Source organism: Podarcis melisellensis (assembly GCF_964234715.1).
Source record: "Podarcis melisellensis genome assembly, chromosome: 11".
Lineage (NCBI taxonomy): Eukaryota > Metazoa > Chordata > Lepidosauria > Squamata > Lacertidae > Podarcis > Podarcis melisellensis.
The window spans coordinates 52,275,439-52,336,386 of NC_138543.1; the positions used below are offsets into that span (position 1 = coordinate 52,275,439).

Below are 60,948 nucleotides of genomic sequence, written 5' to 3' on the forward strand. Positions count from 1 at the left end.
GAGCATGGGTACTCCGCTGCCCACACCCTACCTGCGCAGAAGACTTCTGCGCAGGGAGAGTAGGAGGAGACTTGGCGTCAAAGAACTTCTTTGCTGGAAGAAGTTCAAGAAACGCCCACTGACGGATTCTACCAGCGACTGAGACAGCCACGGGTGAGAGGCTGTCCAGACAGAAAGGGTTCACCCAGGTAACCTGGCCAGGAGTGGCGACAACTTACGCATGAGCAACCCCTAGAACCATTACAGAGACTGATGGGTTTCTTCCTTCTTCTTCTTCTTCTTCTTCTTCTTCTTCTTCTTCGTCTTCTTCGTCTTCTTCGTCTTCTTCTTCTTCTTAAAAAAAAATATATTTTCGGACTTCCGGGTCGGCGCCATCGCCGAATGGCGGGCTCCCTCCGAGCTCCGGAGGGAGCCTGCTCGGCAGGGGCTGGGTCCTACCGCACCGGCGATGCGGGGACCCTTAAAAACCACGGCCACGGAGGCCGTGGACATGGAGACTCGGCTGGCACCGTTAGCGCCCTCTCGATTCGTGAAGGAGCCTTTTTAAAGGCTACGGATCGGGTGCCGGGGAGGAGCGTGGTGCTTTGAGTCCTCTGCTATCCCTGCCGAGCACAGCCGCATGCCATCCGGCGGAGAGCGCTGACTTCTTCTATTGAAAATTTGGACCCAAAAGAAGAACCCGTGAGTAATTGGAATATGGACTAAAAAGAGGGATAAATTTTTAGAATTTGGAGCGAACGGGGGAGGTGGAAAAAAGGAAGTCAGCCCCCCCCAAAATTGTAGAAGAGCCAAAACAAAGGACTGGATAACTAAGATCGAGAGGAACCTTATCTTGCCGAACTAGCAACTTCGCGAGGGAAATTTATAAGATTGAGCTGGAGGAGAAAAGTGGAATTCGGATTAAAAAGCAACCCCCCCGGAATCCCTGGAGCGATTCGTGAAAATGCCTGGAGAAGAATAACGGAGGTTTTGACAGCTGTCAAAGAGCTGTCAAAACGGAAGAATGAAATTGAGACTTTGTTATGAGGACTTTGCCGGTTACATTTGTTATAAATTGGAGATAAATTGTTTCAAATAAGGATTTATAAGTTATTTGGACTGGCGGATGTGATCTGGAAGGGAACTTTGTTATTGTAATCCACCTAGAGGAGCTGAGGGACATTGCATGTGTTTTCGACGGGAAACTTGAACAGTTGGATAGAACTTTTAATCTCCTGGGAAACTGCAGAAATGGAACATTATTTTGTCTACAGAGGCCTACACTTTACTGGAAACAATGGATTAATCTGTTGAAAAATGAAAGGAACATGATGTAATGTTTTGCTCCTGAATAACAAGCCTCTGTAGAGACACTAGAAGCCTTTGGAAAAAGAACATTTCTGTGAGGGAACAGGGAAGTAAAAAGGAGGAGAGTGATTGACAAGAACAAGGAAACAACAAGAACTGGACAGAACTGGAGTGGGAACATTAGGGATATCCAGATTTGACAAGCTTATGGATATAAAATTGGAGTTTATACTCCTGGATATAAAAATCTGGATAGAAGAAATGGGCCCCCTTTGATAGACTCCTTCTATGATTGGACATCTGTAATTTAAAAAAAAAAGACCGGTAAAGAACCAGAGGGATGTGGGTTTAGTGAAATGTGGGTTCATCAGGAAGACATTAGAAGTGGAGGGATAGGAGGAACGCAACAGGGAAAGAGGGGAGGGAAATTTGGAATCCAAAGGTTGTAAAATTATTGTTTGTTTTTATTCTATTTTCATCTGTATTATATTTGAAAGGGGGGAACTCGTGGAAGGGAATAGGTCGACCTTAGGGGATGGAAATTTGGATAAATTGAGTTATTGATGATGAGTGTATTTTGGGAATAAGAATTTGTTGAATATTATCGCTTTTTTGGAAGATTTGGAACACAAGAGGGGGTGGGGAGGGGAAGTCCTAGATATTGGAAAAAGTTTATGAATTGGATTTTATTTGTTTTAATTTGGAAAACCTTAATAAAAATTATTTAAAAAAAAATAAAAAAATATATTTTCAGTTTTTTATGATGATAATGATAATTTATTTGTACCCCACCCTCCCCGACCGAAACGGGGATCAGGGCGGCTAACATCATAAAACTAACACAGTATACAAAGAACATAAGAACATAAAACAGGCAATCAATTAATTTTTTAAAAATCTTAAAATTAAGAGTGGTTAATATTCTCCAGGGCCAAATGTTACCACTGATCTTGTAAAGAACCTGTGAGCAGGCTAGGAGGCCTCTTTAATACTTGTTCTTATACAAAAAGAAAAGAATCAGACTGAACCCTGACCAAAGGCCTGGCGGAACAGCTCTGTCTTGCAGGCCCTGTGGAAAGATGTCAAATCCCGCAGGGCCCTGGTCTCTTGTGAGAGAGCGTTCTACCAGGCTGGAGTTATTTCCATACACTCCAAACATTTGGGACCTTCTCCTCCTTCCACATCTGGGCTAACAACATTCTTGAAGCTGTTCTCGCATACATAAATAGTCTTTTTAGATCTCTTGGTATTTCTGAGACCAGTGGGTTTCAATGTGTCTTAAGCATAAATAATGTCCTTTGGATTTGTGTCAGGAAGTGGGAAGTTCTGAATCCGAAAGGTCAGATCCCAGATTTTATTTTATTTTACAAATCTGTCACTATTCATGTCGTTTGCAGGAAAGTATCGGCGAAGGATTTCAAGCAAGACTATAAAAAGAAGAAAAGGATCAGATTGCATTTAATAACAGCTCCATTCCATCTTGTGGTAAAAGCAGTGCAATTTGGGAAAGACATTTTCATCCAACAAATCAATTGATAACTCCAGCTTCCCTAGTTTGTATGGGTGGCAAGCTGTTGACGAAGAATGAAATCTTTCTCCCATCCCCAAAATGTAATTACCCATGGAAGATTTATGTTTCATACTCCAATATGCAGAAGCCACTCTCAAGAGACGTTTATAGATCACAATGAAACTTTAGCAAACACAGACAGAATGCAATGGCACACAGATAGGTCACAAAGAGCTGCTCAAAAGGAGGAGCGCAGGATTCGTCCCCCAGTGGAATTATTCAAGGCTTCTTGTTGGATGAGAAGGCATTTGCAAACTCCAAAGTATGCAGAGCTGCAACAAGTGAATAAATAGCAGCAAAATCCTTAGCATGTTAATTCAGAAGCAAGTCCCTCTTTGTTCAATGGGGCTTACTCCCAGGTAAGTGGGCATGCAACGTAGATTTTATCTGCAGTGTATTGTGGCTGTTGCCATGTAGCTCCTTCCACTGATTGACTGAACTGGTGTAATGGCCCAAAACATTCCAACGGCTCAGGGACATAGGCGCCATCTCTGGGGAGCTCTGGGTGCCAAGGCACCCACAAAATTTGGGCCACCCAATGCTTCACGTGTGTGACATCACAAGGTGTGCTGTCGCAGCCACGGGAGGGTCCGATGGGGCACACATCGTGCCGTGTGATGTCCCATGTGTGCAAAGCACAGGATGCCACGCTCTCTGGGCACCTCCAATGTGGGGCAGAACCCGGCACGTCTGCTCAGGGAACAAATCTTTCAAAGTGCTTGAGGTTCTGCTTCTGTCAGGAAAGGAGAAAATAGCTGACTTCTACTGAGATTAAAACTTCACAGAGACTGCAGAAGTAGAAGCAGTTTTGTGCTATGCGCTAAGAGAAAGGTCCCAGAGTAAGATCAATGCTTATCTTAAAGGTAAAGGTAAAGGGACCCCTGACTGTTAAGTCCAGTCACAAATGACTCTGGGGTTGCAGCGCTCATCTTGCTTTACTGGCCGAGGGAGCTGGTGTTTGTCTGCAGACAGCTTCCGGGTCATGTGGCCAGCATGACTAAGCCGCTTCTGGTGAACCAGAGCAGCACACGGAAATGCCGTTTACCTTCCCGCCAGAACGGTACCTATTTATCTACTTGCATTTTGATGTGCTTTCGAACTACTAGGTTGGCAGGAGCTGGGACTGAGCAACGGGAGCTCAGCCCATCACGAGGATTCAAACCGGCGACCTTCTGATCAGCAAGCCCTAGGCTCTGTGGTTCAGGCCACAGCACCACCCGTGTCCCAATGCTTATCTTACCCTTCCATTATTATGTGCAGTCTTTCAAGGGCCACATGCCTGAGGCCAAAATGGACAGAGCAATTTACCTTTGTGGTCAGTTTGGCAATAGCAGATCCAGAGAAACCTGAGCCCCTAAACCCATCACTAGTGCCCATCGATAGACTCAGTCCACTCTGTGTGCCAGCCATAACAGCTGTAAAAGTCAAGTTTTGTTCCACTTCTATCATAATCCCTTGAGATGGGTAACATGTCTTTTGGGGGTCAGCTGCTTACTCCCCAAATCTTCTAGCTCATTCTAAAGGCAAGTGTTGAACACGAATTCCAGCGCTTGGCTAATATTGCTTCCAACACACATTCTTGGGTGGTGTTAAATAAACTTGACTTATGAAAGGTCCCTGCGGTTTGGAAACAAAACTGCCGTCCATCAATTCTGCTGCAAAATACATAAGGAAAAGTTCTCTGAAATGCAAAACTGTTGTATGGTTTGGCGTTAAGAAAAAGGCACTTTTGAAAAGCAGCATGGACAACGAGTAGAGAAAGCCTTATTTTTTATACCCTTATCTCATTTGTTGCAAAACTGGCATGTCGTTACTCAAAACTGTGATTTAAAAAATGAGGCGATCACATTCTGTTTTACTGCTGTACAAAATCAATTCCTTTATATTTGAGACATGCAGAGGCCAGCATTGCATATATCTGCAGCCTGTAGAGGGAGGGGACAATGTAGATGTTGATTGCGATGGGATGCAACTCATGTACCAATGCACTGATCCAAAGTCTGCTTTCAGTGGAAGAGTACCCGATTCAAATCATGTCCCAGGGTATGGTCTGAAGGAGCATGGGGCCACCAGCTTGCTGAAACCAAGCAGATTGGGGTTTGGTGAGCACCTGGATGGGACACTACTAGAGATGGCGGAGAAATCAGATTCAGTTCACATTTAAAGGTGAACCTACCTGATTCACACTTTCCAAAACAATACGCAAACCGAAGCACAGCTGTCCTTCGAAATTCACCCTTCTCTGAATTTTGCAGTGCCCAAACCCAGTAATGTCGACAAAAATGCGTGAACTAAAGAGTACATAAAAATGCTTCATATTATGGGAAATAGCTTTGCAAAAAAAACAAAACCCTGTGTGTATTAAGCAAAATTGCATTCAAAAATGTGTATATTAGGACAAACATGCACTCAGATGCTAATGAATTGTCATGAGGACTTTATAAAATGCAAACTTATGTATAAATGTGAAGAACTTGAACTGAAGACTATAAGGAGAGGGAAATAAAAAGGTAAAGGACCCTTGGATGGTTACGTCCACTCAAAGGCGACTATGGGGTTGTGGCGCTCATCTTGCTTTCAGGCCGAGGGAGCCAGTGTTTGTCCACAGACAGCTTTCCTGGTCATGTGGCCAGCATGACTAAACCGCTTCTGGTGCAACGGGAGACCATGACAGAAACCAGAGCGTACGGAAACACTGTTTATCTTCCTGCCGCAGCTGTACCTATTTATCTACTTGCACTGGTATGCTTTCAAACTGCTAGGTTGGCAGGAGCTGGGACAGTGCAATGGGAACTCACCCTGTCATGGAGATTCGAACCACCGACCTTCTGATTGGCAAGCCCAAGAGGCTCAGTGTGCAAATCTACACCTTTTTTTAGATCTATGACATCACCTAGCTCCTAGCTGCGATTGGTCAAGCTACGGGGCAGGGCCAATTCCTATTTCCTTTTCTTCAATCCATCCCCCATGTAGCAGTGGTGGGCTTTAAGCTTTCCAGTCAGACCTCTACCATTGCACACCCTCATGTTTGCGTGAGGGTCCTTCCAAGATGTCCTAGCCACCAGCCTGAATCTAAGAGAATGAGGAAGATGGGGTGCATTTATTTGACGTGCACCAGAACCAGGAGGACCCCCCCCCAAACCAGCTAGGGAGACAGCTTGCTGTAGGTTTTAGCCCCTCCACAGGTGGTGAACAGAGCTGTTGTCCAACCATCCATTCAGCGCTGCCCGGGTCACCGGTCGTCTTCCTCTAACAACTTCATGGTGAGTTCCAACACCTATTTTTCTTGGGGGAAAAGCACTTCTAAAACAGCACCCTTGTTGGAGCTCAGAGGACATAATGGGACGTATAAGAGGGTAGCCTCTAGGGTTATGTTGGGAGCAACCCATCTGGAGTTTCTGCAAAACTATTGCCATCTATTATGCCTGGAAAAGAACAGAGAGCCACTGCAGATGTTAGAGCAGTGATGTAATGTGTTGCCATCCCTTAGCAGAATATGGCCTTCCTTCCTTGCGGTATGTCATCTTGCATAGATTTACAGGGTTGCAGCTTGGATTCATTGCCCGGTCAAAATAGATTTTGTGCCAGAACCCCATTATTACAGCTGACATGCAATCTTCCATGTTTAAACTTTCATAGTCCCCGAGTCGACAGGTGAGGTCTTGCTTGCAATAACGAAGAAAGCGCTGTCAGTGAGATGTAATAAGAGAGAGAGATTACTGCAAGGGCATTTATGCAGAACGCGCTGGAGGAAACCTCCCGGATGCTCCTCAAAGTGGCCGTTTGTCACCGGTTTGGGATGAATTCATGAAAGACATTGTGAAACCATGTTTTATAATTGGATGCCTCTGGCTGCAGCTCAGTGCGGCATAGCAGACACAGGGTTCCTGTCCCTGTGCTTTGCTAGTTAGCCTGGCATCTTCAAAAAGTTTGTTTTACAAAACATTGACAGGGAGATGTGTGACGTCCCCCACAAGGTTTAGGGAGGGCGCAAGTTGTGCGTTTCAGGCTCTGGGTCATGATTTGTGCAATGTCAAAACTATACTTGTGGAGAATGAGCTGATTGCTGAGCATCACAGTCAGAACTTCACGAACCAGTTTACTCAGCCATTTCATGTTCTTTATGGTGTGTGACCATAAATGGAGCTGGACCATAAAGAAGGCTGATCGCCGAAGAATTGATGCTTTTGAATTATGGTGCTGGAGGAGACTCTTGAGAGTCCCATGGACTGCAAGAAGATCAAACCGATCCATTCTTAAGAAAATCAGCCCTGAGTGCTCACTGGAAGGACAGATGGTGAAGCTGAGGCTCCAGTACTTTGGCCACCTCATGAGAAGAGAAGACTCCCTGGAAAAGACCCTGATGCTGGGAAAGATGGAGGGCACAAGGAGAAGGGGATGACAGAGGATGAGATGGTTGGACAGTGTTCTTGAAGTTACCAGCATGAGCTTGACGAAACTGCGTGAGGCAGTGGAAGACAGAAGTGCTCTGGTCCATGGGGTCACGAAGACACGGACACGACTAAATGACTAAACGACAACAAATGGTGTGTGATGCAGAATGAACACCTTTTTGACCATTTGTTCCCAGATCTACGTCAAATGGCAGCAGGAATCCAGCCATTCACACCACAATCTGGAAGGACTCTTTCTAATAGTCAAGAAGATTATCTAATTACGGTAATATACCAACCTCTGCTAATCTGGGCCCCTCCAAAAGTGTTGGATATAAAAAGTATATTGGACTACAGCTCCCATTCTGGCTGGAGTGATAGGAGTTCAAAACATCTGAAGGCTGGTATTTTGATGAAGGCTGGGGTATACTTTTCATATCCAACTCTTTTTTGTGCATATTTTCTAGCAAAGTATGTGCTCCTTCATTATTGTATTTGTTCGGTCTCTTTGAAGGACTTTTTTATTTCTTTGAATTTGCAATTCTGATATACTTCATAAAAGTACAGTTTTAAAAGAATAATCATGTGCTTATTCATGCATATATGATCCAGCTCTTAGCATATATAAGCCTGATGTTTTTGGCCTACACCTCCCATGATCCCTAGCTAGCAGGACCAGTGGTCAGGGATGATGGGAATTGTAGTCTCAAAAACATCTAGAGGGCCAAGGTTGAGGAAGCCTGGCTTATATGATTTAAACAATTACATAATATAGAAATAAATGTTCAGTGTTGATGTTGAGATTTCAGTAAATAATTTCTCAAATTATTTGTAGCAAACTTCATTTTATAACCACTCGCCACTATTACTTGGGTATTAAAATTTGACATCCGATGAACAAAACAGGGGTGTTGGAGTTTGATTAAATCCATTAACTGTTGCTCTCTTACATGAAACAACCACTAGAGGGAAGAAAACACTTAGATTTTTCACTCTTTTAAAAACAAACCTACAGTTGAATCCACAGTACAGTGGTACCTCGGGTTAAGTACTTAATTCGTTCCAGAGGTCCGTTCTTAACCTGAAACTGTTCTTAACCTGAAGCACCACTTTAGCTAATGGGGCCTCCTGCTGCTGCCATGCCACCGGAGCATGATTTCTGTTCTCATCCTGAAGCAAAGTTCTTAACTCGAGGTACTTTTTCTGGGTTAGCGGAGTCTGTAACCTGAAGTGTATGTAACCTGAAGCATATGTAACCCAAGGTACCACTGTACAGTGGTACCTCGGGTTACATACACTTCAGGTTACAGACTCCGCTAACCCAGAAATATTACCTCAGGTTAAGAACTTTGCTTCAGGATGAGAACAGAAATCACGCGGCGGCAGCAGGAGGCCCCATTAGCTAAAGTAGTACCTCAGGTTGATAACAGTTTCAGGTTAAGAACAGACCTCCAGAACGAATTACGCTCTTAACCAGAGGTACTACTGTATCTTATGTTCCCATTATCCATTGAATTCCAAAAGGTAGGCTAAATGAGGAGCCAAAATGACGTCTATGGACTGTTAATCATCGGATCCAAAGCTACCCTCACAACAATATTTGTAAGTAATATTCAGTGCTTTTTTTTCCTAGAAAAAAGGTGCCGGTACTCACCATGAAGTTGTTACAGTAAGTGCCACACCTTTTAACAACAACAAAAACAAAAACAACTGTGCCGGTACTGATCTCCGATATTCAGCATCAGCATTTGACAGAATCGATATGTCCTTAACAGATTGGTAGTGTTGCCATAAAGGTAAAGGTAAAGGTAAAGGTACCCCTGCCCATACGGGCCAGTCTTGACAGACTCTGGGGTTGTGCGCCCATCTCACTTAAGAGGCCAGGGGCCAGCGCTGTCCGGAGACACTTCCGGGTCACATGGCCAGTGTGACATCGCTGCTCTGGCGAGCCAGAGCCGCACACGGAAACACCGTTTACCTTCCCGCTGGTAAGCGGTCCCTATTTATCTACTTGCACCCGGAGGTGCTTTCGAACTGCTAGGTTGGCAGGCGCTGGGACCGAGCAGCAGGAGCGCACCCCGCCGCAGGGATTCGAACCGCCGACCTTTCGATCGGCAAGTCCTAGGCACTGAGGCTTTAACCCACAGCGCCACCTGCGTCCCCTAAGTGTTGCCATACATCCTGGAAAACCTGGACATGTCCTCTTTCGGGGGGCCAACATGCCCGCCCAGGCGGATTTTTACATTTTAAAGGAAATGTCTGGGGTTTGGGGGGGGTTTCGGGTTCAGGCTGCTCTGCACACCATGGCTGCTGCCATATTGAGCCAGGAAAAGAGGCACAGAGGCATGGCAGCAGTGGCCCCTCGCGCCCGCCTTTGCTGCACGATACCAAATGTAACAATTCACTGATATATGTATCTATAGGTGCTGGCTCACTGGGAAAACTTCAGAAATTCATATAGACACGTGAGCTCAGCTACTCAGCAGCCCCTCTGCCTGAGTGATAATCCCTGGCATCCTGATACCTGAGTGCCAGACAGGTAGCCATTCCAGAAATACCAAACCCAGATGAAGACAAAAGGGTGTGATTAACTTGGCTGGGAAACAGGGAAATGTAAATATATTTTTTGTTACACTTGATGGGTGTTTGGTGGAGGGCAAGGAGAACTGTGGGGCAGGGTCCAGGATGCTCAGATTACTGCCACCAGACCTCCCCTTTCATGATGTAACCGTGATGTATGAGTGATGTAGTTTGGGGGAGGTGTAACATGGAAATAACAGCTAATAAAGGTTTGGGGGCTCTTTTGTTCGGGGCTTCCATCTTGTTCCACCTTGTGGCAGGTGGGAGTCCTGTCGCGACAGTCTTCAATAAAGACCAAGCCTACTGGCTGCTGTTTTGCTCAGGTATTCCTGGCTGGTGTCCTTGTTTTTTGTCCAAGGGAGCCCTCAGATTTCTCTGTTAACATCCCCAGAGCCCAGCACTTATTAGGCTTTGGGGAAAAGGCCTTTGCATCCTGTGCTAGGGAACCAGTCGCACTTCCCTAAATCTGCCTCGGCCCCAAAGCTTGTGCTGATAGATTTCTGTGTGTCAGGCTGCTGTTACAAGTGTAAGGGGCTGGACCAGTAATAACATATGGCAACCTGAGGGTTAATCTGTGAGGTTTCTTGGATAGCCCATAGAAGCTGGCATCTTCCTTGATGGGAGGCCATTTTCATGCCATCTTAGTGTAGTCAGCACACCTACAGGTCTTAATTACCTTCTCTGGAGGTTCCTATGCTGACATAAGTGTGTTTAATTCATATAATTACAGGCCTTTGATTCTGAAACAGGACATGCCCAGGGCACAAACTTCCTTTCCTTCCTTGGGGAAGGAACCACACATGTAAGACAAGAACGGTTTTCATCTTGAGTCCCTCTCCCCATGCAACACCATACCCTCCAACATTTCTCCAATTAAAATAGGAATGTCCTATTCTATTATTATTATTATTATTATTATTATTATTATTATTATATTTTTATTACCTCACCCTTCTGACTGCTTTTGTACAAATCTATGGTGCAACTGTATTTGGAATACAGCAGTGAGTTCTGTTTAGGTCACCTCATGTTAAGAAGGATCCTGCAGAGGTGGAAAAGGTTAACAGAAGGGCATCCAAAATTATCAAGGGGGTGGAGTTTCCATGAAGAAAGATTGCAGCATTTGGGGAATTTTTAGTTTAGAGTCAATGAGAGTAAGTGTCAGGCGTCAGGGAATCCGATCCCCTCGCTGCCAGGAATAGATAAGACAGGGAAAGTTCTTACCAATGTTTTTTATTCCATATTCACAGAGAGATGCTTAGAAATGCATCCTCTTGGAGTAATGGTGTTGCTCTGAGTAAATCTCCCCCCCCCACACACACACACCTTCTCTCCACTTCCTCAATCATCAACAGCACCACCCACCTTATGGTGGCTGCTTAGGGTCATTTGTCTCTGAGACCTTTGCTCTCCTACTTTCAATGCCCGCCAGGTTCTGGGAGCAAGGATCTGGAATGCTTTCTATTGATAACGTGTCAGCCAGCTGCTCCAGCTCTGCCTCCTCTTCCTCTTCTTCCATTATTTCCCAACTTTGCCCTTCATTTGCCTCTGAGCTGTGACCTCCCGCAAACCAGTGGGTTTTTTCTAATGCTCCTCAAAAACAGTATTGTAAATCTATACTGTCTTCCTCTTATCTAGAAGGTTCAGGCTGGGGCAGCGATCTCCACCACTCTTCCTCTGTCTAGTCCCTGACAGTAAGAGGTGTCATGATACAAGTTTATAAACGTATACATGGTGCAGAGAACAGTTCCTCCCCCCCATCTGTCATAACACTAGAACTCTTGGACATCCAATGAAACTGAAGGTTGGAAGATTCAGAACAGATAAAAGTCCTTTTTCACAGCGCATAGTCAAACTATGGATCTCTGAACTAGATGGGCCATTAGCCTGACTAAGCTGGCTCGTCTTATGTTCTTAAGGTAAATGTAAAGGGACCCCTGACCATTAGGTCCAGTTGTGACCGACTCTGGGGTTGCAGCACTCATCTCGCTTTATTGGCTGAGGGAGCCAGAGTACATCTTCCGGGTCATGTGGCCAGCATGACTAAGCCGCTTCTGGCGAACCAGAGCAGCGCACGGAAACGCTGTTTACCTTCCCACTGGAAGGTACTTCTACTTGCACTTTGACATGCTTTCGAACTGCTAGGTTGGCAGGAGCAGGGACCGAGCAACGGGAGCTCACCCCGTCATGGGGATTCGAACCGCCGACCTTCTGATCAGCAAGTCCTAGGCTCTGTGGTTTAACCCACAGCGCCACCCACGTTATGGGTGGTTTTACCAAAATCTGCTTCTGAGCCTTATTTGTGGCCCTATTCCTAGCTATACTCCTTGATGTTGTTTCTTATAAAAACTGTACAATATATATGTCTATAAGAACCTCACTAGAAACTTCACATCCTATATATGTTAAAAGCAGAACCATGCTGGACTATAGCAAACTCATCCCTGCTTTAGAGAAGGAAATCTCCTAGGACCAATATTCCCAAGACTGGGTTTCTGCTGCTCTTCTTTGCACTGGCTTAAATTTGTGCTGCAGTGATCCAAGAAATTAACATTTGGTTCTTTCAGGCAGCATAACTAGAGACATTGCCCGTGTATTGACCCATCGATGAATGTTTCCTTTTTTTAAAAAAAATAAAACTGCTGCCAGATACAGAAATATATATTTGCTTATAAAACACCAATTAAGGATCAATGTTGGCCAATTAAAAAAAATTTTATCAGCAAGGTTTAGAATCGGCCAGTGATTAATGGGTTAGCAATTAACCTTTTCACCTTTCCCAAGTTGGAGAGTATATATTTTTTCCACGGCCAGGCACTTGTTCAATTAAATATAGATTAATGGTGCCCGTTGCTGAGTTTATCATCTTTCTGGCTCACGGTTCATTCGTTATCACACAGATCGCTACGACAGCCCACGCTATCTACAGATGCACCTGTTTTCAACTGGCCTGTCTTTCCAATACTTTGGCTATCTTTCGGACACCCGCTAGAAATAAGAATCACCCACTCAATTATGTTTTTATTAGGCTAATAGAGGTCATCTCTTACTGAAACCCCAAGAGAGTCTCTGAAATTGTTTCTCCCATTCTCCAGTAGCTCAGTTAAAGTTGCCAACTTCTTACCAACCCTGCTCCAATGCCTTTAAAAGCAGGTGTGCCACACAAAGATTTAGCAATAAATAAATACATAAATAAGGATGTTCTATGTTTTAAAGGGATTATTTTATTGTGTATTTTAATGGTGGGTGTTTATATTTTCATGATTGCACGGTTTATACTTGTAAACCACTTAGAAGCCTATGTTGGCATTCAGTGGTATATAAATGAATAAATAATAATCCACTTGTAAGGTAAATCAGCATTTTTATTCACCCTATTGTGTGGGTTGGAGTGGGGGTTATCAAGAGTGGCTTGCCCAACTCTATCATGAGTTCATGGCAGAGGCAAGATTCAAACCGGGGACTCCATGATTCCCTTCACCAGCTCCTGCAGCTGCAAAGAGTACATTAAAAAGAGAGAGAGAAACAGCTCAGAGTATGATATCAAATGCTTATTAACAAGGGGTACATTTTATGCTTCCGACAGCAGCATGCCTCTAATCTATTATACAGCGAGAAGAGCATTACATAAACCTGAATTCCAAGCATGGCTAGCCTGCCTAACAAACCCCATTCCCCTGGATGCTGAAATAATTAGGATACTGCTCATTCATAAAATTAAAGCCACAGATGTAAAACTGCAGCTGTGCGAGGGTGGGTTTTTGGTTTTGGTTTTTTGGTCGCCATTCAGAGCAGGGGGAGAAATTACACACTCTTGTGCACAATTCTGTCTGGGGAATCAGTGAGAGGCCAGGATTGCCACGCATGTCAGAATTCTTTTCTCTCTCTTCCCAAGATGTGCTTGTGTTTTTTGGTTTTGAAAACTTAATAAATGAAAACATACAAACGAAACAAGAAACAACAGCTGTACCTTGTTGCACGTAGAATAAAATAAGTAGAAAGTTTGGTATACTTTAGTAGACATCAGAATAAAATGTCACAATCCTCTGCGACTCTTACTTCCCCAATGCCCCTTTGATTTCATTATGTCACAATTCTTGTACACGGTATAAGACCCTCTATGCTCTCATATCCAAATTTACAAATGAAGAGCCCAAGGATTAACCTCAGGCTATGCAATAATTCATAGAATCATAGAATTCCAGAATTGGAAGGGACCCAGGGGGTTATCTAATTTAGGGGTCAGCAAACTTTTTCAGCAGGGGGCCGGTCCCTCAGACCTTGTGGGGGGGCCAGACTTTTTTTTGGGGGGAATGAATGAATTCCTATGCCCCACAAATAACCCAGAGATGCATTTTAAATAAAAGTACACATTCTGCTCATGTAAAAACACCAGGCAGGCCCCACAAATAACCCAGACATGCATTTAAAATAAAAGGGCACATTCTACTCATGTAAAAACACGCTGATTCCCAGACCATCCGCGGGCTGGATTTAGAAGGTGATTGGGCCGGATCCGGCCCCAGGGCCTTAGTTTGCCTACCCATAATCTAATTTCAATACCCTGGAATGCAAGAATATGCAGCGGTCCCAAAAGGGGATCAAACCTGCAACCTCAGGGACCGCCTCTTTCCATATGGACCTACCTGGACCCTGAGATCATCTTCTAACGCCCTCCTTCGTGTGGCCCCTCCTTGAGAGGTCCAGAGGGTGGCAACACGAGAACAGGCCTTCTCTGCAGTGGCTCCCCATCTGTGGAATGCTCTCCCTAGGGTAGTTCACCTGGCACCTTCATTGTACACCTTTAGGCGCCAGGCAAAAACGTTCCTTTTTAACCAGGCCTTTGGTTGATCCGATTTATATCCTATGCCCTTTAAAATGTGATTTTGTGGGGGGGGGGTGCTATTGGGTTGTTATTTTCATTTTTATTAGGTATTTTGTGGTTTTATAGCTTGATTTTATTCTGTGAACCACCCTGAGACCCCAGGGTATAGGGCGGTATATAAAATTATTATTATTATTAATAATAATAATAATAATCAGCAGCATGCTCTAATCCAGGGGTAGGCAACCTAAGGCCCATGGGCCAGATGTGGCCCAATTGCCTTCTCAATCCGGCCCATGGACGGCCTGGGAATCAGCATGTTTTTACATGAGTAGAATGTGTCCTTTTATTTAAAATGCATCTCTGGGTTATTTGTGGGGCATAGGAATTCATTCATATATATTTTTTCAAAATATAGTCTGGCCCCCCACAAGGTCTGAGGGACGGTGGACCAGCCCCCTGCTGAAAAAGGTTGCTGATCCCTGCTCTACCGGCTGAGCTATCCAGGCCTTTGGTATAGTGCAGCCCAACAGTGCACCAAATGGCCAGCAAGCAGCTTTGGTCCCCAGTAATCCCAGTTCAAAGGATCTTGAGTTGCAGAACTAGGACAATGTCAGGCAGGCAGCCAGAAATAAATCACACAGAGCACATGAAGTTAACTCTTTATTAGTAGAATTTGCTCCCCGCCCGCTTTCATGCCTCTTCTGCTCCTGGAAGACCAGAGGAAAGGGGAGCATTTTGCAGCATTTTGAGTCCACTCCTTTCCAGCCTCTGCTTCTGCCTCTGCTTCTGAATGGCTCTCCACCACAGCCTCTTCCTGCTCACTAAGCCCTGTTACCTCTTCAGCTTCCGACACTACCTCCTCCTACTCTGCTCCCTCTTCTTCCTCTGATCGCTCAGTGCCGCCCCACCACAAGTCCCTAGGCTCTGAGCCTTCTTCCCTTGGGGGCTCCTCACCTAGTGCCCCCCACCATTCCTCTGTGACCAGCCAGCCTGTGACATTAACATATGAGAGAGCTGGAGGTGAAATAGTTAAACAAGTTATCCAATCAGAACCCGGGGGTGGAGTCAGAGGGACTATAAAACCTGCTCTGGGAGGGGCAAAGGGAGGAGTTCGTTGGGTGTTGGTTGGTTGGTTGATTGGTTGGAGTGGGAGTGAATTGGGATAGATTCTGTGGGTAGGTTGAGTTAGCGTAGCGAAATAAGCTGAGTCAGGAACAGTTAGGGGCTAGGAAGACAAGTACCGTATTTTTCACTCTACAAGACGCACCAGACCATAAGACACACCTAGTTTTTGGAGAGGAAAACAAGAAAAAAAATATTCTGAATCTCAAAAGCCAGAACAACAAGAGGGATCCCGCTGCACAGCAATCCCTCTTGCTATTCTGGCTTGTGGGATAGCTGCGCAGCCTGCATTCACTCCATAAGACGCACACACATTTCCCCTTACTTATTAGGAGGGGGAAAGTGAGTCTTATAGAGCAAAAAATACGGTAAATATCTGAGAGGTGGTTTAGTGAGTGAGAGCAGGTAGCAGAAGTTATAGGTCTGGATAGGCAACCCATGAATGTAATTGACCGATACCGTTTATGAAACCACACGCTTGTTAAACTGCAATAAATAAACAGAAGTTTATGTTCCAATTTAACCCTGACTGGACTCCAATTTAACCCTGACTGGACTGGTAGGGCCTGGGTGGTGGCAGCGAGAAATAAAGTGGTGGCACAGGGATCAATAGACGGTGAAACGTCCAGGGACCCTGCGCGATCGCCACACAGCCCACAACAGGCAATCATTTCACTGGACATAGGACAGCCCATTTTCTAAGTATATCTTTTCTTTTTCATATGGGTAATAAAACCATTTTTGCGCTTCTCGTGAGCAGCTGGCCATGCTCTGGGAGATGACAATCGCAACATTTTTAGAGGTTCTGTAGTTCTTTCCCCCTGCCTATGGTTAGAGCAGGAGCAGAGACGGAACACCATTAAATCACTTTGGGAGATTTGCAAACCGTTAGTCCACATCGTTCCCAGCCTATTACAGAAATTCCAGTGAAAGTTCTAAGATGCCATTCCTAGAAATCATGGGAAGATCCCTTTGTTATACAAATGCCCCAGAAGGGTGCTTTTGTGTGGACTCCATCTCTAACAAAAGGCACTGAATGTTGGACTCAGAAAGTTCTGGAATGCCCCACGGCAGTTGGAAGTCGGCTGAAAGGAACAGGGACAAGCAACTTTTCATAGAAAAAGGGAAGGGAAGTCAGAAGGGAGTATGCAAAGGAGAAGATTGTGAGGTAAGATAAAGTCTGTGGCTGTGTCTTCTCTTCTCATGAGGTGGCCAAAGTATTGGAGCCTCAGCTTCAGGATCTGTCCTTCCAGTGAGCACTCAGGGCTGATTTCCTTCAGAATGGATAGGTTTGATCTTCTTGCAGTCCATGGGACTCTCAAGAGTCTCCTCCAGCCCCATAATTCAAAAGCATCAATTCTTCGGCGATCAGCCTTCTTTATGGTCCAGCTCTCACTTCCATACATCACTACTGGGAAAACCATAGCTTTAACTATACAGACCTTTGTTGGCAATGTGATGTTAAGACCCCAACTGCAATCAGCCCCAGACAGCCTGGCCAATGGTTAGCGGTTATGGGAGCTGCAGTCAAGCATCTGGAGAGCAACAGTTTAACCACCCCTACTGCAGTTGATAAGAGGGATGCGGGTGGCGCTGTGGGTTAAACCACAGAGCCTAGGACTTGCTGATCAGAAGGTCGGCAGTTCAAATCCCCACGACGGGGTGAGCTCCCGTTGCTCAGTCCCTGCTCCTGCCAACCTCGCAGTTCGAAAGCATGTCAAAGTGCAAGTAGATAAATAGGTACCACTCCGGCGGGAAGGTAAACGGCGTTTCCGTGTGCTGCTCTGGTTTGCCAGAAGCGGCTTAGTCCTGCTGGCCACATGACCTGGAAGCTGTACGCCGGCTCCCTCGGCCAATAAAGCGAGATGAGCGCTGCAACCCCAGAGTCGGTCACGACTGGACCTAATGGTGAGGGGTCCCTTTACCTCTCCCTTACTGCAGTTGATAAAAAAGGTAAAGGTAAATGACAAAAGCAGGATAAGCGTGACGCCGAGACCAACATAAAAAGGATTGCCATGCAGTCAGCTGTAGCAGTGTTAGCCAATCACATGGCAGAACAGCCACAATTCTGTTTCAAACAGAAAAGCACCTTACCCCATTCTACTGGCTGCTCAGCCGCAGTGACAAAATACATACTTAGTTAGATGGACCAATAACCTGAGTCAACATAAAACAGTTCCTTGTATCTAGCTGCTGTCTGGAATTGACAGCCTTTGTTTCCACAAAATGTTTTGATGCAGAAGTTTGGGTGGAACAGTTAGAACCACTCTGAGTCTGGGAAGGCCTTGTGATCTTTTTGAGTAATAGTCATAGGAAGCCACCTTATACTGAGTCAGACTTTTGACCCATCTAGTTCAGGATTTCTGCGCTCACATACCCTCCAACATCTGGACGGTGAAAACTGGGACACAATCTTCATGGACACCACCTTCACGATTTTTTTAAAGGCAAGAAAATGGCGGCCATTTTGATTGCTGTGATCTTGCTCGATTTTGTGCCACAATTCACTCTTTTCCCAGGGGGAAATCACAGCACGAAATGACGTGAGATCATGCCGACCAAAATGGCTGTGCTGTCTCGCAAGACTGAGTTTCACTAGCCACTCTGGGCAGCTCCCAACAGAATATTAAAAACACAATAAAACATCAAACATTAAAAACTTCCCTAAACAGGGCTGCCTTCAGATGTCTTCTAAAAGTCAAATAGTTACCGTATTTTTCGCTCTATAAGACGCACCAGACCATAAGACACACCTAGTTTTTGGAGAAGGAAAACAAGAAAAAAAATATTCTGAATCTCAGAAGCCAGAACAAGAGGGATCGCTGCACAGCGAAAGCAGGGATCCCTCTTGCTGTTCTGGCTTCTGGGATAGCTGCGCAGCCTGCATTCACTCCATAAGACGCACACACATTTCCCCTTACTTTTTAGGAGGGAAAAAGTGAGTCTTATAGAGCAAAAAATTCAGTATTTCCTTGACATCTGATGGGAGGGCATTCCACAGGGCGGGTGCCACTACTGAGACGGCCCCTTTGCATGATTCCCTGTAACCTCACTTATTGCAGTGTGGGAATTGCCAGAAGGCCCTTGGAACTGGACCTCAGTGTCCAGGCTGGACAATGGGGATGGAGCTGCTCCTTCAGGTATACTGGGATGAGTCCGTTTAACAGGCACTCCCAAGCTCAGCTCTCCAGCTGTTTTGGGACTACAACTCCCATCATCCCTAGCTAAGAGGACCAGTGGTAGGGGTGATGGGAATTGTAGTCCCAAAACAGCTGGAGGACTGAGTTTGGGGGTGCCTGGTTTAGAGCTTTAAAGGTCAGCATCAACACTTTGAATTGTGCTAGGAAACATACTGGGAGCCAATGTAGGTCTTTCAGGACCAGTGTTATATGGTCTTGGTGTCCACTCCCAGTCACCAGTCTAGCATTCCACATCACTGGCAGCGAATGTCCAGGTTTCACACAGGGATCTCTCCTAGCCCTACCTGAAGATGCCAAGGGTTGAACCTGACTTCACTCTGCCCTCCCAAGTCTCAGAGGTGATGACCACAGACTCTGCAGTATTTACCTGAAAGCTCTCCTTCCTCCACGTACTGCATACTTGGTTGTTGACCCACTACTAATTATGCCCCACCAACCTCAGCCAGCTTCCACCTGACCTGCCTTCATGTTTGCAACTAGTCCAGAGCAGGGAGCACTTCCTCAGATCAGCTTCCTCTTCCTCAGCTTGAAGAAGAACAGGAGCAAAAGGAGAATTTGTTGGTTCTCTGGCTCTATCTGCTTTTGGTCTGCCTGCCTTCCATCTTAACAGTTCCAATAGATACCAGCTACAACGGACCATAACTATGGAACTGAAGGCCAAACCACCCATTATGCTCCACGAATAGCATGAAAAACCTCTTGTTTTTTTTCCTTCAGTTACAGGCCAATGGGGCAGTTGTTACTAGGATTATTTATTTATTTACAAAAAACCACAAAAACCTATTTCTATACTGCTGTAGCATTACACACACACACACACACACACACACACACACAATCACACAGTGGTTTACAGCAATATAAAAACCCAAAACCACACAGTAAAATCACGAAAAGTTTAAAGCAAAAGAATTTAAAACAGACCATTGTGAGTGATGTGCTCTTCATTGCCTGTATAGGCCTGGCAAAATAGAAAAAGTTTTCAAATGCTTAAAAGCTGGCACAGAATGACCTTCCCTCAAGGTCCCAGGGTGGGTTACGGTATTAAAGCACAATATTAAAAACATATAGATAAGGAAAGGCGCTAGCAAAGTTTGTTCTTCTATCGGAAGAGTTACCAAAGTAGGTAATGGTGCAAACTATCAAGCATTGTCCAGCAGCACTAAACATTTTTAAAAGAACACAAACATGGCCTGGATATTTATTTTAGGTAAATATTGTCAGAGCTGGGCTCTAAGAGCCTGTTCCATGGGCCTACTGACTTTCCTGATTAACCAGTAAGCTTTTATAATCTGCAATTAAATTTTTAATGGATTAGCCATGCAGATGAATCAATTAAATTCCAGGACCTCCAGCTGAGTATTATTTTAGACTGTTAACAGTCTGCAAAGATTTATAAATGAGAGACTCCAGGTCATCCGAGGCTAGTTATGGAGGCAGATCACATAATCCTGGCCTCCTAAATACTTGTGGACGTTTCCCAGGATTCCCAATGTGCTCCTAACAGCTGCATTCTCCCCTTGAGAAACTAAACAGCCTTCGGCTGTTGCAGCAGGGCTTTAAATGTAAACAAATTTAGAGCAGTTATACAATAGGGAGTCACAAGTGGCAACTGCAACAAAATGCTGCAGTCTGTCCCGTTCCCCCCCCCCAAAAGCATGCTTCTGCTTAGCATGCCAGCAAGCCATTTCCTCCCAGCAAGCGATTCCACTCCCCTTTCAAAAACAGCTCAGTTAGGACTAAGCATGCTCAGCAGCCTCTGCAACCTGGAGAGGGGGTGTGACGCCCTTTGGGGTTTCGTTTATACTGCTTTTCCTTTTGTAGTTCTGCAAAACATAGTATTCCCTAGAAGCATGGGAATATCTCTCTTTCCCAATGGCCCCATTTTGACTCCAGGCCTGTCAGCACTCACCTGAGCTCAGTATTAGATGGAGTGATAGAAATAGCTACTCTCTCCAGTCAACCATGGAGAAAGCAGGTTTTTCCTATGAAGAGCTATTGTGTTCCTTTGGTGTCTAAGTTATTGCCTTGACCTTCTGTCAAAAGTGTGTGTGTGTTTTTTACCCTTTCTTAGGACCTTACCCCAACAATTCCTGTGCTTCTTAAAGACCAGTTAGTTATGACTTCAACAGCCAGATTTCTTTTATGCACTTAAAAATATACATCCTGTTTTCTCTCCAAAAGGCAGCCTTGAAGTGAGTTACAAGAATGCCTTTGATGTTCCGCCAGGTTGTGGGGAGTGTGTCTGTATACATGTGTATATAATTTTAAGGGACGTGTAAGTTGAGTTGTTTATGTGCGTTCACAGCCAGTCACGGTGCACATTCACCAGGCCACATACAGAATGGGCACATGATCTATTCACGAAGATGGAATGTTGTACATTCTCCGGTCATTATGCATAATCCCCAGCTGGAGAATGTGCATATATCAACTGAATTTTGTACATTCTCTGGACATTTCAGATACAGATATATACCCACCCACCACAAACAAGTGAAAAGCTGAAAAGATGAGCATCCCAGCTGGAGTAAAGGGAAATAGGGAGAGACATAGGCAAATGGAAAAAGGAATAACAGACAGGGGGGGGGGGAGAGAGACTGTCATTGTCCAAGGCAATTAAGCACACTTCTGTTTATTCTGTTGTGTCAACATTTGTTTCATTTCAGCAAAGCCTCAAGAGGCAAATTCTAATGAGCACAAGAGCCCTGTCGGATCAGGCCCATCAAGTCCAGCACCCTGTTCTCACAGTGGCCAAGCCCATGAGGACCCATCTATGATTCCTACCAAACGGTAATACTAAATGAAACAATGTCTTCATGTTTTGTGCAGATAGCAAAGTACATATCTAGCTTTATATATTTTTCTCTGAAAGTGCTAGGACAGACACACCCTCAGTCCAACTATCATGTTTAGGACAGAATAGTCTTTCCATTGCCACTCATGCTCCAAGGCACCTTCTGTCCATTGGACAATGCCCATTACATCACAGCATGCCTTCTTGAACCCACTGTTATTTCAAAAAGCTTTCGCTCTAATTTTTTTACCTACCATATCTTCTAATCCCTCCTTCCCCCATTAAGTAGGGGTCACATTAAAGCATTGGTCAAAGTGATGCAAACCCTTCTTCCTTCAACACCATCCTGTTTCCTGGTAATATGCAAAGCCCTCCTGAATGCTGTGGGGATTCTACTTAACTTTGTTATTTATGTAAAAGCCCACATTTGTGGAATTGGCAAACCACTTAAGCTAGGACGGTGGGGCATTCTGAAATCCACAGTCCAATCCTATTTGATGTACTCAACAACACCATAACATCCCAATTTCCACTGAAATTGGTACAGAAATCACTACACCCCTTCCGAATTGGTACAGAAATCACTACACCCCTTCCGAACCCGTCCTCACTATTTAATAGCAAAACAATCCTTAGAATTAGGCTATTAGTCTTATTGATGTCAGTGGGGCTAAAAGCCTTCTTAAGTGGTTTGTGGGTGTCAGCCAGGATGACTCAAAAGCATATTTGCAGAGCTTCAGGCATGCAGGAAACATAAGACGTGTAGCAAAGGCAATATGTGTGTCATCCTAACTGTTTTATATCACATAAAGTTTGAATAAATATTTATTTTCCAGGGGAAAATGATGAAGGTTGGCTTAAAATAGAGCCGTGCAGATAGTCTGGAAATAGTCTGAGCTCACACCATATTGGGATTTCTCCATAAAGCATGTGTCCACAGGAAAAGGATGAAAAATTCAGTCTTCTATGACCTACTTTCCCCTCTAATATTCTCCTATGTAACAGTAACTTTTTTTAAAAAAAGGCTGCGGAACAAGTTAACAAGGGAGGTTGTGTGATACTTATCACTGGAAGACTTAAAAAAACTAAACTGGATAAACAGCTCTTATGGGAGAGCTAAGGTGTAGTTCTTCTACCCTCACAGTTTAAAAACACATCATCAGCTCAAACTTTGTTAATTGTAAAATTATTCAGAATGTTGCAACTCCTAAAATGAATGGCAGACTCAAATTGCCAGTCTAAGTAATAGGCCCTCAGATTAACATTTCATCTCAACTCTTGTCTCCCAGTATACATTTGCACAAGGCCAAATGGAAAGTGGGGTTTGGGGGGAGTTGAGTGGGGACATTTTCAATCATATTGCTTGAGGTGCCTTCTCCCTTGGACCCGTAAGCACTACCTTCCCATTGGCAGCATTCAGATATTGGTTCACACAGACCACTCCATTAATGGGAGCTGCTTGAAAACGCTAGCTTCATGCAAGCTGTTCTAAGTGGAAAATAATTTGTCTGAAGTGGCCACCACTCATGAACATGAAATTTATTATGGTCAGAGACCAGCTTCTGAAACACAGATGGAACTACAATCCCAAAAGCAAAACAAACATTTAAAACAATATACATTTAAAACAATAGCCACCACTCTAAATCACCAGTTTTCAAACATTGTTGGCTTCTCCACTGTGGAATGCCACGTTTGCCATGAAATCTCTGTGTACTGCAGAGGACATGGGGCATATTCTAGGGTAGAGCTCTGGAGTCTGTGTTGACCCATATGGATTACCATGTGCTCCCTACACCCCCCATGCACATTGCAGAGGAAGATCAAGACTGGTGAGCAACCTGTCCTTCGAAGAAGCTTGCCTGCCATTAATGATCTCCTCAAGGAACCCCTTTTATGTTTGAAGAATCCCAGCGGTCCCTAAAAGTCTTAAAAACCACTGCTGTGGTACAGAGATATGGAGAACACTGTAAGCCAGGCTTCCTCAACCTCGGCCCTCCAGATGTTTTTGGCCTACAACTCCCATGATCCCTAGCTAGCAGAACCAGTGGTCAGGGATGATGGGAATTGTAGTCTCAAAAACATCTGGATGGCCGAAGTTGAGGAAGCCTGCAGTGTAAGCAATGGCGATAGTTTTACTTCTCCTTTACATCTGCAAAATGGGGCAGTGGATGTGCTGGATCGTTGCCTTGTCTCAGTAATGGAATGGATGAGAGCTAACAAACTGAGGCTCAATCCAGATAAGACTGAGGCACTCTTAGTGGGCGGTAGGGTTGCCACCTTTGTTCTGGCAAAATACAGGACAGGCTGGGGTGGTTGGGAATGTGATCTCCCCCCCCCCCACTCCATATGTTGCTGAAGCAACTTCAAAGCAACCCATTACAATCTATTTCAGCCTAACAGGGTGACCCCTCTGGAATTTGTCACATACACATGTGTGTACACACATGCACATGAATTTGTAAATCCTTCCGTGCTTGGCTACCCAGAGCTTAAAGACATGACCTCTCACACACACAAACATGCATTTGGAGAGGATCCCTAACTTGGCATGCGCACACACACACACACACACACACACAAAGGGGCAGAGACGACCTTTAATACATGACAAAAGGGTATCAATACAGGACATAGCATTTCCCACTGAAATACGGGACAATCCTGTATTATAAAGGAAACCCTAGTGGACCGTTCCCTAGATCAGCTAGATGGGATGTTGCCTGCTCTTGATAGGGTTACACTCCCTCTGAAGGTGCAGATATGTAGCGCCTATATCTGGACAGGGATAGCCTAACTTCTGTCACCCACGCTCTGATAACCTATAGGTTAGATTGCTGCAATGTGTTATACATGGGGCTGCCTCTGAAGGTGGTTTGGAAACTTCAGCTGCTGCAGAAATCGGTGGCCAGGTTGCACACCTAACACTTGTTGTGTTAGGAATCCACATTATCTGGCCTTTTAGTTTTCCTTTTGTTTTCGCTAGTTTGAGCATATTACAACAATCTTGGCCTGACTACACCAGCTGCCAGTGCCAGTTAAATTTCCAGGTCCAGTTCCAAGTGCTGGTTTTGGTGTATACAGCCTTAAATGGCTCAGGACTGCATTTCCCCATATGAATGGATCTTACGATCATCCTGAGGACCTTCTTTGTGTGCCTCATTTCTGCAGTGGCTCCCCACTTGTGGAATGTTCTCCCCAGGGCAGCTCGCCTGGCGCTTTCATTATATATCATAACATAAACAGGCCTTGAACTGATTAAACATTCTATGGCCTTTTTAGATGGTGGAGGGTGTTATTGGTTTGGTTCTATCATGTATTTTGTGTTTTGGTTTTTAATTTTTAAGTTGTGAACCACCCTGGGATCTTCAGATGGAGGATAGTTTACAAATTAAATAAAGACGAAAGACATTTTCCCTTTCTGCCACTTTTAAGAAACCTGATGGTGAGCAGCTGAAAATTGACAAGGGGTAACTTAGCCCCAGCCTGCAAAAGGCAACTTGGCCTGCTCACCCAGAAACCTTTTCCAGGCAACTCTCCAGGCAGCACTGTTAAAAAAAACAAAACCCTTTTCTTTTGGAGAAAGAAATTCACATGCACTTTTGCAGATTTTCAGCAGAAGCTTGCTCTGAAAGGAACTGGGCGAGTTCCCCCCACTCTCTCTTTGCCAGAGCTGGTGCCACCCTGCCATTTATTAAAAAGGAGGCTCAGACTTTCCTGGGTGGAAGCCAGGCCTTTGATCTGGGGAAGCTTCTGGGGGCGAGACTTGCAAAAAAAAAAAAGTAAATAAAAAAGTTGTGTGCGCGCAGGTGCGTGCATTCTGTGCATGTTCAGAAGCACGCTTGCGGGTGTTTGTGTGTGAACCCGTCGAATATATTATTATTATTATTTTAAAAAGATGGCATATAATCTCTGGACGGGCGCCCATCCTTTGTCTCCTGCTCCTCCCTCGCCTCAGCGCGGCTGGTGCCCTTCAACCTTCCCTTCCTCAGGCGCTTCTGCCTTTCTCCCTCTTCCCTCGCGGGATGAGGGAGGGAAGCGGGAAGCTGACCGAAGGCCGGCGTGAGTGAGGGGCGGGCCAGGCCAGGCCGCGGAGGGCAGGCAGGGCAAAGCCTCGGCTCACCCGGCCGGCGCCGCCGCCGCCTCAGCCTCCCTCCCGCCCCCGTCACAATACCCGCCCGGCCGACCCAACAATCCTGCGGGGCCTGGCGGCGAGATTGGGCCCGAGGCGAGGGCGGGCGGGCGCGTGGATGGTGTCTGAGGAGACCAGAGGGCAGGAGGGAGAAGAGCAGCAGCAGGCGCCGCCGCCCTCTCCGCAAACGCCGCCGCTTCTTCTCGCCCCGCGCCCCTTTCCCCGTCCAGGCGCGGCCGGAGCAGCCGCTTTCCCCCCCTCCTCCTCCTGCGGCCGCGGCAGCAGCAGCAGCAGCCACCGCCTTCCCGGGGCCCTGCCCAAGCGCCGGCTGCTGCTGCGGTTGCTGAGCCGCCGCTGCCACCACCCAATCGCCCGGCTGGGGGAGCGGCGCGGGGCGGGGCTGGAGCTGCCTGGGCCGCCGCCGCCTGCGGCCGCCGCCGCCGCTGCTGCTGCTGGAGGAGCCGGCGGGGGGAAGCCGCCATGGAACAAAAGAAGCGCTGAGCCGAGCGGCGGCCGTGGCGGCGGCACCACCGTCGCCGCCGCCGCTCCTGCTGCCAGCGCCTCGCCTCAAGCCCCGCAAGAGGCGGAGGAGGAAGAAGAGGAGGAGGAGGAAGAGGAGGAGGCCGTCGTCCTCGCCGCCGCCGCGGGAGAGCCGGCAGCAGCAGCAGCATGTCGCCCAGCAGGGCCCAGTAGCCCCAGCGCGTCGCCCCTTCCTCCTCTTCCTTCTTCTCCGCCCGCTGCTGCTGCCGGCGGCCCTGCCGAGGCCATGCCGAGCGGCAGCGCCTCGCCGTCGCCTCAGGAGGAGCCGCCCGAGCTGGTGGGGCTGCTGCTGCCGCCTAGGCCACCGCCGGGCCTGCTGCTCCACTATCACCACCATCACCCGCTGCTGCTGCCGCCGCCGCCGCCTTCGCCGCCGCTGCTGAGGGAACGCCTGGCCGGCTTGGGCCTGGGCGAGGCGGCGCCCCTTCCGTCGCTGGAGCGCCCGGAGGAGGAAGAGGAGGGCGGCGGCGAGGAAGAGGAGGCGGCGGCCCCCGAGGGCGGCGGCGGCGGCGACCTGGAGCTGGACTTGGAGGAGCCGCCTGACGAGGAGGACGACGACGACCGAGGAGGCGGCGGCGGCGGCGGAGAGGACTTGCTGCTGGAGCCCGGCGGTGGCGGCGTCCCGGCGGCCTCCCTCCTGCTGCTGCCGCCGCCGCCGCCGCCGGCCTTGCCCCCCGGGCTGGGCTCGGTCATGCTGCCGCCGCCCCTCTCCGCCGGCTCGGCCTTCGAGGCCCAGGAGGCGGCGCTCGGCGGGGCGCTGTACGGGCCCGGCGACGATGCCCACCACGGCGGCGTGATGGCGGCGATGCTCTCGCAGGGCTACGGGCCGCCCGGAGGAGGTGTGGCAGCGGCGGCGGCGGCGGCCGGGATCCCTCCGGTGCCGGCCTTGAACGGCGAGCAGGCGGCGCTGCTGAGGAGGAAGAGCGTCAACACCACCGAGTGCGTGCCGGTGCCCAGCTCCGAGCATGTGGCCGAGATTGTGGGGCGGCAGGGTGAGTGCTTCGGGGGTGGGAGGGAGAGCAGGAGGAGGCCTTGGGGGTGGGGAAAGCTGAGTAGATCGGGGATCGGGGCCCCGAAATCAGGTGAGCGCTGGGGGCGGGGATCTGGATAAACTGGGTTCGGGCGAGGCCTCCCTAATTATTATTATTATTGCCATTGTTGGAGGCTGCCCTGTTCTCTTGTGCATGGGAAGCACGAGGGGGGCGGGCGGGTAGCATGCCCCATTGAATGCACACCCACACGAAATTTGCACGAGGCCAGGGAAGCCAAGGGTAAGTGCAATGGGATACTGGGAAGGGCTGGGTCCGGTGGAATGGGATGGCTTGGAGCGAAGGCGAAGTTCCGGGGTGGGTCAGGAGACCCCCGGGCATTCGGAGCAGGAGGAAGTCGGGTCTGAACCTTGGGATTGCCAGGATGCCAAGTGGGAGTAATGGGGAGGAGGAGGAAATTGACTGGAGGATAAGGGGTTTGGAGGGGTGCGACCTCGGGCGATGCAGGATCATAGCTGTCAACTTTTCCCTTTTCTTGCGAGGAATCCTATTCAGAATAAGGGAATTTCCCTTTTAAAAAGGGAAAAGTTGACAGCTATGTGCAGGATTGACATGTGCTGGAAGTTGCGAAGACCTCTTGGTTTTGGAACTTGGGGGGTTGGGATTGGTAGTGGTTACAGGGTTGCTAAATGGGTTACCTTGGTGGTGGGAGGTAGGTGGGTAATACCAACAGGTGGGTGAGGAAGTGGCATTCCAAAATGTGGGGTGCTTTCTGGTGTTCCTGTGACCTGTAGAGAAAGGGAAGCTGCGCAAAAGTTATGAGCTGGATTGGGAAGGAAAGGTCCAAGGTATTTTAAAACAAAATGTAGGAGGCCTTTGGACAGGCCTGGGCATGTTCCACAGAAAGCATGAGCAGATTTGGGTGACTTAAGTTTTCACAGACGTTAAAAACTTAGTTGTATGGGTGGTATAACTGAGTAGGGCCTGTGGGGGTTGTTTTTTTTTTATTAAGAACAGACACTTAAAAAGTATGTTTGCTTCCATTAAGTGGGGATGGGAATACTGTATGTTGCTCGTAGAGAAAGGATCAGAGATCTTTCAGGAAGCGTTATTTTGGAGAAGGCGAATAGAACATTTATCGCAGGTAGAACTGTGCACAAAGTCTTTTTGTTGCAGAGTTTCGAATGGATGATATCGAAGCCTGATGCTAGGAAAAACTTTCTAAGGAAGCATAACTTAGCAGTGGAAAAGATTGCCTGGGGTGTGGTGGAATCTCCACCCTTCAGGCCAGGGGGAGCTTGGGAAAGAATTGAGTTGGGATAGGTGATGAATTCAATGCCTGGGGCTGGCAAGAGGCATGAATATTGAGATGACTTCCTGGTAGAAAGCTGGTGTGGTGTTAAGAGTACTAGGGAGACCAGAGTTCAGTCCCCAACTTGGTCATGTAGCTCAGTTAATGATGTGCTTGTCACCTGCTCAATCTTCATTGTGAGAAGAGGTCCCATTTTCCTTGGAAAGATAGACATGTAATGTGGTGTGAGGCCATTGCTAATAGACACAAGCACCTTATAGGACTCCTACCACAATAAAGGGCTACTTCAGTTGTATGGTTCTGAGAGCTCTTTCAATGAAGGATTTGATATATCTTAACTGCATGCTATGTGGTGATTTGCTATCTGCAGGGATACACTTGGGAAGATGCTGTTTTGTTGCTGTAGGTGGTCTGTAACGATGTCAGTGGTAATATAAGTGTGGGAAGGGAGAGCTCTGGCGACAGATCTACTGGGATATAATAATTTATAGTTGAAGGGTTGGCATAATCCAAGCTGATGCAGTATCAGAGGGGTGGGTTAGAAGATAACTAGCAGGGCCCCTTTGTAAAGCAATATGCAAATAAAGATGAGACACAGCCACTTTTTCCACAGCTTGTGCTTTCCTTGTCCCCCTCCTCTCCCATCTACAGTGTAGAGTACTGTATTCCAGGTTTCATAAAAGCACAAAACCAAACTAGTTGAATTAATGCCACTCATCCTTTCCCATTCTCTGCCAGTTAATTGTCAGTTGCTTTCCTGTCACCCCTCGTCCTCTTCAGAGTTATCCCCCATCTGTCCTTTTTTGTCTGGGAACACAATAACCTGAAGTTGGTGGGAAGGCGTATTCAAGGACACAACAAAAGCGCCAGGCTGGTGTGACCTGTGAAGCAATAAATAAAAAGCTTGAAGCAGACATAGCTGGCTTTGCAGATACAAGGATAGACATCATTTGCTGTTGTAAATTTTAAGTGCCTATCCTTTCCTCCCAAAAACTTGATATTGTTGTTTTTTAAAAACTTTAGCTCTGATTATAACTGAATATGAAACCTATTAACCTCAGGCCAGATGCTGCCACCAGGTTTTTAACTAGCTCTGTTAGCAGTCAACTGACTTGTTAGGGACTGACTCAGATCAGCAAAGTTATGCTGCTGTGACTTTTACTTTGACATGCTTCCCTTTGTGCTGAATCAGGCCATAAATAAAAAGTAATGGGTTTTACAGTAAGCAGATTTAAGGAGGGAATACATGTATTGTTTCATGCTTGCCTGGCCAATGTCTCCAATCCTCCAGCTTCTGCTTTCTGCTGTTGCTTCTACCAAGTACCCTGTTTCTCAGTTTGTGCTTGTCTGATAAGGACGTGACTTGTGATGTCATAAAATCAAGTTATCACTTCCTTGTGGATGGTGTGGTCAGTGATAAAAGCATTTCCATTAAACCAAAGTACTATATAGCATGTGATTTTTTATTTTTTTTATAAACACTTCAAAAGTTTGGCTGACTCTTGTTGTTTTAAAAGTATTTTTAGTCAACCATTGTGCTTCTTAACTGATTAATCAGCTGCTTTGAATTTTGTTAATTTGCATATTATTTATGATGCTGAAAGTCATTTATTATTTAATAAACAGTACTTATTGCTCATTATTAGAAAATATTAACAATCCTCTTTCCCTGTATTTCATTCCATGTCACAATAACATTCCATAACCAACAGCTTTTCTGCTTCAGGCTAGATAACCTTTTAAAGATTACTCATGTGATGTACTTATTCAGTAGGGCAAGTTGGACTATACTTTCCTCCTACCCGTGTCCATCATGTGGAGAGGAGACTGGCCCACTGACCTTCATCTCTAGCATCCTCAGCTGTCCGTGTGGGAAAATTCAAATATATCCAGCACTCGTGGTGGGGATCTTCCTGCCCACAGGCTTAATTATGCTTGGCCAAGCCATGCCCACCTGTCATACACCTAACTTCATATGTTGTCAGGTATGGGCAGATAAAGGCACAGTGGGGCTGCAAGGACGTCAGTCAGCTGATCAGCGGGACTTGCATAGTCCTGTTCATGAAAGCTCAATAATCAGCTGATTGTTGGAGCTTGCAGAGCACAGGGTTAAGGCTTCCATGCTCATGCTATGCTAAAACTCGTCATTGTGATGCCAGCTGATTGACAGGTAGATAGCCCTGTCCACCTGTCTAACTTAGCCCACAAGGCTGTGGGAGGTAAGAAGCCCACCAGCCAGCCAAATCCTGTTCCCACTTATGTCCTAAATCAGGCACGCCCAACAGGTAGATAGTGATCTACCGGTAGATCACTGGACGTCTGTGGTAGATCACTAGACAATCACTGGCGTCCCCCAAAGAAGTTCAACATTTAAACCGCCCTGCACCCCAAAAATGGGGCTTTCGTCCTCACTAAAAAGGCTCAACAACCTTGACCTGAACCCCCCAAAAGGGGGCAGATCACTGCCAATCTTTAACTCTGTGAATAGATCACAGTCTCTTGGGAGTTTGCCACCCCTGTCCTAAATCATCCTTCCACAACCTAGTGTATTTTAGACTGAAACTCTCATCAACCCCACCCAGTGGTGGGAAATAATGGTAGTTATAGTCTAAAAAGATCTGGAGGGCATCCAGAAGGGAGCCCTTATCTTATGTGCATAAAATTCAACATGTGTAAGTCGAATCTTGTAATCAGTTTATTGACAAAATCTGCTGATGAATAATATACACTTTTAGCTTGCGCACATAAGAAATTAGGCACTTAGATAGTATCTGAACATGACATCCCCATGGTTAGGGGCATCAGGGACTAAGTAGAGAGAGAGAGCATGCATGCTTATGCTTCTCTCCACGTAATAGACTGCCTTTGGGGGCATGTAGTTCTGTGGATTTTATTACCTTGGTAACTGGCAAAGGAGAACACTATTTAGAGATTAGAGCTGCCATGGAAGTATATTTTAAATCTCAGAGGCAGATCATAGAATTGCAGAGTTGGAAGGGATCCGAGGGGTCATCTAGTCCAGCCCTCTGCAATGCAGAAATCACAGCTAAAGAATCTGACAGATAGCCATCCAACCGCTGAAGGAGGAGAGTGCACCACCTTCCGATGTAGACATCAAACAGCTCTTATTATCAGAAGGTTCTTCCTAATGTTTTGTCGGAATCTCCTTTCTTGTTATTTAAATCCATTGGTTTGGGTTCTACCCCCTGGAACAGGAAAAAAACAAGATTGCAGCATCTTCCATGTGACAGCCCTTCAGATATTTGAAGATGGCTATCCTATAACTTCTTGGTATTATCTTCTCCAGGCTAATCATGCCCAACTCCCTCAACAATTCCTCATAATGCTTGGTTTGCAGGCCCTTAATTATCTTGATTGCCCTCCCTTGCATACATTCTAGTTTGTCAATATCTTCCATAATAATAATAATAATAATAATAATAATAATAATAATAATAATATCATCTTTATTGTCATTGCCCCCTCTCGGGAACAACGAAATTACTTGGCTGCTCCATCCACCCAGGTAGGGCACTCCACACAAAATCAAAACAACTATAAAAACACTAATTAAAACAATACAGTATAATACAGCAAGGAAGATTAGATGACTTTCAAAGTCCAGGCTTCCCATTCAGGGCCAAGATCGCTCTGGAGAAGAAGCTGTTCTTAAGACGGCTCGTTCTTGTCTTCATTGTCCTGTATCTCCGTCCCGACGGCAGGAGCTCGAAGAGACAGTGACCAGGATGCGATGGATCTTTTACTATGTCCAGTGCCTTCCTATGACACCTTGTGGCATAAATCTGCTCTAAGGTGGAGAGTGGGCAGCCAACAATGCTCTCTGCTGCCTTAACAACTCTGCACAACCCCATCCTGTCCTGGGTAGTACAGCTTCCGTACCGCACACATAAGCCATAAGTGAGCATGCTCTCAATGGCACAGTGATAGAAGGCAAGCAGCAGTTTCTGCGGAAGATGGTTTTTCCTTAGAATTCTCAAAAAGTACAGTCTCTGCTGCGCCTTCTTCACAAGCCCCCTTAAACTCTGATGCCCAGAATTAGGTGTAATTCCCTAAAAGGCTTTATTGAATTAATAATATTTTTAAAAAACCCATTACAAACTATATGTTAAATAAATAGCTGTTCCATCGTTTCTTATGTGACTTAGGTTGAAGTTTCTTGGGTGCCTGTTTATTATTTTCATGTTTATGACAAACAGGCTCTTCTCCTCTCAAATTTATGCCCTGTTTACTCTAGATTCTTTATTTATAGCTGTCCTGAGGATCTTACTACATTGCACAAAAGCAGGAAATCATACTTTCAAAGAAGAAAAATGCATTTTTAAATGTGTACCTTTTATACAAACAAAAGCAGAAGAAATGTGTTGGAGTGTTCACAGTTGCTCCTTTTAAGAGAATTGCAGGCATCAGGGAATTTAAGAAATTGTGTGACCATTTACAGTGCAATCATGACTCCCACATACAACACACCCCACTATTCCAGCTGATATATTTTTCACCCTGGCTGAGCTCTTCTTAAGCTGGTGACATAGGTAAAGGTAAAGGTACCCCTGCCCGTACGGGCCAGTCTTGCCAGACTCGGGTTGTGCGCCCATCTCACTCAAGAGGCCAGGGGCCAGCGCTGTCCAGAGACACTTCCGGGTCACGTGGCCAGCGTGACATTGCTGCTCTGGCGAGCCAGAGCCGCACACGGAAACGCCATTTACCTTCCCGCTGGTAAGCGGTCCCTATTTATCTACTTGCACCCGGAGGTGCTTTCGAACTGCTAGGTTGGCAGGCGCTGGGACCGAGCAGCGGGAGCGCACCCCGCCACAGGGATTCGAACCGCCGACCTTTCGATCGGCAAGTCCTAGGCACTGAGGCTTTAACCCACAGCGCCACCTGCATCCCAGCTGGTGACATAACTTGGCACATTTGCTTAGTCTGTCTGTGTTCAAGCCATACTGGCACAAATCAAAGTGGTGGGGAGAGAGAGAGATTAGGGCAAAAAGGGTTGTGTCAAGTGTGGGAAATGAGTGTGCTGGGGTGGGGAGAGGAATAAAATGACACTGCATCCTGACTCGATTCACTGATCCTGCCCACCTGTTTGATGTAATATACACCACCAAAATACAAGTGTAACTAAAATTCATCCCATAGGCATCAATGGAAGGGCAGAAAATGAATGTTTACAGTGCCACCTATATACAGTGGTGCCCCGCAAGACGAACGCCTCGCAAGACGAAAAACCCGCTAGACGAAAGGGTTTTCCGTTTTGGAGGCGCTTCGCAAAACGAATTTCCCTATGGGCTTCCTTCGCAAGACGAAAGCCCATAGGGAAATCTCCAGGGACAGCGGGGAAGTGCAGCGCGTCTTCCCCACTGTCCTCGGACCTCCTCCGAAGCCTGGCGATGGGGCGGAGAGCTCTCCGCCCCATCGCCAGCCTCCTCCGAAGGCTTGCGGTGGGAGGAGGGCTTTCCTCCCTACCGCCAACATTCAGAATGCTGTTCTGAATGTTGGCAGTGGGGAGGAAAAACCCTCCTCCCACCGCAAGTCCCGGGAACAGAGGAGAAGCGCTGCGCGCCTTCCCCTCTGTTCCCGGACCTGTCCTGAAGGCTTGCGGTGGGAGGAGGGCTTTCCTCCCCACCGCCAACATTCAGAATGCTGTTCTGAATGTTGGCGGTGGGGAGGAAAAACCCTCCTCCCACCGCAAGTCCCGGGAACAGAGGAGAAGCGCTGCGCGCCTTCCCCTCTGTTCTCGGACCTGTCCTGAAGGCTTGCGGTGGGAGGAGGGCTTTCCTCCCCACCGCCAACATTCAGAATGCTGTTCTGAATGTTGGCGGTGGGGAGGAAAAACCCTCCTCCCACCGCAAGTCCCGGGAACAGAGGAGAAGCGCTGCGCGCCTTCCCCTCTGTTCTCGGACCTGTGCTGAAGGCTTGCGGTGGGGAGAAAAGCCCTTCTCCGCACCGCCAGCCTGGCAAGCGGTCTCCATAGGAACGCATTAATTGATTTTTAATGCATTCCTATGGGAAACCGTGCTTCGCAAGACGAAAAACTCGCAAGACGAAAAAACTTGCGGAACGAATTAATTTCGTCTTGCGAGGCACCACTGTACACCATACACACAAGAGAAGTTACAATGTAGTTAAATTTGCACAGAAGATAGGTTGGATTATCTGCCTCATTAGTATTTCTCTGGAGGCTAGAATCCTATGCACAACTTACTTTGGTTGTAAGTCCCGTTGAACTTAAGAGTTGTCTACCTAGAAATAAACTCTTGCATAGGATTGCTTTGCTAGTCCAGTAGCTGTCAACCAATATCTTCTGCAGCCTGGATTGTAAAATACTAGTTTGTTGATTCTACCAAGAAGTAAGGAAAGAAGTAGCAGCCAATCTAAATACATTGTTTCCCCAATCTCCATTCTCAGTTCATAACAAGTGGTTGAACCACCTTTTCACAGTGAGGCGTGAGCTACTGCAAAACAAGCACACTATAGGATCTGTTGCTTGGCATCTGTCATAAAGGTTGGTATGCAAGTTATGTTAACTACCTGCAATTAAATGTTGCAAGATACAATCCTCAAGTGTGGTATATGCTTCTGATATGCTCCTCAATGTTGAACAAGTAGCTCTTCTCCAGAAGTACTTTATCAGGGATTCGGTTCCTTCAAACCAGATTCAGAAAACATTATTTGTGTAAGAATTGAGTCCTGTTCTGTTTCCCCATCACCACCACCGAAGGCTATTGTTGTTTATTGCAGTTACTTTTCGTACTACATGTTCCTGCTATTTAGTTTCTGATGCCACTACAGAGTCAGCATAGCAAAGAACATGTCATAAATAGATTTGTGACTCCACAAAGAAATTCCTGTTGAAAAAAAAAAATTTCTGTAAGAGGCATGAGTGAGGGGAGGAATAAACAAACATTAGTGCATCTGTACATATTAAACAGTTCTCAAAATTATATTGTGCTATTTGAACCTAGAAAGCAAAAGTTGACCAGTTGAGATGTCTGAGTAGTTCTGCATTCAAGACTACACCCGACCAGCTCAGCGTTCGATGCTACCATGGTAGAATTTAACATTTCTGAAAGTACCTAAAACAGTTGCCCAGGTTATTTATCCAGCCTTCCAAAGGCCAAGTGGGTGGGACAAAAGAACTGTGTTTCATCCAGAGGCAAACAAACAAACAAACAAAAAACCCCTACTAACATGAAGGAATCTGAGTAGAATTTGCCTTTAAAAATGGATGGGGCTAAATGGATTTTCCCTACTCACATGATACCTGCTTTGCCAGGCATGCTGAGTGACAAAGTTGCCATAAGAGGCATGGTTAATCCAGGCTAATATAGAGTTTTGTTGGGTGGGGGAGTTATCACCATTTTGTTCCACTTAAAGATGTGGTTGTCATAAAACGTTTTGAGGAATGGTGAAAAATAAATACCTGTTCAGAAGGACATTTTGTTAGAATCCTTGCTTACATGGTACAGTACAATTGTACATACTATGTATAGTCAGAGCTTGTATTACCAAAGCAGGTAGAGCTCCATCCCCTTTGATATGGATGACCAAAGGGGTATTGGTCCCATTTTGTATGATCAGCTCCATAATATTCTTGCAGTGAAGCTGGTAAAATGTGGGTTGGGTGGTATAAGTCTTAGGTATGTTTGTAGCTGGGTGTCTGACCATACATAAAGAGTTCTCACTAATGGTTCCTCATCAACCTGGAAAGTGACAAGTGTGGTGCTTCAGAGTTCTGTCCTAGGCCCTTTGTTGTTCAGCATCTTTATTAAGTACTTGGATGAAGAAATTGAGGGGATGGCCGCCAAATTTGCAGATGGGAGGGATAGTTAATGCCACGGAAGACAGGATTCACTCTGACCTTAACAGATTGGAGAACAGGACCCACACTAATAATATGAATTTCAATAGGAACAAATGTAAGGTTCTGCACTTAGGCAGGAAAAAACAGCTGCACACATATAAGATGGGGGACACTTAGCTTGGCAGTGTGATTCAGCAGCAAAAAGAAAGAAAAGCTAATTCTATTCTAGGATGCATCAACAGATGTACAGTGTCCCGATCAAGGGAACTCAATAGTACCAGTCTATTTTGCCTTGATCAGACCACACCTGGAGTACTGTGTCCAGTTCTGGGGCACTGCAGTTTAAGAAGAAACATTGACAAGCTGGAATTTATGCGGAAGAGGGCAACCAAGATGATCAAGGGTCTGAAATCCAAGCCTTGGGAGGAATGGTTGAGGAAGTAGGGTAGCCTTGATGAGAGGAGATATGATAGTCATCTAAAAATCAGACTCAGACTCATTTCCTCTCCAGTGTGGCCAAGTCACAAGCAGGGGAGGAGCAAAAGCGCTTTTGTGTTTTATTTACATTACAGTAGACGCTCGGGTTGCGAATGTGATCCGTGCAGGAAGCATATTTGCAACCCGCAGCGCTGCATCTGCGCACGCACGGGACGTGATTCGGCACTTCTGCGCATGTGCACAGTGCCATTTAGCGCTTCTGCGCAAGCGCCGAAACCCAGAAGTAACCCATTCCGGTACTTCCAGGTTCGGCGCAGTGCACAACACGAAATTGCTCAACCCAAAGCGTCTGTAACCCAAGGTATGACTGTACTGTACATAGTTTATGTTGTATGCAAACTAGGCCAATGTAAGTTGTTTCTCCCAACCCAATTTGACACTTCTTTGAGGACAAGTATAGCTTCTACAGTGCTATAGAAAGGTAATAAATTGAAGGTACATTACATGTTATTAAAGTTCTCATTTGACATAAATAGTAATTTTATGAAAAATGGATTCAGTTAAATGATGGTTAACAAGGGAAGGAAAGCTCCAAAGGTTTTAAGAACAGTAAATGGCTCCCCTGCTAACTAGGCTGCTCATTTTTACCCATTGTTATTTTGTTTGTTCTTTGCTGACTGAAAAGTGTTAGGTTTAAAAGGTACTTGAAATTTTAATAAGAGGACCTCTGTGCTTTATAAAATCAAAACAAAAAATACAATAAAGCTGATTTATTTAGCTGGAAATTGCCATTTAAGTTTGTAATTTCTTCAGACAGTCTTTTGTACACTCCACATTTGGGATGGAGGATAAATCAAATCAAGTTCATAGAGGATAGGTCTTTATCAACAGGTATTAGCCATTACGGTTATATGGAACCTCTGGATTTAGAGGCAGTGTACCAGATGCTGAGAAGGGCTTCTGTCTTCCTCTTCAGCTTGTGAGCTTCCTGGAGGCATGTGGTTGGCCATTGTTGGAAGCAAGTTTCTGGGTCTTAATATGATACAGTAGGGTACCTCTTAAATTCTTATGATGACTCCTGTGAAATTTGCACTGCAAGAAACTGAATTCCAGAGCATTAGTAATTGGGGTAGAGTAGTTGCAGATGGAGTGATTTATTTTGTAAAGGAAACTTTACAATGGTGAAAGATTTGTGAGCTTTCTGAAAACAGGGCCAGATGGACATTAAGATTACAGTTCTTGAGAGAGTTACTGAAGAGTGGCAACTTAACAGAAATGTGGTAACCTAACCAAGCAAGGTAATTATGCATCTTGATGACAGATGTTTTCCATCCAGAATTAGTATATATTGAAATATGCTAGTGGCATATTCTTGTAACTTCCACTGTGGAATATTAATACATCAGAGTTCCCAGAGTCCGAAACTGGAATGTGTTAGGTATTTTAGGTCTTTTTTTTCTTTTTTTGGCCTTCGTGTGATTTCAGTGGGTGGGCATTATGTGTGCACATTCCATTTCTTCAGCTGCTTGCGAATTTATAGCCTTACATTCAGCACCGTCAGTACTGAAGCCATTGCTGGCATGGCTGCAGTAAGTATCTCACAGCTCCATTCACTACAAGCTTTGCTCTGTGTTATGAGGCACAGAGTCATCCAGAATGATTTGCTGCCAAAAACGGACAGTGTTAGGCACACTGCACAGAGAATTCAGGCCAGGAACAAGTTTCAATGACCACCTTGAGAATAGGTTGGTGACCGCTGCTGGTTGGCTTGCTTTGTCTCCAGCCCAAATTTGGTTGCTGGTCTCACCTGCTGCATGTGATGACATCACAGAAACTTGTAGTACCATTTCCAAAGAGGAGGGCCAGGCAGCCCCCAATCGAAGGTTTCTTGGAGTCTGTACAACTCCAAACCTCCTTGCAATAAGAATAGGGAGGTCAGAAGGGGGAAAAAGAAACCTAGCCTTTGGTTTATTGAATCTCCAGAACAGAGGTCAAAAATTAAAAAGGAGGCAAACTTCTAAACCTGCTAAAGAAAATACTGTCATGTCTGTTTGTATTTTATATAAATTATGCCTTTTGAGTGCCAACATCAAGAGGCAGCTGTCGGTATTTGATTCCTGAAAGAGTAGGAACATAGGAAGTTGTCTTGTATTGAGTTTATTTAGCTCAGTAGTTTATCTAGCTCGGCATTGTCTACACTGGAAGGCAGCAGCTTTCCAGGATTTCAGCTGGGGTCTCTGCCAGCCCTTCTAGCCGGAGATTGAACCAGGGACTTTCAACATGCAAAGCAATTAATCTTTGACCCTGCCACAAATAAAAATGAATTTCTTTATCTTTTTGGACATGGGGAGCTCCTCATTCGGAGGATAAGAAATCACTACGAGTAATAATAAAATATTGGAGTGCATTTCCAGACGTGAACTCCAAAGTCAGAGAAGTTAGGGGGAGAATCCCATATTGCATGCTTAAATCTCTTCATGCATTTCCCTAGATGAGAGTCAACTTGTAAAACATTTCCGATCTTTTCAGACCCAGCACCCACTTTTGATTCAAACATGCATTTGGGGGACCCATTTCTTAACCCTTTACCATATATGTGCATGGTGTTAGTTAAAACATTTGAGAAGCAGTGATACAATGGACCCCCTCCTTTTCATGGTGCTTTATTTTATTTGCTAAAATAAATAAACAAGCATTGAAATGCAGACATACAAGACTCCAGGAGTGTGAGGCTGTAGAGCCCTTGAAACTTTCTGTGTATTTGTCAATCTGGCGCTTTTGAAGGGGTATGGGACTTAGGTGCTTTGTTTGGTGTAATAGAACATGTAAACCTGACTCATGGAGGTGGGTGTTCAAATCACCATCCAGCTGTGACTCTCACAAGGTAACCCTGGGCATAACCTATTCTCCAGGTAATCTGAACTCTGGGAGGAAGGGGTATGCAGATTTGTCAAAATAAAAACATTTTTCCAACAATGATCATAAAGGTAAAGGTAAAGGTACCCCTGCCCGTACGGGCCAGTCTTGACAGACTCTGGGGTTGTGCGCCCATCTCACTTAAGAGGCCAGGGGCCAGCGCTGTCCGGAGACACTTCCGGGTCACGTGGCCAGCGTGACATCGCTGCTCTGGCGAGCCAGAGCCGCACATGGAAACACCGTTTACCTTCCCGCTGGTAAGCGGTCCCTATTTATCTACTTGCACCCGGAGGTGCTTTCGAACTGCTAGGTTGGCAGGCGCTGGGACCGAGCAGCGGGAGCGCACCCCGCCGCAGGGATTCGAACTGCCGACCTTTCGATCGGCAAGTCCTAGGCGCTGAGGCTTTAACCCACAGCGCCACCTGCGTCCCAAACAATGATCATAAAGACACATAATAGTCACCTTCATAGTGATGGGGTTTGAGAGCTATTGCAAAACTCTTGTTAGTCCTGCAAACATAGAGGAAGGATTGCTCAAGGCTGTAGATTCTGGGACAAGAAGCCGGGCTAGAGGCTGTGTTGTGGGTTAGGGAATTCTGATGATTAAGGAAGTTCTGCCCGTGCTTCCTGCTCACATCCTCTCTGATTTCAGTCTTTTGGCAGGCACTGTCTGCACGTGATTTTAGTTTTGCTTGACAGCTGTGAGGGCTCGAAGCACTTCTCTGTGTATGTTTTTGTTAGGCTTATTTTAATGAAAGCTGATTTCCCAGAGTCCTCCTAAGAGGCCAAGGCCAAGTGATCTGATCACAGCCATGGAGGTTTTGTTTATAACTCTTCTCTCTGTTCCATAACCTTTGTGACTAATGTCAGTCGCTGCCCTTTCCATGCAGAATGATTGTGACTGTTATCTGAGGGCAAGTTATGAAGCTCATTTGGGCTCAAAAAGAGAAAAAAAAATGCTGAGACACTTCCTCCAGTGCAGATAGTTTCGTTTAACATACAGTTGTGAACTCCAAATGTAATTCAGCGTGTTATATATTGATATGGCATGTTATTTTTTCCCATTATCATTCTTACTGGAGGATTCTAAATAAAATTTCAGTAACTTTCAGTTCCCTTTCAGTTCTTAGGAAGTTCTGCAACATTTCCTCTGGGACCCCCTGCAACTGTCTTGAAATTTCAATGTTATAGTTACCTTTTGAAGGTGAACAGATTTGTGTCAGCCACTGAAAAGACTTGGTAATGGAAATCTAGAGGCTTGGTGAATTCTGGCTTTGAGAACAGTTTTTTCCCCATTTGTGATACATTAGTATTTCAGGCTTATTTCTGCATCTCTTTAATTTGTTTAAAATCAGTGCTAAGGTAGTGCTTCAAAAACACATCAGTACTCACGAATTATGTGTTACTGAGGACTCAGCTATACAGCTGCAAATAAAATGTTTTAAATGTGTTTTAAAATACAACATACAAATGTGACACTAGATGGTGATGGCAAGTTATGGCAAATTCAATATATTTTTCAATACATGTTTTAAAAAAGCATTTTCACAGCGTTTTTCATATCTGTGCAGTTTCCACATGAGGAGGGATTTCAGTGCTCCTCTGTGCTCCTCCTGCTTCCAGCTGTAACAAGCAAGATAGCACTGTGTTTTTTATACTGTGAAATAATATCTACAGTGGTGCCCCGCAAGACGAATGCCTCGCAAGACGAAAAACCCGCAAGACGAAAGGGTTTTCGGTTTTTGCGACGCTTCGCTCGACGATTTTCCCTATGGGCTTGCATCGCAAGACGAAAGCCCATAGGGAAATCTCGGGGACCTTTTTTTAAATGCTGGCGGTGGGGAGCAAAGCCTTTCCCCCCCCCTCCGGACTTCAGAAGAGGTCCAGGAAGGCCGGCGGGGGCGAAAGGCTTTGCTCCCCACCGCCAGCATTTAAAAAGCGGTCCGGGATAGCAGGGAAGCGCTTCCCGCTATCCCGGACGGCTTTTGAAGGCAGGCGGGGGGAGCAAAGACTTTTGCCCCCCGCCCGCCTTGGGAAGAGGTCCTGGACCTCTTCCCAAGGTGGGCGGGGGGCAAAAGTCTTTGCCCCCCCCCCCGCCTGCCTAACCGGGGGCTTTTAAATCGCCCCGGGACTGTCATTTTTACCAGTTTTTTTAAAATAGAAACTTGTTATACTTGAAGCTTTTACAATCTGGCAATTTTCATTAAAATAAAACTTTAAAAGTAATCAGTTTTTATCTCTCTTGGCAGTGGGTGGATGAGATAAGGAGGATATGATAATGTGTTCCACATACTAGTTAACTGTGTTTAAGGTTGAGGTTTTTTACAATCAGACGGTTGTGTCCATTTTCTTAAATAAATGAATTCACCCCTACCATTTCTGTAGCTGTGACTTTTAAGCTGCTAAACATGAATAAACCATAATGCCCAGATCAGTCTTTGTACATAAGCTACACTATATAATTGCATGGTTCTTTCTCCCCATCCCCACCAGTTTAAGTTGACATTTTGGAGGCTAGTTAACAGGTGTCATTGAACAAGTGCTCCACCTTGTTTTGTGTAATTAAAGTTGATGAATTAATTGCTCCTTTGATTAAAATATACTCACTGTAAGACTAGTTGAGCTAGTATAACCTGGCTTCTGGCCTTTGAATCAGTACAAAATAGTGAAAGTTCCCTTTTGGGCGTAGGGTTATTATTTAATGAATCTATTATCCCGCCCTTCCTCCCAAAGGTGCCTAGGGTGGCAAGCAAATTCACAGTTGTTGTTTTTGTAAAATCAACCTTCTAAAGCAAGATAGAAGGAACTGGTCCACCTAGCTTAGTAGCATCTCTTGAAATGGACTTAGTTCTCCAGCCCTTAGGCAGCAGGCTTCTCAACACTATGCTACCTAGCTTCCTTTAGCTGAAGGTGCCGTGGACCGAACCTGGGCCCTTGTGCTTACAGGTATATGTTCCACCTGCCAACTTATATGGCAATCACATTTTATTTACAAGAGCTTGGAACCAGAGACGTCTTGCAGAAAAGCACTTACGCAAGGCAGTCGCCTGCCAATTTATCTCTTGTTACCCTGCCCTGCTATAGTCCCCCATACCCAGTCACATGCCATTCCAGAGAGTCCCTCACCCTTCAGAAGTGGCTTTCCAGGGATTCTTGGGATTGCAGTGCAGATATGTGCCTGGAAAGCCCTGCCACATGAGTGGAATTCTACTAATATATCTCAAGATCCGATGTTTTAATTGCTATGCGTTTCCCCCACAAAGATGTATCTTTCGGTGTGCTTTATTGTAGTGTTTCTTCCAAACTGACCTGATTTGGAGCCAAGTACAGTACTTTGTCTTCAGCAGCCTACCTTGAGTGAGAGTGAGAGGGAGCTATCAGGGATTGTTAGTTACTTAAGAAATGTGCATATATTCTTCTAATTTACCTCGGCAGTATTTACGTATGTGCTGTTTCCCTCTATAAAGTTATGCATTTCAACATGGAAATGCTAATAGTAATTACTTAACAGACATGCCTTGCAGAGACTAGCGCAGGCTTGTTATGTGCATCAGTATTTGGGGGTAACTGCCAGAGTTCCCTTGGGTATTGTTTTTCTCTCTCCTTAGGCTACTCAAAGTTGCCAGTGAACAGACAGTTTTGTCGTCATATAACATAACTTGCACTGTAAAACTAGCAGAGCCAAGCAACTAACTTGGTTTGGTTGGTGTTGCTTTTCTCATCACAGGAAAGGGTCCAGACTCCACTCTTAGAGCAGGATTGGAATATCTGTGGCATTTGCCATGTGCTGACTGCCTGCAAACTTTATTTTGTGGGGAGTTTTTTGCACCCTGATACCTGTTACCAATCATAAATGTGGAGGAATATGGGGTGCCTTTGCATGTGGCCATGTGGTGCAGACAACTGTGGTTGTGTGCATCGTGTAATCCATTTTATGGGTGGCCATCAAATAATTGTCACTCTGATTCTCCCTTTGCTGTTGGAAAGAGAGAATGGTAAAAACAAATGCAAAACAGTCAAAGGAGAGAAGGCTACAGTGATACAACAGACTGGTGGGTGGGGATGTAGTATACAGAGAGAGAGAGAGTGCCCTGCTTTTCCTCTTTGAGACTGTTGTCTGTTGGTTTATTGGCATACAATAAGCCTGATAGCGCACCACATTTTCCTGAAGTGCAGAATTGCAAGGAGACAGGTTTTTTGGATCTGCATTCCAAAATGTGGGAGCTTCCTATCATTCACACTTTTTTGTGCAACTAGAAAAATGTCTGCCCTAATTAGAGTTAAAAGATGTCCAGAGACTTTAGCAGTTGCCTTGACTGTAGCTAGAGGCTCAGTGAATTCGGGCACTTCTTAACCTCTATACTAGTTATATATTAAGCCAGCTTTTGCCAACCTGGTGGCCTCCAGATGTTTTGAACTAAAACCCCACCTACCCCCAGCCATCTCTGCCATATTGATGCTGGTGCTGATGGGAATTGCCGTCAAAAAGATAGGGAGGACACTAGATTGGTGAAGGCTATATACAGAAGTCATGCGTTTGGCCTGCATATCCCAAGGGAAGCTAGCAGATTTTAAGGTGTGCCAAGTCTAAACAGATGTCAGCAAGAGAGGTGAGAGGGCAAGTGGAACAGCCGACTTCTGAACTGCCACTGTTCCAGACCAGAGGCTGACGGGTAAGCACGAGTTTTCTTGTTTCAGTTCCTTATTCTTCAAAGACCAGCACTTGCAGTGACGTAGGCAGCATTTCCTTAATTTGGTGCCTCTCTTCCATGTAAAGAGGAATAACCAAGTAGAAGGAAACAGGTGGGCTTGACTGCTAAGAAGAGCTGTACATTTCGGCAGGCAGTGTGACGTTGCTACACATATGCAAGCAGGCATAGATTCCTGGAGATTAAAGCAATGACTGAGATATGCTCAGCTGGGCTGTTTGGAGAGTTTCTGCCATGTCCTTGCTGTGCCTGAGGACATCACCTGTTGACACTGAGATTCCCTTTCTTTGAATAGGAAATAATTTCTTGGTTGTTTAGCAGCAAGCTTATTTCCACACTCAGCTGCCTTGCAAATATCTTGAATGGTAGTTAATTAATCCATTATACTTCTGCTAAGTGTTGCTCCAAAATTGCTCATCTTTGTGCATTATTATTATATTTTTTAAAAAGTAAATTCTGATTATGGTTTAGAAAGATTTTGGTTGTTCAGTTGTTGCTTAGCTTTTGGGTTTGAAGGGTTGTATTCAAAAGATATTGGGATATACAGTGGTACCTCTGGTTACGTACTTAATTCGTTCCGGAGGTCCGTTCTTAACCTGAAACTGTTCTTAACCTGAAGCACCACTTTAGCTAATGGGACCCCCTGCTGCCGCTGTGCCGCTGGAACACGATTTCTGTTTTCATCCTGAAGCAAAGTTCTTAACCTGAGGTACCTAACCCTAACCTGAAGCATATGTAACCTGAAGTGTGTGTAACTTGAGGTACCACTGTACTCTTCAGAAGGAAGCAGTGGGTTAGATCAGGGCGGTCCACTTTTCATACCTGCAGGCCACGCACTACCTTGTTGCACAAAGTGGGGAGCCAGGCCAAAAGAGGGGGACCCCACCCTTGTCCTGCCTTCTCAAAGCCAGCTAAGCGAGGTGTCGGGCTTTAGGAAGGAGGCACAAGGCTCTGGCAGGGTTCTGAAGTCTTCTTTGGCGCCTTACCCAGCTGTGGGAAGGTAGCACGAGGGCCACATGTTGGATCACACTGAGTTAGATCAGTGTTTTTCAACCACTGTTCCGCAGCACACTAGTGTGCCGCGAGATGTTGCCTGGTGTGCCGTGGGAAAAATTAAAAAATTAGAAATTTAAAAATAAAGTATTTTATAATTTTTCACATTTCTGTTTACTTGCTATTTCATAATAAAGTAATTATAAAATACTTTCTTTGTGTTTATTTGATTCCTATTCAAGAGAATTACTTTATATATAGTCAATATAGGCACAGAGTTAAATTTTTTAACATTTTCTAATGGTGGTGTGCCTCGTGATTTTTTTCATGAAACAAGTGTGCCTTAGCCCAAAAAAGGTTGAAAAACACTGAGTTAGATAATGCATTTTTTTTTTTTGTTCTCAGCCACTTTTAAAATGTGGTCATTTGTAAGGGAAATAAGTAAGTTATAATGGAAGGAGTGGAATAACCTAGGCACAGGCAACGAGTCTGTAGAGAAACATTTCTGAAAATCAGTGAAGATTCAGTAACATTTCATTCTGCGGTGGAGGAGAGACAAACAGATGGAAGAAACATCAACTTTGTTCTCGTCTGACCCCAAACCTGCCATGTTTGATTTTGAGTAGATCTTTTCTTGGCTACATAGTATTCAAAAATAATTATTTTTGGTGTATTATAATTTGTTTCTCTGATGTGATGTCTAAATAGAAAGTGTCATTTCTAGAGATCTTCTAGTTGCATAGCAGCCAGTTATTTGCTTTCTACATTTCCAGGAATAATTCTTTCTATGCTTGATACAGGGGTCAGAGATATTGGCATGCCTTGGTACCCAGCCAAAATGTCTTCCTGTCGTTGCTCTATCCCTCCCCTCCAGAGAGAGGGATTCCTTGCACCCAAACATGCAAATAATATGGAATGATAACAAGAATAGGTTTTAAATAACATGGCGGTCAAACTTAGAGTAGGGACTTTTAGCACCCCACTCCGCGATAGATGGCTATTGCCAGTTATCCGATTCCAAGCTGACTTGAGTCCCATCAGGGGGAAAAGCAGAGTATAAATAAATTTATCATCATCTTCATCATCTACTATGCCCCATCTTGTATTTTTTCTTTCGAGCATCCTCTGCTTCCACTGACAGCCCCATTAAATGTCAAAATCTTTTGAAAGCATCTATGTTGAAAGCTGAGTTGATGTAAAACAAATGCATGCAAATCTGCTTAGCTAAAATAATGTATTCTAACACAGAGTTTGCACTTTCCTGGCAAATAAAATAACATTTGTGCGCTGCATGCATCCTACCCACAATATCAGAGAGAGAGAGAGAGAGAGCGCGTGCGCGCACAGGATCAGCCCAACAGATGCAGAAAGTATCAACTAGCTGACTTGAAGGATAAATCTATTATTATGGAAATATAACCCAGGATACATGTAGAAAAGTTTAAAACTACAAATACTGCACAGATGTGGGGGCAGTGAGGGGAGAGGAGTGGTGAACCTACTCAAAATCAAGGAGTGGTGGAGGAGTGGTGAACCTACTCAAAATCAAAAACCCTCAATTATTGCAAGCAGCTTCCAGCATTAAATTTTCCTAGTGAGGTGAAGAGGAGTAGTAGAGGCGCAGTAACCTTTTGGACATGGCTTTGAGAGAGGGCAAAAAGATAAATCCATTGAGAGTGAGGGCAGTCCTGCTATGTTCCATCTCAGCCACACCAGCCTGTTGTCAACTTTGGCACCATCTTCCTCACTATACGATACCCACTGGGCAAGGATCATCAATGAGATTATTGCCAGGAAGAAGACTCTGTTTACTTACTCATTTCGAGGATTTATAGCCCAACTTTTAATTGAGTGGATTAAATTGAATGTTTTCTTTTTTAATGGCATTGAAGGAGACTAGTAAAAAGCAGCAGACTGAATGGCAATAAGTAGGGGATTTTTTATAAAGAATGTTCACAGCACTGTTGGGGAGAGGAAGGTGCTATTTAGCTCTGTTCCCAAAGCAACATTTTCTCCCTGAGCATGAAGCTGGCAAACAATAAGGACCGCCCTAGTATGTAATTTGGCCAAGCTTTTACCTGTTTGTACCAGTGGTGGTAGAAGACAGCTGGAAACAGAAGGCTCACAACTATTTTAAGTCATATTAAGGGGTGCAAACAGTCTTACAAAATTTAGGAGATAGATTAAAGGAAGAGATATAGGCAGAAAGAGAACTGATTTAGGGAATAGGAGCCTGCTCTCTCTTATTCTCCTCCCCCCAAAACTCCAATTTCCCTTCAAGTATTGCTCATGGAAATTATTATCTCCAGGTGTCTGCTGGCTAGGACAGCAGTGAAGGAAAATAATAAGAAAAGCCTACTGGACCAGGCCAGTGGCCCATCTAATCCAGCACCATGTTCTCACAGTGGCCGAACTGGTGCCCTCGTGAAGCCTGCAAGCAGGATCTTAGCACAAGAGTACTCTTACCTGTAGTTTCCATCAACTGGTACTTCTGTATGGCTTCCAGAGTTCCCACCTCTGAAATGAATTCTGGGAAACTTTGGCTCAAAGAGAAGGTGGAGGAAACAGCAAGGTAGTACAGTGGTACCTCGGGTTCTTAACCAGAAACTGTTCTTAACCCGAGGTACTACTTTAGCTAATGGGGCCTCCTGCTGCCGCCACGCCGCCGTCGCGTCCTTTCTGTTCTCATCCTGAAGTAAAGTTCTTAACCCGAGGTACTGTTTCTGGGTTAGCAGAGTCTGTTACCTGAAGCATCTTGTAACCTGAAGCGTATGTAACCATCTAGCAGCGTGGTATCTAGAGCTGGACAATCACATCACATCTTAGATCTTATTCCACCTACACTTTAATGATCACTTTAATGCCGGTGTTAACCTTTAAAGCCCCTACCAACTTAGGTTACCTCAAGGACTATCTATTTGTGTGTTAAGGTGCATGGTTTTTAAAAAATAAATGGGACTATATTTATTTTTATTCACAAGTAGGGTGATGGAATATTTCACCTAGCAAATAACTAGTCAGCTGCATTTGTGGAGGGGGTTCTCCAACAAATTCTACGGTCAGAAAGGGCAGCAATGGTGCATAATGAGTATCATTGTCTTTCTGGGAAAAGGCAATGATTAGTTCTCCTGGTTGCATGAGGGATTTGGCACTGAGTAACTAAAGAGAGTTTCACATACACATGCACACCGGAGAGTAGACAAAAGCTCTTACAAATAGAGGTTGATCGAACCAGAACCCTGATAGCTCTTAACTGCGCATGGCTAAAGGCATTGTTATCTTATTACTTGAGAAACAAATTCCAGGGCTGTGATTCAGGGAGAGCAGGGTACAAGACTTGTAATGTAAAAATCAGCAAGATGTTAAAAAACAAACATATATATCTCTTTTACCTGGAAACTTAGTGAATAATGTGTTCCATCATATTCCAGGCTGCAGAAATCTCAAAAGAAGCAACAAAGGCTCTGAACCACTCACCCTTAGATTATAAAATCTACATTGAGAACATCCAAGATGGGTGCAATAGGCACACATCTTGAATTCTCTCTTTTTTTTTAAAAAAAAAAAAGATATTTATTAAAGTTTTACAAAGAGAAAAAAGTTACAAAATAAAAACGAAGAAAAAAGAAGAGTACAAAAAATACAAAAATACGTAGGGAAAAAAGGCAAAAAACAGAAAAAATAAATAGAAAACAGTTAAAAACAAATCAATCTTTTCATATCTTAAATTTCATTTACTTATTTCCCTGACCACCTCACACCTCCCTTTTTTGTATTCCAGTTCACATGGTTAATTCAGCAAATCCTTGCCCTCTTTGTTTTTATCTTAATTTCTATCTCTTAACGTATTTATAACTTTATATTTTCATCCGTTATCAATCCATTTTTACATATTCTTTTTAACCTTGTTGCTAAGGCCGCTTCATTTCAATCCAACATCATTTTAACATTCATTAATTTTACAATGTTTCTGCAAATAGTCTTTGAATTTCTTCCAGTCTTCTTCCACCGACTCTTCTCCCTGGTCTCGGATTCTGCCAGTCATTTCCGCCAGTTCCATATCACTTTCATCTGCCATTCTTCCAGGGTGGGTAGATCTTGTGTCTTCCAATACTTTGCGATGAGTATTCTTGCTGCTGTCTCTCTCCCCCTCCTGCCGCAGTAGGTAATGGGCACAGCTTCTGTCTTAAGCAGGTCGAGTGGTTATAACGGTTATTGTCCTCCCCCTTTAACTATGTCATCAACACATCACACAGGTTCAAGGATAAAAGGGAAAGGACCATGGGGCTTGCACAAAGTGCACCTTGCAGTATGCAAGCTCCAAGCTCTTTTCCCCCCTTCAAAGATGCAGTGAGAGATTGACCTTGGAGGACATGCACCCTCTGGTCCAAACACCCAGTGGCCCAATTCCCTCCTTCCTGAAGCATTGTTTTAGCTACAAGGGGAATGGCCCATTAACAAGTTGCAAGAGGAGCAGAAGCTTTGCCTTGGGAATGCACTTCCTCTGAGCCCAATACTTCCCTCTCCTTTTCCACCCATGAAATGTCCACATATCCCAGTTTGTGGTGCATTTAGGCGTTGTTGTTTAGTTGTGTCCGGCTCTTCGTGACCCCATGGACCAAAGCACGCCAGGCACTTCTGTCTTCGCATTTAGGCATAGTGGTATATATTTTGCATGTACATACTGAAGAAAATTACAGCAGCACTGCCCTCCAGTCCTGAAAACTATCTTTGCTTAATCCCTCCATCCTTCTGCACATACCTGACTGACTTGACTTGGGCACCCTCAATGTGATCTTTCACCTATAGAAATAAGAGGAATAATGAAATGAAAATTAAAAAAAATTAAAATTAAAAAAACCACTTGAAAGAAGGACTGTGTTTGCCTGCCAAGCTTTTGCTTTTACTAAAATTGTTCATTTTTGTTTACAACGATGGAAATATTCAACTCGCAGGCAGGCATATCTGTACGTAAATCTTGGTGACTACATTGGAATGCCATGTAGTCTTTCGGTGTTCCGCATCTAGAATTGAGCATGTAGTTCAAGACCTCAGATAAGAAAAAACAACTTCCCATAGGTGGATGTCTGTCTGTATGTACAGTTACACCACCTTGTACCAGTAAATAGGGAATCACCTGTGTAGTGTGGTAGCTTGTTCTCATAGTTCTAGATCAGTAGCCCTAGGTTTATTCATGGACTGTGTGTATTCTTTAACATCTCTTTGAGCGTGTCTGGAGACAATATCTTGCTAACAAATCAGCACTGCACAGCTTAACTCAGTTTTTCCAAGCATCAGGTCTGTTCTGTCATCACAACAGAAAATGCATGTGGCAATCTCTCACATGTCCGGGGATTTGGAAACAAGGTGTGGGAGATTGTAAGTTTCCCTCCTTTATAGCTTTGGGCCTCAGCATCCAGGACAGTCTGTTAGAAGCATAAAATGTACCAGTAACTCACCCTAGCTTAATACTTTTACCAGGCTATTAGATGGCATGTTGAAGACGTGATTTAATGGAGAAGTCAAGGAAGGCAGCAGACACGAAGGTCAGCCAGTGGAACTACAGAAGAAGGTTAATGGCCTGTGTTCTGTTCTGGCCTGGCTGCCTTTACAGTAGTCTATTGCATCTGTATCTTGCTACCAGTTCCTTACAAACTAAACTCATTTAGCATTGATTGATGACGCATTCAGAAGTTTCAGGTGTCGGAGGCTGCGGCTTTCTCTCGACTGCTGTTTCTTCTCTCCAAATAACAAAGGAGAGATTGACCTTGGAGTCTGTAGAGTCAGCTTTCCTGTAAAAGTCACTTTAAGAAAAACTTTTTAATGGTCTTGTTGTGTTGGCTTTTCACATAATAGATCGGGACTTGGCATTTTTCATTGACGTTCTAAACCGCATGCATTTCTCCTGATGAGAAACCTAAAGCCACTAAATAGGGTGTCTTCAGCTTGGGAGGCTTAATTCTGTACTGTACTGTATATGCAATGTTTTAATGGTATGACCCTGAATGTGTCTACTCAGAAGTAAGTCCCATTGAGTTCAACAGAAATATCTTATTTTTGGCAATCTCTGTTCCAAAAATTCGCAAATTCCAATTTCAAGTAAACCCTTTGCCTAACTTTTCTAAACCAAGCTAAGTGGGTAAACTTTGTCAGATACAGCATATTGTATCCCACACTATTCACCCTATTATATTCCTGCACACCTTGAATTTTTTACTTTTTAAAATTTATTTGCCACCTCAGTTGGAGTTGTAAAATATTAAGTTGCCCTCCAGTTCTGTAATCTTCAGATGGTATTATATTCTCAGTATATCATAGAATAATTCTTACTGGTGATGGCAATAATGGAAATGTGCGCAGTGATTCTAATCTCAACAATTTCCATCCAGTTCCCTTCAGAACCCCACCACATATGAAAGCCACATACTCTGTGCTGGAAATGCACTCACTCTGTCATTACCCTATTCATTTTTGCTTAATTTTAAAGGATTTAAATGTTTTTTGTATAGAACTTTATAATTATTTTCCTTTAAAGCAGTAGGAATTGAGATATAAGAGTCTTTTATGAAAATAGCTTCACCACCCCACAATAATTATTCCACCTAGCTTTTAAACCTATCTATATTTGCTTTGCTTTCCTCAACCATTATTCTCCAATATATTTTAGATAATTATTCTTTAGAGTTCTGTAATTATGAAGTTAATTTTTCAAACCTTGTTGTCTATTAATTTCATTTTGCCTTATAAGGTCTTCTAGCAGGCGCATTAACTGAAAATATTCAAACCATTGAATTCTATTATTCCATCTTGTGCAAATTATCAAATACTGCAAGACGTACCATCTTTTTTTTTGGGGGGGGGGAGTGATATTTAACAAAACCCCACATTTTCCTGGGCTATGAAATTGTAAATGTTATTGTTGAATACAGTTAAAATATATATGCCACCAAGCAATATCTGCGCTCAACTAGAACTGAACAGTTTTCCAGTTAATAAGAAAAGATTGTATCATATAATTAACAGAGATATCAGATGACCATCTAGTATAGTTATACCTTTATTAACACCTTTAATAAGATCTCCAGACCATGTTTATTCTTTTATCTATAGTAACTCTTGAGAAGGCAGCACCATACTATTATTGGACTGAACTTTGTTTGTTTGTTTATTTATTTCAGTGAGTCGTCTTTGGGTGTGCTTTTTGTTGCTCACACATATGTGGTCATGCTGCATTTTCTGCTTCTGTTGACCTTATATGGGTTTTACTCATTTTATTGTAAACAGCTTTGATATTCTTTGATGAAAAGCAGCATATTGAAGAAAATTAAATCTCTTGTTCAGTTAAATAACCTTCATGTAGCTTCTGTTTAATTGCTATATACGGAATGGAATGAAACTGTCTGCTACACCATTGATCAATGTGTTTTTGGCTTCAGCTAATTACTTGGAAAAGATTTCTTTGAAAACCTAAGTGCACTGGCTTTAGAGGTTGTTCTGCACTCCGCGGAGGAACAGAAGAAATACAGAAGTCAACAACTTTTGTTAGCTTAAGACAATGATTTGGAAGAGGCTTGTAAGTAGTCCCTAGCCAGGCAAGGAGGCATTTCAAAAAGTTAGCTCTCTTTTTCAAATTGCAGCTTGGTATGGATGGGTAGGTTGCTAAAGGTTTCTGTGAGTTTAGTTACTTTGTGACTTAACTGCCTTGCTTCCTAAGCACTTGTTCTCAATAGCAACCGTCTTTAATTGGGTAATTGCTGTTTTCACTGTAATGGTGTGATTTTGCACTGACCTAATGGTGGGGAGAGGGAGATGTTGAGGATCAGAGTGTCAGCACAAAGCGATTTTTGCTTCTTGCATCTTTTTCCATTCAAGATTCTTCACTAAAGCACTGTTATTTGTGCTTTCTCCACGCAGGTTGCAAAATAAAGGCATTGAGAGCCAAGACAAATACCTACATCAAGACCCCTGTCCGCGGAGAAGAACCCATTTTTGTCGTCACCGGGCGCAAAGAAGATGTAGCCATGGCCAAAAGGGAAATTCTTTCTGCTGCTGAACACTTCTCCATGATTAGAGCTTCACGCAACAAAAATGGCCCAGCACTGGGAGGACTGTCTTGTAACCCCAACCTACCAGGCCAAACTACAGTCCAGGTCAGGGTGCCTTACCGTGTTGTGGGGCTGGTGGTGGGCCCCAAAGGCGCTACAATCAAGCGGATCCAGCAGCAGACCCACACCTACATAGTTACTCCCAGTAGAGACAAGGAGCCAGTCTTTGAGGTTACCGGTATGCCTGAAAACGTAGATCGTGCTCGCGAAGAGATAGAAATGCACATCGCCATGCGCACTGGAAACTACATTGAACTGAACGAAGAAAACGATTTCCATTATAACGGTACGGACGTGAGCTTTGAAGGAGGGAACCTGGGATCTGCCTGGCTTACTTCCAACCCAGTACCTCCTCCAAGCCGCACTAGGATGATTTCTAATTACAGAAACGACAGCTCCAGTTCTTTAGGAAGCGGCTCCACTGATTCCTACTTTGGAAGCAATAGGCTGGCTGACTTCAGCCCCACAAGTCCATTCAGCACAGGCAACTTTTGGTTTGGAGAAACGTTGCCTTCTGTAGGTGCGGAGGACATTGCAGTTGACTCTCCTGCGTACGACTCCTTGCCGACGCCTTCTCAAACCATCTGGACACCCTTTGAACCCGTTAACCCTCTCTCCAGTTTTGGTAACGAACCTGCTAGTAACGTGAAGGCTCCACGGAGAGGGAGTCAGCCATCCACTCCTCGCCTGTCGCCTACATTTCCCGAAACCTTGGAACATCCGCTGGCAAGGAGAGTCCGAAGCGACCCACCCAGTACAGTCAGCCAAGTTGGCCTTCCGATCTACATCCCTGCTTTTTCCAATGGTACCAACAGCTACTCTTCTTCCAATGGTGGCTCCACATCTAGTTCCCCTCCAGAGTTGAGAAGGAAGCATGACTGCGTGATATGCTTTGAGAACGAAGTAATCGCTGCCCTGGTTCCGTGTGGCCACAACCTATTCTGCATGGAATGTGCCAACAAGATCTGTGAAAAAGACGTACCCACGTGTCCAGTTTGCCAGACAGCTGTTACTCAGGCGATTCAAATTCACTCTTAAATATATAGAGATATTATATATGGACTTTTTAAACTCTTAATGGCTTGGATGTAATGGTACCCCCTAAGTAAACTTATAATGAACTCAGACTGTTATTGGGCTTTCTTGAGATTAGGCTAATGTTGTTTGAAAGGCATGTACTCTCTTTTTTTCTTTTTCTTTTTTGGAAAAGGTCTGTACAGTTTAACACTAAGCCTAGCCAGTCTTTGTCCATTTTGGTTGCAGCTGTGGCACCTGTAGCAAAGTTCTGGAATGAGGTTGTGAGGCGATAGGAGGGTCAGGAACTTGGAACAGGACAGAATGGAGTGTGAGGCTTCGCAGGTCATGACAACAAAAGCCTGACACAGCCCTGAATGTAGAAACTGTTGGTTTATAAGAGGGAAGAGTACAAAGGATTATCAATGTATCAAACACACTTCCAATGCTGCCTTCTTTACACTGCCAGTTTTTCAAAACAGGTTTGGGGGCGCCTCCTCCCCCCCTCCCCCTTTACAACATAGGCTTAACTTACCTAATGTTGCAAATAATTTTATGATGCACAATTTGATTTCCTGGCATTCAGCAAGTAGCGTAGCGGTAACTTTTATTAATGTGATCATTGTTCATAAGGGGACAGAGGACAGGGCAAAATGGTATGAATTGACCACCACCTCCTCCAATATGCAAATGGGGCATCTTAAGAGAATCAGGAATGTGCGGGTCTTCCATTGCTGAAGCGTGGGAAAGTCTGCCTTGCCTCGATCAGTGCTAAGGGATGCAGGGGGGGCTCCCAATGCAAGCAGAGAGTCCCCCCCCCCTTCCACAAGTGGCTGGCCTCCCCATTCATTTCAAGGGAGGGAGTCGGTCTAGCGTTTTGTATCCATAGATTGGCTCACCCCGTTGAGAGTAGGGAGACTCCTCTGCTTGCACTGGAGCTCTCTGTGTTCGACCCACACCACACATGGAATCCATGTGAAGAGCTGTGGTGTTCTGAGTAGCCCACCAAATGTCCCTTCCTTTCCCCCTCCCACCTTCTCCCCCCCCCATCTGCTTCAGAGGAGGGGGCATCTGGTGGACGGACAGCTGTCGGGTCATTGCACCCTTTGTATCTGATAGCGAGGATGCTAACATTCCATTGGCTAGTTTGATCAAGCTGTTCTTAAATTAACTATTTTAGAGAATATCAGAGTTCAAAAAATGTGAATCATTTTTATGTTTCAACCATAACTTCTTGCACATTATGTGAAGCATGTATTTTATTTTTAGTAATGTAAAAAGGGGGGGACGACGACGACAGAGAAGCAGTCACATTCATGCTCTTGTATCATTCATGAGAGCAGCTGTGACTGTGGCCCAGCGAGGGGTTTATCTCATTTCAAAGCCACCCATCTTCCCCTTTGCAAGTCAATACGAGCTTCTCCCCCGTTCCTTTCCTTTGTGTTTTTCTTTACATTTCAACCTGTGGATGTTTTCTTGCTTCTTCATACTCAGAATGTTCCCAAATCTGTGCTGGCATTTGAAAAAAAAGAACACTCAGACGTTCTGGTGGATTTCTTTATTTTTTTATTTCTCTCTTTTTTCCTTTTCCTTTTGGAGCAATACCTTCCCGAGTTGAAACAAACAGATTCCCCGCTCCCCTCAGTATAGCAAATTCTATGTGTATTGAACTAGTAAATATACAGAAATCTTTATTTTTTATTTCCACTTGAAAGGGTTACATTTCGTATTAAAAAAAAAAGTTTACAGATAACGGTTTTTATTTTATGATTTTTTTCAGTATAAAAGTTGCCTTGATGGCATATTATTATTATATTATTATATTATGAAATGCATAACTTTAACGCTAACAGCTTGTAGAATAGTTTAAATGTCAGTATTGAAACCTTAATCTTTAGCTGCAGTCTTGTAGATATGAACAATCTCGTTCACCGAGCATGTATTTTGTACTCTTGCATTGTACACTGCAACTAATAAGCCAAGGAGTCGACAGACATTAGGTGCGTGTACCGTTTCTATAAACCACAGACTCAAGAATGACAAAGCTCTCAATATAGTTTAGTATTTGCTAATTTTACTACACTCTTTTTGTTATGTATATGTAGGGAGGTCATAGGGATTATAAATTCAATTTGAGTAAATTTAAAAAAAACAAACCATATATTTTATGATAAAGGGCCTTTAACTTATGGTGGCCAAAGCACTGATATTATATATTTGCTGTAAAGAGAATTATAAGAGTTTTATTTTTCTGATATTAAAAGTTACTTAATAAAGACTTGTTTCCATTAACTTGAATGTTTTCTTGACTTCACTCTTTTCATCGCCTCATGTTAAAGGACATATTAGTAACCTGTAACTGAAGAGTTCATGGAGGGTAACTGGTGCACTGAGAAGAAAACAAGGGAGGCAATCAAAGAAAACATCTCCAGCTTACACTGTTACCTTGTGTGCACACAAGGGCCATTTACATCCCAATGCCAGGGTCAGCCGAAGACATATTGGCACTCAGGCGAACCACAAAATGGTGCCTCCTGCCAGGGAAGAAGGGCTGAGTGAAGATCCACATCAGAAACAAGAGGGAAATACGGATCTGCATTTGGAACACAGTTGGATGAGACCAGTACAGTGGTACCTCGGGTTAAGTACTTAATTTGTTCCGGAGGTCCGTTCTTAACCTGAAACTGTTCTTAACCTGAAGTGCCACTTTAGCTAATGGGGCCTCCTGCTGCCGCCGCTGCACGATTTCTGTTCTCATCCTGGAGCAAAGTTCTTAACCCGAGGTACTATTTCTGGGTTAGCGAAGTCTGTAACCTGAAGCGTATGTAACCCGAGGTACCACTGTAGTGCCTATTCAACAAGAGGTCTCCAAGGCGCCTGCTGCAGCCATGGCAGCAGTGGCAGTAGGAAGTACATTTTTGGAGGCGGCAGGAGCTGGTGCCGCTGTGGATCCTGCCGCCTGAGGCGGTCACCTTGCCTCATTCGGCCCTGCCAAATGCCCTCGGAATAGAAAACCAGGTGGCACTCGTTGCTCCTTTGGGGCTGTAAGCCGCGTTCTGGTACCAAGGCGGAAAGCAGACTCACCCACTTTATAATATTGCCAGGAAACTGATTTCTTTTCTTGCACAACGGACCTGGTACAGCCAGATATCTCAAGAATGTGTTTGAACTACGGCTGGGCGGATTGTGCAAAGGAAGCATTGTTGTGGAAGACGGTCGCCATTTTGGCATGGGATTCGGTCATATTATCGGCAAATTCAGGCTGCCCAATCATAGTCCCGTTTGGGAGGGCTTGCGCAAGAAACCCACTTTCCCCAAAGACTGGAAATTTTTGTGAGAAGGAAATTGATAGGGGAAGCAGTGGTAAGTGTGAAATGGCCCCAATTCAACACAATAATGCTTCAACCAGTGGTGGCTGGGGTTACACTCCCCTTGAAGACTCAGGCTTGTAGCTTGAATGTTCTGGATTTCTCCAGCTTTCAGTGCTGGCCAGGAATGTGTTTGCACAATTACAGCTCATGCAGCAACTGTGCCCTTGCAGTGTTGGGTATGGCCATGGCTATGGGGAGGCGCTGTGGGTTAAACCACAGAGCCTAGGACTTGCCGATCAGAAGGTCAGCGGTTCGAATCCCCACGACGGGGTGAGCTCCCGTTGCTCGGTCCCTGCTCCTGCCCACCTAGCAGTTCGAAAGCACGTCAAAGTGCAAGTAGATAAATAGGTACCACTCCGGTGGGAAGGTAAACGGCGTTTCCGTGCGCTGCTCTGGTTCGCCAGAAACGGCTTAGTCATGCTGGCCACATGACCCGGAAGCTGTACACCGGCTCCCTCGGCCAGTAAAATGAGATGAGTGCCGCAACCCCAGAGTCGGTTACGACTGGACCTAATGGTCAGGGGTCCCTTTACCTTTATGCATGCCTTAGTTACATCCTACCTGGACTACTGTATTGTGTTCTTAAGTGGGACTTCCTTTGCAAAGCGTTCAGAAGTTTCAGCTGGTCCAGAATGCTGTATCCAGATTACTAAGATCCTCAGTTGAGCATCTTTTCTCATTCCCATCAATATCAGACACATTTTGTGGTGACACACAAGATCTGCGAGTGACCTGATTTTCATTTTCTTCCAAGACTTATTTTCCCTGTGTATGTGTTGTGGCATGTTGTCAGGGGCTCAGGAGCAGAGGCACAAGAAAGGGAGGAAATGGAGAGCGAGGGGGAGGAATCCGAAGGAAACGTAAGCGATGACAGTGGTCCGAGGTCTCTGAGTCTTTCCAGCAAATCGGAAGATTCACAGAAAGGGGCTCCCATGGTCAGAGCAAGGGGGGTGCCTAGGGGGACACCCCAGGAAGAAGGGGCCAGAGGGGACTCAGAGAGCAGCAGTTGGAAATCAGGACCAGCTTCCCCACCAGAGCGCAGTAGGGGGGAGGAGTCCCAGGTATCGGGATCAGGCTGCTCACCACCAGCGGGAGGAGATGAGTCAGGATTGACCACGCCTCCATCGGAGAGCGAGGAAACGGTCAAGAGAAAGGTTGGAGGCTGGGCGCGCGCGCCAAGTTCAAATGTACAGGCGAGCGGCACAGTCGGTAGCCCGGATAGGGAGCCAGGTCCTAAAGCCCGCCGAAAGGAGGGACAGGAGTCAGGGGGGTCAGCGTCAGAAGAGTCCAGAAAGGAGGAGACCCAGGGGGGCAGAAGGACCCAGAGGAGAAAGGAGAGATGGAAGAGGTGGAGTAAGGCTAGAGTCTTAAATTGGTGTACAGGGGGTGGAGACTCAGACGGAGCTTCGCCGATCTAGGTTCTAAGACGTAGAGCTGCACGCTGCGGCTTGGAAATGGAAACTGAACTTCAATAAAGACTTTTGTACATTATTACTGACTAGCGTTGGTCCTCTGTGAGCTGGGACCTGGAGGCAGCTCTGACACATGTGCAGATGAGCAACGCATTTCAAACAGGACTTGGGAAATCACTCAGATGTTCATGAATTGCCATATTTGATACTGCTGCTGCTAAGGCAACACACAGCTCTCTTTTGTAACAGCTTATATTCAAAGCAGTTGAGACTAATTACCTTTTAGAATCGTTTTGCTTTATCTCAGCTGTGGAAGAGGAATATTAAGTCAGATTCAAGTTCTTTCAGGCTTTTAAAACTGCAAACTGGAGAAACATGTCTTTGCATGCATACATTGTCTTTTTCGAAAGAAAAGGCAACTGATCTAGACTAACGAAATCTACCGGCTGCTCCATACTCATTATGTATTAAATTTCTATACAACCCTTCATGCAAGGATCACAGAGCGGTTTATACTAAAACAACACAAAAATACACAAAGTAATAAACAAGAACAATGCACTTGCACACACACATTTTAAAAGGATATATAGTTGAATGAATGAAAGGCCCAGGAGAAGGGATTTGTCTAGAGATGACTTGCTTGTGTAGGAAGAAACCAGTGTATTGGAGATTGTATCTGATAGTTGTCATGTGTGTGTTTGTGCATATTCGTTGGAATGTTGACAGTGCAATGCTCTGTCTACTCGCAAGTAAGTCCCACTGAATCCAGTGTGATTTAGGGTACTTTAGACAGAAAAAATTGTTGTGGAATCATGCGTGTGTGCACATTTGTGGGGTTTTTTTTTTCAGAGACCACAACAAAAAGTTATCCCATATTCCCCCCCCCCCACACACACATTTGATCCAGATTTACCATTTTTTGTTTTTATTTACTTACTGGATTTTTAGCCCCAAATAACTGTAGGGCACCAGGGGGGTGTGCTAGACCTTTGATTCACTCATGCTTGGACGCAGCAGAATGGATTCTCTTCAGAGGCAGCTTGCCTGGGGCATCTGAATGAATTGCACAGAGTTGCATGCAGCAGGCTCTCTTCAACACAGGGCAGTGTGTGTGTGTGTGTTTACACAATATACTGGAAGGGCTGGGATTTGGCATAATTTAGGTTCAAATCAGGTGGTGCTGTGGGTTAAACCACAGAGCCTAGGGCTTGTCAATCAGAAGGTCGGCGGTTCGAATCCCTGCCACGGGGTGATCTCCCGTTGCTCAGTCTCTGCTCCTGCCAACCTAGCAGTTCGAAAGCACGTCAAAGTGCAAGTAGATAAATGGGTACCGCTCTGGTGGGAAGGTAAACGACGTTTTCATGCGCTGCTCTGGTTCACCAGAAGCGGCTTAGTCATGCTGGCCACATGACCC

The 60,948-nt window shown here is 44.9% G+C and overlaps 1 protein-coding gene and 1 long non-coding RNA gene across 2 annotated transcripts; both read left to right on the top strand.

Annotated features, from left to right (window-relative positions):
• Positions 1–15,787: 15,787 nt before the first annotated feature.
• On the top strand, positions 15,788–16,304 carry LOC309380226. Its single transcript, XR_014172736.1, has 2 exons — positions 15,788–15,896; positions 16,165–16,304. It is a non-coding gene; the product is annotated as an uncharacterized lncRNA (long non-coding RNA).
• A 9,689-nt stretch (positions 16,305–25,993) lies between these two features.
• MEX3C (mex-3 RNA binding family member C) lies at positions 25,994–54,859 on the top strand. The gene is made up of 2 exons (XM_081929644.1): positions 25,994–27,442; positions 53,544–54,859. The coding sequence occupies exons 1-2, from the start codon at positions 26,029–26,031 to the stop codon at positions 54,770–54,772; spliced, it is 2,643 nt and encodes an 880-aa protein (XP_081785770.1). The 5' UTR covers positions 25,994–26,028; the 3' UTR covers positions 54,773–54,859.
• Positions 54,860–60,948: the final 6,089 nt, after the last annotated feature.

Excerpts from the sequence above, each read along its gene's own strand:
- MEX3C (XM_081929644.1), top strand. The coding sequence starts at position 26,029 with ATGGTGTCTGAGGAGACCAGAGGGCAGGAGGGAGAAGAGCAGCAGCAG. Across the intron at positions 27,443-53,543 it reads CGAGATTGTGGGGCGGCAGG|GTTGCAAAATAAAGGCATTG; the intron begins GTGAGTGCTTCG and ends TTCTCCACGCAG.